Source organism: Harmonia axyridis, chromosome X (assembly GCF_914767665.1).
Source record: "Harmonia axyridis chromosome X, icHarAxyr1.1, whole genome shotgun sequence".
In the NCBI taxonomy this organism is placed as follows: Eukaryota; Metazoa; Arthropoda; class Insecta; order Coleoptera; family Coccinellidae; genus Harmonia; species Harmonia axyridis.
The window spans coordinates 21471230-21543318 of NC_059508.1; the positions used below are offsets into that span (position 1 = coordinate 21471230).

A 72089-nucleotide genomic window follows, 5' to 3' on the forward strand; every position below is an offset into this window, starting at 1 on the left:
TGTCGCACAATTTTATGAATTCGATGAGCTGAATTTGAGGGGGGATAGGAATCATGGGCAATGAAGAAAAATTTGAGCAAAGTGGGCGTGGCTCCTTCTCCCTAGGGATCTTTATGAATCGGTACCCAGGTGGACTAGTTGTCCTCTATGACTGTTTGTCTATAGGCCGCTAGAAGGACTCATCGTCCTTCATACGCTAGTTCGTCTATTCACCGCTAGATGAACCAATTGTCCTCTATAATCTAGTTCATCTAGCTGCCGCTAGATGGGTTTATCGATTTGTTGTAGGCATGTTTAAATGAGTTACACAGGGTGAACTCTAACACCCCCTCCCATGCCGACAAGGTAAAAGAGAGAAAATTCATTAAAATCGTTTTTTTTTCTTTTTAATCCGAATTTTCGCTTCAGAATACTATTTCGCTGCAAATCGAGTTAGTTCTTTATTTGAAAAGACAAAAACCTTATAAGTTTCAGCTATAATAAAGTACAGTTTCATTTTGTTCTTAATAATTAATAATTCTAGAAACATAGTTTCAGATCGCTTCGAACAATCAATCAAGTGGTATCTTTCGAGTTATATTTTCAGATCTTTCCGACCAATCAAACAAACAACAACAAACTAAAAATCAATCTACAAAAAAAAACGAGAGTGTTTTTTTTCCGGTCATACAGATCAAAAATTGTTTTCCCGAAGTTTGTTGGTGATGTCGATAACCAGATACCGGTGAGGGATTCAGTGAGTTTCCTTGGTATTACTTTAGACAAGAGTCTGAGATGGGACATACATATTGATCAGCTTAGAAAAAGGCTGAATTCAGTCTCTTTTAATGCTGAGAGATCAGGTTAACTTTCATGTCCTGAAAGTTCTATATTTTGCTAATTACCAATCTTTACTTTCTTACGGTATAATTTTCTGGGGATGCTCCATCCACTCTGATAACCTTTTCATTTGCCAAAAATGGACATTTAGATCTATGCTAAGACTCAACTATAGGCAGTCTTGTCGTGGACTATTTAGAAAACATAATTTTCTCACTTTCTATGGACTATATATATACAAAATACTTACATTTTTCCATAAAAATCAAAATTATTTTGTAGAATTCAAAAATGTTAATAATACAAGGCAAAGTGTTCCGTACTTTTTCCCTATTCATTCTTCTACTTTACGTGAAAGGGGTACAGAATACATGGCAATCAAGTTATTTAATGTATTACCGAAACATCTACAGGTCATTTCTAATCACGGGACCTTTAAGAGAATAATTCACAGGCTAATTGTGCAGTGTGAACCTTACTCAGTCGAGGAGTTCAGGGTTTATTGTTCTAAATAAGTCTTCTCATTATTATTATATTCTTTTTTCTTGTGACTTGTTTCATTTTTATTTGTGTAATATTTCAATATTTTGTACGAATAATCATTGAAATTAATAAACTTATTATTATTATTATTAATGGTAAGTTTCTCGAAACAGAGTTTCAGATAGCTCGAATAGTCAATCAAGTGGTAGCTTTCTCGAAACAGAGTTTCAGATAGCTCGAATAGTCAATCAAGTGGCAGCTTTCTCGAAACAGAGTTTCAGATAGCTCGAATAGTCAATCAAGTGGTAGCTTTCTCGGAACAGAGTTTCAGATAGCTCGAATAGTCAATCAAGTGGTAGCTTTCTCGAAACAGAGTTTCAGATAGCTCGAATAGTCAATCAAGTGTTAGCTTTCTCGAAACAGAGTTTCAGATAGCTCGAATAGTCAATCAAGTGGTAGCTTTCTCGAAACAGAGTTTCAGATAGCTCGAATAGTCAATCAAGTGGTAGCTTTCTCGAAACAGAGTTTCAGATAGCTCGAATAGTCAATCAAGTGGTAGCTTTCTCGAAACAGAGTTTCAGATAGCTCGAATAATCAATCAAGTGGTAGCTTTCTCGAAACAGAGTTTCAGATAGCTCGAATAGTCAATCAAGTGGTAGCTTTCTCGAAACAGAGTTTCAGATAGCTCGAATAGTCAATCAAGTGGTAGCTTTCTCGAAACAGAGTTTGAGATAGCTCGAATAGTCAATCAAGTGGTAGCTTTTTCGAAACAGAGTTTCAGATAGCTCGAATAGTCAATCAAGTGGTAGCTTTCTCGAAACAGAGTTTCAGATAGCTCGAATAGTCAATCAAGTGGTAGCTTTCTCGAAACAGAGTTTCAGATAGCTCGAATAGTCAATTAAATGGTAGCTTTCTCGAAACAGAGTTTCAGATAACTCGAATAGTCAATCAAGTGGTAGCTTTCTCGAAACAGAGTTTCAGATAGCTCGAATAGTCAATCAAGTGGTAGCTTTCTCGAAACAGAGTTTCAGATAGCTCGAATAGTCAATCAAGTGGTAGCTTTCTCGAAACAGAGTTTCAGATAGCTCGAATAGTTAATCAAGTGGTAGCTTTCTCGAAACAGAGTTTCAGATAGCTCGAATAGTCAATCAAGTGGTAGCTTTCTCGAAACAGAGTTTCAGATAGCTCGAATAGTCAATCAAGTGGTAGCTTTCTCGAAACAGAGTTTCAGATAGCTCGAATAGTCAATCAAGTGGTAGCTTTCTCGAAACAGAGTTTCAGATAGCTTCGAATACACAAACAAGTGGTAGATTTCTCTGAAAAGACAACTTATAATTATTATCCTTTTTATCAATAAACTCACCTACTTACTCATAAGTTTCAGCCCTAATTAAAAAACAGTTTCATATTGCATCCAATAATATCTAAAATAGTTATGTTAACATTATTGATTTGAGGTCAGAGAATAAAGATTATTATTATATAAGGGTAATTTTGGGCAATTAAGTACAACAACATAAACAGTGCTTTAATGAAGTAAGTAAATTGCTCTTGTTAAAAGGGGTTTTGTTGTACAAATAAGTTGCCCATTGAGTAGCTAGGCCCCAAAAAGATAGTGAAAATCCTGAACTTACAAGTAAAGCTCGAATGCGTTCTTCTAAAGTACGAATCAATCTTTCAATTGTACCATTATGTTCTGAGTATATGGTTCAGCTATTTGTAATTTAATATTGTACTTATCAAGTATTAATGTAGTTACATTGCTTGTGAATTCTATTCCATTGTGACATCTTATAAGTTTAAATGAATATTTCTCAGAAAACATTGATTTTAAAGTTCTTAAACTTTGCTCTAAACACTCAGGTACTTGTATTTTGGATTTTAATACAAAAGTTTGCAAAAAGCAAGTATAATTATCAAGAAAGGTTAGAATATATTTTTTCTTGTTAACAAATGTGGCTGGTGTGATTGGACCAATTAAATCTGTGTGAATTATTTCACATGATCTATTTGACCCATTTCTGGCTTTGTTTATCGTTTTCCTAGTTAATTTCGATAGAGAGCATGTGGAGGATTTTTCCAATGCTTTTTTTTTTTGTAAATAAATTCAGTCATACCTGTTGACACATTCCGTAATTTATTCAAGTACGTAGAGGAAATGTGAGCACACCTTTCATGCCACAATTCCCCCTCCGATTCTAATAATTCTACTGTTCGAGTCACTATCATACATTATAAATCCTTCTCATACTCACTTTCTTTACATTGTTTTTTTTTTGTGTCCAAACCTATAACCTATAGCAGAATTACTCTGGATAGGGACATACATTTTGAGTGTGGAAGTAGGTACCACACTTCTCACCTTGGTTTTTTTTCCAATTCTATAGGTATCCATTCTTCTATTTCTTCTTTGGAGTATAAATCAGTCATGCTTATTCTTTTCTTGAAATCAATATTTCTTCTTTGGTTCTGATTTTCATTATGCTTCATTTCCTTCATTGGGGTTGTGTGTTTACTTCTCTTCCATGTTTAACTTTCTTCACTCTCATTTTTCCTTTTTCGGATGCGAGTATTGAAGTTTCTCAGGTGTTCTGGCAAGCTTCTCATCATATTATAATAATTAGAATATAGATTTCCAGATTCATATCAATTCTCAATTTTAATTTTGCCAAGAATCTAGCAATCAATAGATCTTCAAATACTGTTCCCAGTTTTCTGTATTCTTCGATACTGTTTTGAAATTCTGTCACGAATTTTATAGGACAGTCATAATCACGAAAATGCAACTTATTATAGTTTTCTTTAATAACAATAAATTCTTGATGTTTTTGACCAGAAAACATTTCTAGGATCTGCTTATATTTACTATTAGCAGATTTTACTTTTCAACAGACTTTTTGCAATCCCCTTAGATAGTGTTGATATTAAATATTGCATTGCTTGAGCATCATGAAGAACTCTATTACCAAAAGGCATATTGTGAGACAAACTTCCATATTCTTCAGTTAGGAAATCTAGTAGATTCAATGAACGAAGTCCCAGTTAAAGTCAAACCCTTCATTGGCAAGAGTTTCATTTACTTGCTGTTTTATTAAAGTAGCCAAATCTGTATTATTCACTGCCTCTTCTTGGTGTGGAGATGTAACCATCCAATCAAGGTCTTCAATTTGAGCTTCTGTATTGATGGGAACGTCATATTCTTGGTTGTTATCCATTTTATTATATGGAATTTATTTCAATTATTTCACAATGATAACGACAAAAATACTGTTGTCAAAAATTAAGAGTTATTCGCTCTGCTACCAACTTACAGTCCATTCAGGAATTATTGACATCCCGGGTGGCTTTGGAAAATCGAAATTAAGTTGGTACTGGCTCATTCAGTAACATTTTGAATTGCAGATTTCGGGTTGGCATTGGAAATGTCATTGACTGGAGGTTAGATTTCAGTTTGTTTGTGTTATTGGTTTTGATCGAAGAAATTTTGAAACTTAAAAGTTGTTTCAATTTCAAACACACATTGATTAGTTTATTTCTTATTTGAGTATTTCTCACAGTACTGTTTGAAAAAAGAAGAAGGCAAGTCATCACAACCTGGATTATTAGTGGAAGAAAACCTGTGCAATACGATTTCACCTTCAAAGAATCATTGAATGATTTGATTCTTACCAAAAGCCGAGCCAAAAGCAATCAATATATCAGCCTGGATGAAATTTGAACAAAAAGCATCTGGATTTTAATCAATCAAAGACAACTTTACATAAACTTAATTGGTTACAAGTTCAAAACAGTTAATAAAAGGAAAATTCTTATTGATAAACAGAAAAATATAATAAGTTGAGTACGATTTTATGGTGAATACAGAGAATATTTGCGACAAATGTTATCTGGAGGAAAACTTGGTTATTTGAAAATGCCAGCATTATTCAACAGTGGACTCTAGAAAGAAAACAAAATGTTTTTCAAGTATATTCAAGGGTAAAAGTAGAAGGAGCACTATTTTGAATGCTGGATATTTGGATTTTTACCTGGATGTTTTGTTTTGACAGTGGTGATCATGAGGATTATATAAATCTATGAAGAGAGAATTATTTTATAATTGGGTTGCTAAACAGAGTATTGGCATTGCATCTATACTTTATTCATATTCTATATTGAAATTAAGTATTGTTATACTTGTTTTTTGTTTTTCAAATGAGTAATCCAAAAATCTAATAAATTCCAATTGCTTTATAGAATTTTCACTGAGTATTTAATCGAAAAATATATTCAGCAGAGTAACTTCAAGAATTTCTTCACCTCTTACCCCCTTGAAGATAATAATAGAATGCAATAAAATTTTAAAATTCACAAATTAAAAATAATTTCATGCAAAAATGCTTTTAGTGAGTGAGTTGAAGCTATTATTGGCAAAATAATTTATGTAATTCAATAGAAACTAGTATAAAAGCATTTCAATAAAAAACAGAAAACTCAAGTACAGATAGTACCTATATTTTTCATACAAGTTTAATCAATCATTCATGTCATTAACAGTTTCAATAAATAGTGACTTTAGAAAGTAATTCACACATCGGCTGATAAATTGGTTCCAATTTTGAAAGTTAGAGTACAACTGTGATGTCAAAATTTTCATATACTAAATGGATTCTTTGAATTTTATTTCTGTCTTATTATGATATGGCTCTTCCATTCACTAAGATACACTATTTAAATTTATCAACCAGTTTTTTCTGTTTTCTTCACTAGTTTAGACACCACAGTTAAAATGATCCATAAGAGTTATTTGCAAGCAGGTTGGTATCCAGTGTCCATCAGTAATGCAACTATTTTTGAAGAGCCTTTGGTGAAAAGGAATATGCATATTTTAATGATCTTCAATGGGATCTTTCATAAGCGACTCTTAAATGAATAGATATCTCTTCATTGGATTTCCTTGAAATGAGATAGCATTTCACTATATTTTTACGTTATATAATCTGAATTTCAATTTATGAAATCATGACTGTATGCGTCCCTTCGTAATAATCGTAATTTCGAAAATTCAGGATCTTTCCGATACAAAAATTATGAAAATAATTTAAACTGGTCATTTCTATGATGAACCATAGCAATTTTTAGTGATATTTTTGTAACTAGAAATAAAGCCGCGACTAGACGTTCATGGCCTACTTCGATGTCAATAATTCCTGAATGGATGTAGATATCTCGTATTCAACACCATTAACTATACTTTCTTCTTAACCAGATTTATCGAAAAACACGTGAGTTACATCCACCACTTTCAGTCATCGAATGAAACATGGAAATTTCACGTAATACGTAATGGTCATTAACCGTTCCTTTACCACCAGGTGGACTAGTTGTCCTCTATGACTGTTTGTCTATAGGCCGCTAGAAGGACTCATCGTCCTTCATACGCTAGTTCGTCTATTCACCGCTAGATGAACCAATTGTCCTCTATAATCTAGTTCATCTAGCTGCCGCTAGATGGACTTATCGATTTGTTGTAGGCATGTTTAAAAAAGAGTTACACAGGGTGAACTCTAACAGAAATGATTTATTTTAAAAATATGCTTTACACATTGTGTAGCATGAAAGTTTAAATTTTTCAATTAGAAAGATATTTTTCCAAGCCTTAATTATGCTGTAATAAGACCATCCAGAATAAGAAAAGTTCCGAATCATACATGTCTGAAGTTATACATGTTATAACTTCCAGTCTATTGAAAAATTTGAGTCCAGTTGTTATTAGTAAGACAGTAAAAGATTTGCTATTGGATCATTCAATATACAGGTTGAGTGATTTATTTAGGAATCATTTTTGTAAATATTATTTGATAATTTGTAACTACAAACATATTTATGTTTTCATTACAATGACTATTAATACTACTCATTTATAGTTTAAGATTTTTTGATTGACAACTTGACAAGCCATGTAAACTTTTGATGGCGTATGTTTTTATGAATTTCTTGTGTGCAAATAAATTATTATTATTATCAAATACTGCATTGATTTTACATATAACTTATTTATCCTATGGCAGTAAGTTATCCCATTACACATTCCCTTGGCACCATAGTCCATTAAATTACTGATGAAAATAAAAAGATATCATCTTCCAAATCACTTGGATCAATTTGACAAGAAAATTCCTTTTTTCCTTCTTAAACTTCCATTGCAACATTTTTGTCTTCATAAAACGAATGGAGATTTTAGAAGTGATTCCTCCTTGAAATATACTTTCTACTAGATTAGACCATTTTTCTTTTATATCTTTTCATTTTTGTAGAGGAATTAGGTATCCGTTTTTTTATACTTCTGAAATAAGTAGAATGAGATTAGATAAACGCAACATAATTTAAACTAACCTCTACAAATCTTTGGGTTAAATGAAGTTCTCTCATGATCATTTTTTCTCACGTTTCACACAAAATGAGCACTGCATATTTTATGGAATACTTCAGGTTGCCATTTCTCTCAAAATATGATTAGCACTACAATAAGTTTTGGATGAGAGACATTTGCTATCATTTCTCAAATATTCTTATCAAACTCTTCTCACACTAATAATCCATATCACCATATTTTTCCTTCTTTCTCGAGCTACTTTTTCTTATTGTAATATGAATTGTGGCAACCAACTACATAGCAATGAATTTGTGAATTTCTTGCAGTAAATAATTGATAATATTAAAGTCCATACTTCCAGAATTTTTCCGTATTTTTCAATATTGAAAACAAAATCAACTCAAAACTTCTAAGTATAGTTAAAAAAAGCATAAATTTCTAACGCCTCTTCAGCAGGCAAGACAGTAAAAGTGTATATTATATATTATGAATATTGATTATGTTTTACTAGGTAATGATTTCATTTCATTTAGCCACGAAGGGCGCCACATGCGTATATCAAAGAACTGACATAACAGCTGAAGCTCAGGATGCTCTGTACCGTTCGTTTATTGCAGTTAAATCTTGATTATCTGTAAAATCTGTGGTCACGTGACTAAAATATCCGTCCGCTCTCGGAAGCTATTAATAGAGAGTTATTGCAACGCACAAATAAGCGATCTTTTATTACAGGATCTCTTATTTTGACATGTACTCATGCGCATTGAGTCAGATATTAAGGATTGTTCAAATCTAAATACAGGCCTCCCTTACTTTATTTAAATACAGGCGACCAACTTTTATTTAAGGATCTCTTATTTTGACAGATATCTGTTTATGCCGAATATTTACCGTAGTTATTCAGCAAGAACTAACCTATAAATATTTGTAGCTGTTTAGGTAAACAAAGTAATGAAGTGAACTTTTTGAGAAATTGGCATTTTATTTCTTGATTTTGGGCATCTGTGGAAATTATATTCGAGAAAAAAAATGTGCTCTCAATAACGAATTTTTCAAGAACTTATACGATTCTCAACGAAACATATTTAATTTGAACCTACATACTAAAAGAATTAAAAATAATACTGATAAATCCTGAATTTTATTAGAAATAAGAATTTTCCTATATGTGTAATGTAGTATTGTTAAAGCACAGTATAAGGAATTCCTTATACTATGGTTAAAGAATGCTACTGCATACTGAATATTATTTTTTTTATATTGAATATAAATAATTCATTCTGTAATATGGACACACCAATGGGATTGTTGTGAAAGAAAAATAATAAACTTGTTACCTAAGTACTTTTTCATATATTGAATCAACATAGCATAAAAAAAGCAAATCACAATGCAAAACCAAATTAATTATCAGTAATGTTATTATAAAATTATACGTTACGTACACTTTTTTCAAAATTATTGTAGGAAAAAGTACAAAAATACATAACATAATTCTGTTAAACAAAATAATCTTCCAATACTGGTCGTTTCACATAAAAAGAAATACTTGATTGACTTCCATTCAAACTTGATGATACTTCGTCAACAAATTTCTCTAATAGTTCCATCGATAAAACCCCAGTAGTTTGGTACAGCTCCTCCCATATTACGAATTGGTAGACTAAAAACGAATTAAGGTAATATAATATATAATAATTTAAGTTTAATTCAGCTAATAGCTTACCTGTACATATAGCTGATAACTATTTCTATAAAGCCACTTATGTGCATTCAAATTATCTTAGAAGTGTCCATGATTTTCCACAATGAAGATTGCAGTTATAAAAATAAACTTCGATAATGATTGCGATACTTGTAGTAAAAATTTTCCAAGTCAACTAGTCGATTTGTTTGAATTGGTTTTGATATATTTTCTACACCAACTGTATCTATTATGAAAAATCAATTCCTCAATAATGGTCCCAGCTAAAATTGCTAACGCTATTTGTTATTTCATTTTCGATTTTGAACTTTTACCAAATGAATTATTTTATTTATCAGAATACAAAATAAAGGTGACAAAATATAAATATGTCAAATTTAAAGATCTGTCACTTTACTGACTTTATGAGGCATCTGAGATTAAGAATGCAGCGACAAGGTGAGCAAACGTAGAACTATAAATGTTGCTATTGGAGTGTTTGGTTGTATTAGTTGTGTGTATTTGCGTTATTAAAATTCGATTTTACAATAAATATAACAACTTTTCAGACTTCTATAGTGAACAAGTGTGTTACTGTGTATATTTTATTTTAATTTTAGGTGAAGGCGGTAAATATCATCATTTGTTTCAGTTCAGTCTAGTGATATTGAAAGTTATGCAAGGATGGAAGACTTCGAAAAATGACGAATAACAATCGTGTGCATATAATATGTGAACGGTTCAATCAACATTATTATACTACAGGATTCTAATAGTACCTTTTTTAGGTCCAAATGGCAAGACTGAGTAGAATACTTGGGGTATCTTAAAGGTACGAACACTTCTAGAAGTCTTTATGAAGGTGAAGAAGTTTTAAATGCTGGTCACATAATAAAAATGTTACATGTTATTTGCATGACTAATAAACTTTAGTTGAAAGGTTTTTTTACTTATCAGAATTGATCATTTCACATTACCCTTCAATTTCCCAACAAAATATTACAAATGCTAATGTATTGAATATTTTTAGGAATACTACAGAAAGTCGCATATCCATTTTTTTTATTTATTAAGAGATAACTCAATTTACATAAAATGTTTCTAAAAATAAATTTAAATAACTAGGTTACTTAAAACTACTCATATCGATACCTATTTATCGAATTAAATTATTGCTTGACTGATGAATCATCAAAAAATAATGAGAATTCAATTGAAAATATTTCACTTATGAAATGTATTTATTTTGAAAATATATTTGGCATATTATACGACTATTTTAAAATAATTAAAATGTGATAGAGAAGTATCATCAGTGTGCCCTGAAAAAAAATATATAGAATTTCAGAATACATGTCCAAATATTTCTGAGGAATTTTTCCAATATAGTGTAAAGGTACCTTAGATTTGAAGACAATGTATCTTTGGCACAATTCTTGTGAAATGCCAAATAAAACAGATAATGTCACATATGAAAGATCACATTTCAATTTTGTTAAAACTAAAACAATACACTGCTTGATCGTTAAACGATCTAATCTTTGATCACTGTAAATAGATTGTACTGCTTCTACTATTGTATCTTATAGTTTCATATTATTGAGACCAGTAAAAAAAACTGTTCAGAGCACTATCTGTTGTTATCAGATCACACAAAGAAGATACTTCAGGAGTATTCACTTGCACTTCGAAATCCTTGAAAGTTTTAGGCCCATTATAATCAGGCTGACCCTGAAGAAGCTGTAATAGACCTTGTGCAGCTTCGATTTCATCTTGGGAAGTAGATTGTAGAGCAGGTTCGATTTCTTCACTAGAGCATTCTTCAGCAATAAGTTTTTCTTTGTTGATATTTCTTTGATTCAATCTTTCAGATCTACTACTAGAACATTCAGGTTCTTCCTTTGTGGTAGTGGATCCAACAGAAAGATTTCTGGAAGGCACAGCAGTCTTTTTCAAACATTCTTTCTGTGTAGAACTGGAATCTGTAAACGATTATTATTATTATTATCCCCATAAATATAATCTAAAATTCCACGTGCTGTCAGTGCTTACCTCGATAAAATAATCATCATCGATAAAATGCAGGGAACATACTTTCATATTTCTTGTCACTGGTTTATCGATTTTTAGTTTCAGTTGCCAAGCTTTTTGTCGATCCATCAGCACTTTACTCCCCAATTTCCCTTCCATCCAAACACGATATATATTACCAGTTTGAGGGAAAGCATGGAACTTGATATTTGACCTTTTTTTTCCCAGGAAGAACACTGAGGAACTGAACAATAGCGATTTGAACGACTCAGAACTATTGAAATGATTTAAAAAATATATAAATATTTGTAGAATATCACACAAAAACAAAGCAAAATACTAGAACCTCAGAGGAATGAAAAGGACTGACTACCTCTCAGGTAAGAGTCATAGCAAACCATGGCAACATTTATAGTTACTCTGATTGTCACCAGGTGGCGTAGCGCTTATCTTGATTCGCCTATAGTTCACTTTTAACGTCCACGATAAAGGATCCTTTAATAAAAGATCGCTTATTTGTGCGTTGCAATAACTCTCTATTGCCGAACGCGCTATCAGTTCACTAATGTCATATCAAAGAACATGTATTTATTTTAACTCTATGGTTATTGGTTAGTATTTATCTAAGCTCTGTGGTGAAACATCTGTGATGATAATATTAAAATAAAAATATAGGACGATAAATTTTCTTCGGCTTCACGAGTTTTCTGGCAGCTACATTTTAAAGGCTATAATTTCATTCGTAGTTGTATCTATTTGAATATAAGGATGTCTGAAGCCTCAAAAAAAATTAAAAAGGGATGCGCTTCTATTGAAGGTTCCATTAGTGGATCCGATTTGGATGCTGCTACGCAGAAAAACTTGGAAGCTATTGATATTTGTCAAACTGAAATAGACAAACTCAGTATTAAAGCTAGTGAAGGAATACTCAAAATTGAACAAAAATTCAATTTACTCAAAAAACCTCACTTCGAAAGGCGGAGCGAAATTATCAGGAATGTGCCTAACTTCTGGTTTACAGCTGTATCCTTTCATAATATTGAGATTCATCAACACATATGCTTGATTGTTTGAAATTAATAATTTGTATTGCTCTTTCTCAAAAGAATATATATATATATATAATAAGTGAAGTTAAGAGTCTCAGGTATATTTAGATCAATGAGATAAGGGTTTATCGACTCAATGTTTGGAGGAATAAATAAAAAGATGAACTCTTTATTCTGTGCCAAGCTTTCGCATTTTTTTAATGCTCTTTTAGAAGCCCTGAAGAAGCATTAAAAAAATGCGAAAGCTTGGCACAGAATAAAGAGTTCATCTTTTTATTTATTCCTCCAAACATTGAGTCGATAAACCCTTATCTCATTGATCTATATATATATATATATTTTATCGCGTACAGGCTTTGAAGCCTCTGCGATTAATGTTTATGATAAAATAAACTACATTATTATTATTATATATATACAATGAAATTGTTTGTTTTAACTATTCTTTATTGGTATTTGTAAATTGTATTATAGTTTATTTCCTAAATTATGTAGATCATGAACCATCCCGATCTCTGCTCAATTGTGGATGAAAAGGAAGAAGAATGTCTTCAGTTTTTAAATAGGATAGAAGTTGTTGATTTTGAGGATATCAAGTGTGGATATGAAATCCAATTTCACTTTGAAGAAAATTATTATTATAGTTTATTTCCTAAATTATGTAGATCATGAACCATCCCGATCTTAGCTCAATTGTGGATGAAAAGGAAGAAGAATGTCTTCAGTTTTTAAATAGGATAGAAGTTGTTGATTTTGAGGATATCAAGTGTGGATATGAAATCCAATTTCACTTTGAAGAAAATCCATTTTTTGAAAATTCAACAATAAAAAAAGAATTTCATCTAGGCTCAGGTAATGGAAAAACTCATTCTGATAATATTATTGGAGTTGATTATTATAACCGGCAGGTCCTGCGAGTTCTCTTAGCACTCAAATTAAATGGAAGGATGATATAACAAAAAATATTGATTTTAATTCTGGCAAAAGTGGACGTAAGCGTCATTTGGAATCTAAATCATTCTTTAGTTGGTTTTTCGATAATGTAGACCCTGTTAGTGATGATATAGCAGAAATCTTCAAGGATGATTTATGGGTGAATCCTCTACAATATTATTTAGTTCCAGACATGGATGATGCAAATGGTGCAGAAAATGATGAAGATTCTGAAAGTAGTAGTGTAGAAGAAATACAAGAAGAGTATAATTGAGTTTACCATCTTGTTCTAGAAAATTCAGCAATTCTTATTAAATTTCTATGTTTTTGATGAATATTTTATTTTAACATATTTAGAGAGCAACACTGTGGAATCCCATTATTGAAAGAAGGCTTTGTGGGGAAATTATTTGTTCAATTATTATTTTCAATTTTTTAAAAATAATTTCTTAATAACATATGGGATTTGACAGCCTATAATAAGCTATGCTCTTGTTATGAATGGTTTATGTATATTATTGGTTATAGAATCTATACTGGTATGGTGTTTATTTTGAATTTAATTTTATATATTGAACACTCTGACTACCATATTGGTAGAATTTGTAAGAAATCAATAAAACCTTTTCCACTAGTTTGTTCAATATTGATATTTGCTGTTCAAAAACAAATTATGTTCTAACGAAAACTCTCATTCTAAAAAACATATCCCCTTTGATAAAGCAATACACCTTGACTAACAATATGGTTGTTGCAGTACAAATAGGAAACAACAGAGTAATAGACGATAATATTTTTTTTTCAACTCCAGATTAAACCTTTCTACGAATCTATTCCTATAGATTTTATTTTTTTTTTTTCTCAATATATATTGCACTTATTGGCAGGTATTTTTGGAAAAACGTAGCCCTTAATTATATTTGTATGCAAAAGGATTTTAAGATAATTGAACTTCATTAAAATACTCTTAAAATAACAATAACCATATTCGACTAAAAATAATGAGTGAAAGGCAAAATTTACTTTATATGGATTACAATTTTTATTTCCGATTGATTATTACATGAATATTTGATACAAAAACTCAGTATATATTATTCATTTGTGAAATATCTAGAAGTTTTAAATAATAGAGAATAATATATTGAGTGTTGCTTCATCTTATCTATATCGATTTCTGCATTTGGGAGGCCTAGAAGTGTCAAGATAAAAATAAGTCTGTATCAACTAAAAATGTTTCATGATGATTGATCTTTTCATTTTATATGTCTATAAATCTTGAATCTTCCATTTTGAAAGACATCATCTCATTTCTAAATTTTCAATAAATGAAGACACAGGATTTCAGGTTTTCCCAACTTCACTGAAAATCAACTTCAGGATTTATTCTCTTCCTTTTATAGATTAACACTTAAATACACAATGTTTTCATTCGTTTGGATATAATTCTCTTATTTGGTACAACATCTGATTGAACAAATATATTCTATTCCAAGTAAAATATTCACACATTCATTTTTATTTCTTACAATCTTTTAGGTTCTCATGCCATTGCATATGGCATTTTGGATCCCCACTGTTGAGGTAAAATTTCATCAAATCTTCGATTTAAAAATAGTACCTTATTTGATAGATTGCTCACAGTTTCTTCAAGATGAGTATGTCGTTTACATTCCAATTGTGGTAAAACCTTTTCAGCCTGTTGTATACGGCTTTCCATATTATTCAATTTAGAATGCACAGAGCTGATGTATGTATCCTGAAGAAAACTCATACCAGGATTATGAGCCTGGTTTACATTTGTAACATCTACAAAGTAACTATCTTCTACATTATCAAACATCATTGAATAAGGTATCATTATATGTTCACTGTTCCGAAGCTTTATTATTTTAAATTCAGATGAATTCAGATTACATGCGTTCATTACTTTGCTTTTAAGATCACCATAAGTTATTTGAGGCTGACATTCGATCGTTGTTTTTTCAATTAGAGGGTTTTCTGATAAATCAAAACGTCTTATATTCAATTTAAGGGTTAACATTATAGTGAATTCTAGAATGATTTTCCTTGTAAACAAACGATGACGTTGAAAATGAACTTAGAATTTAACTTTTATCCTCCTGATCGAACTAAATTGAAATGTTTACTTAAACCACAAATGTCTTCAACATTAATATTCTATCTATATTCTGAGGTCTTCAAGGATAATAGCATAGAGCCGAATGCTTGCTATTATCCATAGATCAAATATCCATTGGATATTAGGTCTATGGATAATAGCAAGCATTCGGCTGATGTGTCAATTATTGGCGCTAAATTTGAATTTTTTTTTATTTTCTCATATTCGAATCCCATAAAGTGAAATTTCGATAGAAGATTTTTATATCGAATAGATACAATTATAAATACCTAAATCGTTTGAATAAGCCATCAATATGAGGTATCTCCATTGTAACTGAAGACCTCATAGGTCATAATCTGATTGAACCTTATCAGATTATATATAGGCGAATCAAGATAAGCGCTACGCCACCTAGTGACAATCAGAGTAACTAGAAATGTTGACATGGTTTGCTATGGTTCTTACCTGAGAGGTAGTCAGTCCTTTTCATTCTTCTGAGGTTCTTGCATTCTGCTGTGTTTTTGTGTGATATTCTACAAATATTTATATTTTTCTTAAATTATTTTAATAGTTATGAGTCTTTCGAATCGCAATTGTTCAGTTCCTCAGTGTTCTTCCTGGGAAAAAAAGTACAAATATCAAGTTCCATGCTTTCCCTCAAACTGGTAATGAATATCGTGTTTGGGTGGAAGGGAAATTGGGGAGTAAAGTGCTGATGGATCGACAAAAAGCTTGGCAACTGAAACTAAAAATCGATAAACCAGTGACAAAAAATATGAAAGTATGTTCCCTGCATTTTATCGATGATCATTATTTTTATCGAGGTAAGCACTGACAGCACATGAAATTTTAGATTATATTTATGGGGATAATAATAATAATAATTATTCACAGATTCCAGTTCTACACAGAAAAAATGTTTGAAAAAGACTGCTGTGCCTTCCAGAAATCTTCCTGTTGGATCTACTACCACAAAGGAAGAACCTGAATGTTCTAGTAGTAGATCTGAAAGATTGAAACAAAGAAATATCAACAAAGAAAAACTTGTTGCTGAAAAATGCTCTTGTGAAGAAATCGAACCTATTCTACAATTTACTTTCCAAGATGAAATCGAAGCTGTACAAGGTCTATTACAGTTTTTTGAGGGTCAGCCTGATTATAATGGACGAAGCAAGTGAATACTCCTAAAGTATCTTCTTTGTGTGACCTGATAACAACAGATAGTGCTCCTAACAGTTTTACTGGTCTCAATAATATGAAACTATAAGATACAATAGTAAAAGTACAATCTATTTACAGTGATCAAAGATCAGATCGTTTAACAATCAAGCAGTGTATTGTTTTAGTTTCAACAAAATTAAAATGTGATCTTTCATATGTGACATTATCTGTTTTATTTGGCATTTCACAAGAATTTATTTATTTATTTCAACGGTACAACCATTTTACATGATAACGAATACAGATAAACAGTAATAAAACAAAGGAATTGTGCCAAAGATACATTGTCTTCAAATCTAAGGTACCTTTACTCAATATTGGAAAAATTTCACAGAAATATTTGGACATGTACTCTGAAATTCTATATATTTTTTTTCAGGGCACACTAATGATACTCCTCTATCACATTTTAATTATTTTAAAATAGTCGTATAATATGCCGAATATATTTTCAAAATGAATACATTTCATAAGTGAAATATTTTCAATTGAATTCTCATTATTTTTGATGATTCATTAGTCAAGCAATAATTTAATTTGATAAATAGGTATCGATATGAGTAGTTTTAAGTAACCTAGTTATATAAATTTATTTTTAGAAACATTTTATGTAAATTAAGTTATCTCTTAATTAATAAATAAAAATGGATATGCGACTTTCTGTAATATTCCTAAAAATATTCAATACATTAGCATTTGTAATATTTTGTTGGGACTGTATAATTGAAGGGTGAAATGATCAATTCGGATAAGTAAAAAAACCTTTCAACTAAAGTTTATTAGTCATGCAAATAACATGTAACATTTTTATTATGTGACCAGCATTTGAAACCTTCAGAAACACTTCTCGAAGTGTTTGTGCCTTTAAGATACCCCAAGTATTCTACTAAACTCAGTCTTGCCATTTGGACCTAAAAAAGGTACTATTAGAATCCTGTAGTAAAATAATGTTGAATGAACCGTTCACATATTATATGCACACGATTTTTATTCGTCATTTTTCGAAGTCTTCCATCCTTGCATAACTTTCAATATCACTAGACTGAACTGAAACAAATGATGATATCTACCGCCTTTACCTAAAATGAAAATATTATATACACAGTAACACACTTGTTCACTATAGAAGACTGAAAAGTTTTTATATTTATCGTAAAATCAAATTTTAATAACGCAAATACACACACAACTAATACAACAAAACACTCCAATGTCAACAGTTACAGTTCTACGTTTGCTCACCTTGGCGCTGCATTCTTAATCTCAGACATAGACCTATAATGGGCGCTTTCAGCAGAAAGATCGGTAGCGTAAGTAGCTCCGCTACTGATAGGTATCAGTTTGGTAACGTTGATTTTCTCTGCTGGACGGGTTGCTCCTTTTTTTGACTGTCAGTTCTGTGGTTCCTTCTTGAAGGTTATGTTATGATCAAAAATAACTTTCTGTTATATTATAGATTTTAATTTCTAAGTTTGCTTTCGCCCTTCGATACTATTACTCTTTTATTGCTGTTGTATATTGTAAATGTTGTATTTTGTAAAAAGATAAAGATATTCTGTGGCAATATTCTATGACCACAGAATATCGAACAACCTCGAGATGAGAGAGGTTAGGTCCTCTCTCCCAACTAGCACGTGTGCACACTACAACAACTACAGACTTGTATAATAATAAAATAAATAGTTAAAACAAGAAGTGTTTCAATAAATATATAAAGTGAAACTAAAACATGGTGTAAAGTGTGTGCTCCAAAGTAAGGTTAGGACGGCTGAGGTTCAAAAATAAACAGAAGAGAAAGCAGGCCGCCTTCCCAATTAACAAGACAAAGAAGACGATAGGACTAAAAAGGACCTGTTACATAAAAGATAACAAATTACAAATGAATGAATAAAAATTGAAAAACAAAGAATACGTGGAAAAGGTGAAAAATAAATTGGAAGATAGTCTTTGTAGAAGAAGAAATTGAAAAAAATTTTTCTAAATGCTATAAGTGAATGAGGTAGTTCAAGAGGAAATTGTGTTGTTGATGATAATGCCTCAGATAGAAGAGGGAAGAAAATAAACAAAAGGAAGTAAAGAACTTTTTGAGTAAGGACAAACAATAGATAATGAACTAGGAAATGGACAAGAAAGTGTAGAAATTGAAAATTACTTTGGCGCAAGTAAAAGGCTGAGATAATGAGAAAAACGAAGCTCAAAAGAAGTTTCGGCCAATGACTTGAATTTCCATTCGTGCCAGTCCTCTTTCAGCCACTTGTAGTGGAAAATCCAGCACATTTGCTTCTGATTAGAAAATGATTTTGATCACGATTACTCAGTTAAGACTATATTATATTTTATTTTTCACCTAACTAACTAAAAAAAAAAGTAAAAGCGTGTTATGTATTGAGGTTTTATATATTCAAGTTAAATTAAGTTTCACAAATAAATTTAGGTTGAGTGTTAAGATGAATTCATATTTAAGATAAAAAAAAAAGTGAAAGCGTGTTGTATATTGTAAATGTTGTATTTTGTAAAAAGATAAAGATATTCTATGGCAATATTCTATGACCACAGAATATCGAACAACTTCGAGATGAGAGAGGTTAGGCCCTCTCTCCCAACTAGCACGTGTGCACACTACAACAACTACAGACTTGTATAATAATAAAATAAATAGTTAAAACAAGAAGTGTTTCAATAAATATACAGGGTCTTTCACGAGGAACCTCACCCATATTTATACGGGAAACTACTGAACGTATTTTCATGAAATTCAGCACTTATAAGTATTTCACGATGCTGATGAAATCTAAAATATTTTCAAGGCATGCGCACCTCCGGTTTTTCCGGAAATGACGTCAACTTCCGTTTTTCAAATTAGAACACCATTTTTTTATTGCAGAAATAGATTCCTTAGAAAATTTCAAGTTATTTTGATGTAACATTTTTCAGTTTTGGTTGGAAAATTCTCTCTGAGCGGGAAAATTCGAAAAAAAAAAATCGAAAATAGAGCTCCGCTGAAACAAGAATAACTTCGAGGTTTTTGGATGGAAAATTTTCATTTTTGGGATTTTTCAAGATGTAAGATTGATGTATCCACTTTGAAAATCGAAATCGCGATTCATGATACAGGGGGTGAAAATATCGCTTTCAAAGTTAGGGATGACAAAATCGTGAAAAATCAATTTTTTCAAATTAGAACCCCATTTTTTATGGCAGATATTGAATCTACGCCAAAAAGATGAAATTTTCAGGAACTGTTACTTAAACCATGTTTTCGATTTTACTACCCTAATATGCAAGAGAAAAAAGTTACAGGTTGTTCCTAAAGAGATGGCGAATTTTGATTCGAATTTGTATCGGAAACCTCTTTATTTCAACTAATCTGGGTCGGTCAGGAAACCTCTCAATGAACAGTCGAATCGTTCTATCTACAACTTTATTACATTCTCCATGAAGTAGAATGAGATTTAAATAATCTTCATTGGTAAAATTAGGCATAGTGATCGATTTTATAACTTAATACGAATTATCACCAAATTAATAGTAAACACAAAATGCTACTGAATAAAGAGGAATTTGGCAGATGTAATTAGTGATATCTATCATTAAAAAAAAAGAATGTAAAACATGGTAAGTTTTTGCATATGGTTCATAAGGAATTATTTATTCATCACTGGAGAGAAAACCGATGGCCGATTAGTTGAAATAAAGAGGTTTCCGATACAAATTCGAATCAAAATTCGCCATCTATTTAGGAACAACCTGTAACTTTTTTCTCTTGCAAATTAGGGTAGTAAAATCTAAAACATGGTTTAAGTAACAGTTCCTGAAAATTTCATCTTTTTGGCGTGAAGGGAAAAGAAATAGCTGAAAATTCAAGACGAAAAACAGTTTTTTGTGAATAACTCAGAAAATATCCACTTTAGGGCAAGGGTGTGATGCATACACTCACATTATTTTTTAACGTAGATTCAATATCTGCCATAAAAAAATGGGGTTCTAATTTGAAAAAATTGATTTTTTACGATTTTGTCATCCCTAACTTTGAAAGCGATTTTTTCACCCCCTGTATCATGAATCGCGATTTCGATTTTTAAGGTGGATACATCAATCTTACATCTTGAAAAATCCGAAAAATGAAAATTTTCCATCCAAAAACCTCGAAGTTATTCTTGTTTCAGCGGAGCTCTATTTTCGATTTTTTTTTCGAATTTTCCCGCTCAGAGAGAATTTTCCAACCAAAACTGAAAAATGTTACATCAAAATAACTTGAAATTTTCTAAGGAATCTATTTCTGCAATAAAAAAATGGTGTTCTAATTTGAAAAACGGAAGTTGACGTCATTTCCGGAAAAACCGGAGGTGCGCATGCCTTGAAAATATTTTAGATTTCATCAGCATCGTGAAATACTTATAAGTGCTGAATTTCATGGAAATACGTTCAGTAGTTTCCCGTATAAATATGGGTGAGGTTCCTCGTGAAAGTGAAACTAAAACAATTGCAACACCCATAGATAAGGCAACACCTTCCAAACATTGATCATGGATTTGAGAGTTATTCCATTCATTTTTGATGACGACGAAGAAATAAATATAATCAATACAATAATTGGACCTGTTCTGGAGTTGGCTGAGCCTTTGCCTAATTTGGAAAGTTGAAATAGAGCATTTTTTCCAAAAAATGAAAATTTTTATGAAAATACAATTCCTCTTGACATGGGAGATCTATTCAAAGAACATTTCAGAATATCCTGAACAGCTTTTGATGTATGTACTTTATATGTATACAGGGTGAGTCTTTGACTTGTACATATATTTTAACCGTAGATTCTTGAGGTCAAAAGAAACACTTTTTTCATTTACCATTTTTTCCGATTCGGCTCGGTTGAAAAGATATGGCCATTTTAAGTTTTCATAATGAGCTATGCCGAACCTGGAAATCAGCCCACTGAAGTTTTCCCAAGCATAAATTTATACCATTTGAACTTTGGAAATGGGTAACTATATTAGCAAAACAAGCATAAACTCACTTTTTCCATTCCCTTTGGTGACCGAAGTATTATTTTCAATATAATAAATGAGATTCAGCAATTTCGTGGGATATAAATATGTTGATTATTTTTCTCTTGATTTCTATTTTATATTCGATAATAATAAAAATTCAGCTTGCAACCACCCATATTAAATCTGATATTCATATCCAATTATTTATTTTCGCTTTTTCACTTCATTTGGTACAAGAGTTACCAATTCATATAACCTTTCATTTTCATAAAGGTAAAAAAACATAAATGATAATCATCTGTGGACTTCCCACGTTGCCAAGTTTACAATCACAAAACACTATAATGACAAAAAACCTACAGAATAATAAGCTAAATCTATGTACCTATGAATACTAATCATCTCGCATCTGTAATGTTATGTTTAAAGGTTATGTTATGTTTTGTCAATAAAATTCAAGAAACCCAACAAACGGTTGAAGTTTTGTACATTACTAGAAATTTGGGCTAATTGAGTATATTTTGTTATCTAGAGGTCAGCAAAAAAGTGGTATTCAAACCACTGTTCAATTTGAATTCTTATTATCATGGAATCAGTGAGAAAAATTTTAAATTTTTAGGGTAGCAAGAAGTGTAAGAGAACGCTTGCATTTTGGATTGAGTGAACCCAGAATACTTTATCTAAGTACCTACACAATAACTTAGCTCGAAAATGAAAAGGCAGTATGTATCTCTGTATCACACAGAGGTAATTTTGTGATGGAAAAATTCCGATTTTATCTTGTTAAAAATAACAGTAGTATGAGGAGGAATAAATAATTTCCAGAAGGAATTGAATTTTTTTCCTTTTTCATCCTAGAAGCTTATAAGTTTCATGAATCTTCAATATTCCATTATTGATCTTGATTTTTGTATTAAAAATGAAATGGTGGTATTCAATATGAATGTCCACTATTGAATATTCTGCTTCTTTCAACTCACTGAAGTTTTTTATTTATTTTCACGTTAAAACAATTTTGGCCCTCTTAAAAGTATGTCAATCAAATGTTCTAGGATGAAATTATCGAATAGCAAATGGATAGAAGTATTCAATCACGTAAAAATGAAATTTTAGGATGTATTGTTATGTATCGATGAACGCTCAGAAGACTGGAAGAATATTATAGTAATGTTTGGTAGCAGCAGTTTTTAACGGGATTTCAGATCTTGATTGGTGTTATTTTATAAGGAGCCTAGTTTGTGAAAATTCACTTGAAAATGAGTTTCGATCAGAATTATTCAAAATAGAATATTAACTTTAATGAAATATCTTCATATTATAGAGCTGTGCCAAAGCTCAGTAATTTGTTATCATGAAAATATTTGAAATCCTTTTCTTCTTAGTGTTCACTAATGCCAATATTCTGTCTGAAAATTTGATACCCAATAGGTAACTCCAAAAAATGCTCTCGGGTAGTTTCGATAATAAAGAAGCAATTAGTCTTTCCTTAGTATTATCAATGTTATAATCAACATCTTCGAACATTTTATTTCCCTGAAGATGGTAAAATGGTATTCGGCTAGAAAAAAAGAAGTACAACGTACAAGTAAATTTACTTGTTTGTTATCGAACAGATAAACTGAAAATATTATGAAACTTCCCAACAATTATGTAATCTTTTTTTTTTGTTTTCACATATCAACTACATGTAAAATAAATTTTGAATTCTTGTAAGGTATACCTTTTTTTCAAAAATACTCAATAAACTGAAGCTTTTGATAAACTTATAGAAAGATTAACAGTGACTTGAAATCATGTATTATTGCCAAATCCACTCTTTTACTATAAATCCAGTATTCAAAATAGAAAAATATTTGTCTTGTGCCCCACAGTTGGTATACAACATTCAAAGCAATTTGAAATAAAGATTTTTCATTACTGAAACAAAAAAATGCATATCAAAAAACAGGAATTGAAGTAGAAACTAACATAATAATAAATTGTCTTTATTTTCATTCAATTTATAAATAACCAGGTTTAACATTTTTTACTCTTATACTTCTTACATAGATTCATTTATCCTCAGATGGATTGTGCGAAATAAAACACATTCAATAATTATTAAATTAGGCCTGCCATTATTCGAATTAATTCTCAATGATTCCTGATCTCAGATGTATTCATTATATTATTATAATATCTATAAACCACGGACAGTAACTACAAACTATGTATATGCCTTAAAATATCAATAGCTATTGATTCTGAAACATATGGGTTGGATCAGTACATGTACTAGATAATAGGATAGGATCTGCGTTAATGGTGAAATCAGTGACTTTGAAATTATTTTTCAGTACATCGATGAGTATGAAGTTTGAATAAATATTCATTACAGAACTAGTGCTTCACTTATTCAAGTAGTTGAATTTATCAACAGAATCATTGTCTTGTAGATTTTTGGTTATTTCAATTAATCAATTTACGTTTCGATTCATTATATGGAAAAATTATCCTCATGAAATCATGAACACCTCACAGCAAACTGTTTCCGGTTGGATTTAATTTGAAGGGGTTCAAGATTCTCTTTAAATACAGGTCATCTGAAACTTCTCTGTATCTAGTGGGCAATCATCTTCACGAAGGAAAATCGTCTTCCAATTAAATTCATTATGGTGTTTTTCTGAATGATTCGATGAATTATTAGGAGATCTGAAAAAATACAATAATTATTCAATATATTATTTATATTATATAACTTAGTAACTTACTTACGCCGAACTATGTTGTTTCTTATTGAAACTTAAAATATTTTCGAATCATATATCGAATTATTCCATTTGTTTGCCAAACATAACCACAATTCTTCGAGATTTCTCAAATTTTCAGTTTGGCCATGCGCATAGAGTAATAAACTCTGAGGCCATGCGCAATAGTTCAAATCGTTCATAACATCCGGTAATCTAGCATATTATGACTTATTTTATTATACAAAATTCGATTTAACATTTCGGATGATACTAATTATTACATTTAATGAAATTCATAATAAAATGAATTTATTAATTCATAAATTTGATGGTTTGTTTAAAAAATTATTCGAGATTCTTCTATGTTGATCGGTCATGCGCATAGAATGATCCGAAAACAATTGAAATTCAAATTTATGGTATCATGGTTTCTGTTGCTTTGTTTAATGTAAATGATAAGTGTTAAGTGTATTTAGTTTGTTACCTAAGTGCGTTTAACTTGTTAATGTTAAGTGTGTTTAGTTTGTTTAGTGTAAGGTGTTTGTTTAGTGTAAAGTGTTTGTTTGTGAAGTTCTTTAAGTGTGTTAAGTGGAAATTAGCAGAATGATTCTAACCAGGAGATGGTAGATATGTTGGAATGCTATTTCACAAATGGAAAAATAGCGAGAAGAGCTAAAGAAGCTTATGGAAGGCTGTTTCCAAATAGGATACAGCCAAATGAGAGAACTTTCGCAAGGATTGTTCAAAGATTGCGTGATCATGGAACCCTAGCTTTCAACATGGTGGATAATGGCCGAATGCGATCAAGAGCAATGGATGAGACAATAGATGATGTTCTAGATGACGTGCAACAGCACCCCGAAACAAGTACGTGACGTCTCGCATTGCCCATACCATATTAATTCAAAAGGTACAAGCTTTATTGCCGACGGATTTACCAAAGAGAATTGAATTTTCTCAATGGGTGAGCTTATTCAAATCACTTTATTTTCAAACTAAGTCGGCTGGTTCCCTCACTTGTCAATGCAAATTCAGTGTTTCAATCCATGATTTTTGACCTGACATCGTAGCAAATATTCATTTCTGTGAGTCTTTTCTATCAGAGTTGCAATTAGCCAAAGTACCCAATTTTTTGAATTTCACAGATTTTTTTTTTTTAAACACATATTACTCGAAAACGGCTCAATATACGAGAAAATATGAAGAATGCTTTTATTTTTCAAATTAGCTAAATATCCTTCAATGAACGTCCTAGTTACTTTTAAGAGTTCGGTTCTTTGAATTTCTGGTATTTTTAAGGGTTGAAGTGTTCATAATGAAGAAACGGAGAGATGTGGATAAAATTTTGTGTACGGAGAAGATTCATCACATACATGAAAAACTATATCCCGAAATTCATTTTTTTCTATACAACCATTTCCGAGATATAACGGAAAATGACATTTTTTTATTGATTTTCAACAGCCTGTATCTTTTTAACCGGACCGAATCGGAAAAAATGGTAAATGAAAAAAGGGTTTCTATTGACCTCAGGAATCTTCGGTTGAAATATATGTACAAGTCAAAGACTCACCCTGTATACAGGGTGGCCATTTGAAAACGAAACAGACGAGATTACAGACGAAATAAAGTTTTTCGATAGAAATGCTCGGACAGGTCGATTTCTGTTTCGAGGGGGACAACTTAAGATATAGGTTACGGACGCATAGCGCTTCAACCCTTGCTGCTACAACCCCCACCCCCAATTTTTGAATAGGGAAGATGGGGTGAGTGATACCTCAATTTAAAGGTATTTTTATACTGATTTCAGCGCAGTAATTGTTTTTTCATTTTATGCATTAGTTCTCGAAATATTCATGCGTTAGTTAGTTAGGAAGGAAGCCACAGTCATGGTTGTTTTGAAGCTCAAAATGTCGATTTTTCACAAAACACTACAAGTGCCATGAAAACACCACTTCATTTTCAAATACTTAGTTAAGAATATTTCGAGAACTAATGCATAAAATGAAAAAACAATTACTGTGCTGAAATCAGTATAAAAATACCTTTCAAATGAGGTATCACTCACCCCATCTTCCCTATTCAAAATTTGGGGGTGAGGGTTGTAGTAGCAAGGGTTGAAGCACTATGCGTCCGTAACCTACATCTTAAGTTGTCCCCCTCGAAACAGAAATCGACCTGTCCGAGCATTTCTATCGCAAAACTTTATTTCGTCTGTAATCTCGTCAGTTTCGTTTTCAAATGGCCACCCTGTATATATTTATTTATTCATTCATTCCTCTCTCCCAAACAGCAAAATCTGCTAGTATCAGAGACTGAGTTTACATAAAATTTTTTAAACAACAATAATTCAGTTTCAAGAAAAAATAAAGCAACAATTCTATATATAAATGAAATCTTCTAATTTTTGCTATTTTAGGATCTTTCCCATATTATCGCTGCAAATTCGAGCGGTCCACATAAAATTCCTTTGGAACAAAAAAATGTTATTCACACTTTAGATGATCGCAAAGCAGGAATGCTTTTTAGCAAGTGGTGACTGCTTTGGGCTTTCTCATGAGTAGAATCCCTGTTCTAAGTTTTTAGGTGCAAATATTCTTATTGTATTGAACCAAAAGTAATCAAGGATAAATATAATTTTTTTTTCAAATCATTTATTTCATACTACAAAACTGGCACAGAGGCTTTTAGCTAATACACTCATAACAAGTGTAAAAAAAACAATATTTATTTATTCATTCAAATTCAACAATAAATGAAATCTTATTTATGCAATTGTAGGATCTTTCCCGTATTATCACAGCAAATTCAAGTGGTCCATATAAAATTAATTTGCGAGTTGATTTTTATATTAGTTCTTTTCTTTTGAGTTGTTAGGTAACAATTTCCTTAATATATCATTCCTTTCTGCCGTCAACCTATTCTTTTCAGCCATCAACCTAGTATGTTCCTTCAAATCCTTCGATATTTGGGAAAGGAGGTCCAATCGCCTCTCTTCAATTTCAACCATTTTGTTTCTATGATCATATAATGATTTATTTCGCGTCTTTTTTTTTCTCTTTCTCTTCTGACGTATCATTACTTTCAGATCGAGGTCTTTTTCTAGAATTTGATTCTTTTGAAATGCAGGGTGAATCAGGACACTCTGAGGATGATAATGAATGGTCCGATTTTGAAGCGTTCCCCTCAAAGTATTTCTGGCAGAAAACAATATCTGGAAAAAGTAATTTCTTTCTTAGTACGAAAATAAAAAAAAATGCGTTCCGATTAGGATATCATTACGAACAGAAAATTTTTATTTCAATCAACAGAAACATTAACCTATATCATTTCACGCATTTACTTACCATTATGTAGTCTCTGATGAATTTGTGGAGTTTCTGTCACACCATAAGTAATATTATTAAAAGAATATCTAAAAGTTTCCATCTTTGCTATGTTTGAAATTCAAATTTCGTCCCAAAACAAATGTCACTTGTCACTAACTCAACACGTTACCAAAAAGGAGCTTAAAATAAATTCGCTACCGAAAATGGCGACCGCTCCGTAGCATACGCTCCCTAGCGGAAACTGATCGAACGCGTTCAGCAGAAACTTTATAGAATATTGACAACTGTTCCACAACTGTTGTGTCTGCTGAACGCGCCCAATAACATGGACTAACCCTCACGTGGCTTCTACTCACTGCGCTCTGCGGACTATCGAAGAGAGAGGTGTTGTGAAGGAAGGAAGTATAAAGGCAGAAAACGCGAATTTACTAAGGGAATAGCGCGTTTTAAATTTTTTTTTTGGAGAAATATTGAGTTTTTCGCATTAGTTGATTATTGAAATAGCTAAATGGCTATGGGAATAAAGCGTTTTTAATTTTTTCAATGAGAAATATTGAGTTATTCGGATGGAATTAGAATTGAAAGAGCTTGATATGGCTATTGGAATAACGCGTTTTTAATTTTTTTTTGGAGAAATATTGAGTTTTTCGCATGAGTTGATTATTGAAATAGCTGAATGAAACACATTTAAGAATTGTATGGTACAGATTTTCATGTTATCTAAAATTTCTTTCAGAAAAAGGTGAATTTTATTGAGTACTACCTGAAAGGAAATATTTTTTAATTTCTATTCCAGAGTTTTTAGATAGTTCAGTATATCAATAATATTATAGACAATTAAATTTATATTCGATATAATATAGCTACAAGTGTAACTGAGCTTTAGGAAATTCAAAATTTGTGATAAGTAAAAACACAACAGAAAATTTATGAAATTTTTAAAATTTTATATATTTTATCTTCTGAAAAAATAGCCCAAATATTTTTAGAAATAGAATGAGGGAATTAAATAGTGAGTGTTATTGGGAATGAAAGTGCCATATTATTCCTAACAAAGGACAAATTCAGCCTTACGTTCCAAAAGTATACATCTTCCTCTACTCTGACGGTTTAAAAAAGTACTGCAAATTTTATACATGGGTTTATTATATTACCTTTTATCATCAAATATGCAAGCACATATGGAAAAAAATTATATAATAAATATCAATATAAAAAAAATTGTGATTAACATCCGACGAAGAGATTCGAATCAGGGCTTCGAAACTGGAATAACATGGTCAAAAATTCATAACTCCGTATCTATCAAGGGCAGGAATTTGCTGTATAGTATTCATTATTATTATAGTAACACATGTTCTCAATATCAAAATTTTATGGCTCCTTCCTTCAAAACTTTGGTTCCATATAGAGATTGACATAATAGTCCTCTGTTTTGAAGTGATTACTACATATTACGGTTGTGGCAGAAGGTTTTTTGTCTTTACTCCATATTTCCATCACCCATTCAATTTAATTTCTCGGAAACCTGTGAAAATATTCAATAAAATAAACGATAAATCCCTTCCTGTTTTCTTACCTATGAAATGTCACGTCCAACCCTTTTTTGGATATAACAACACAATTATAAGCTACACACGAAGCAGAGATACTTAAAATTGTTCATTAGTACTAAAATAAGCACCAGAACATCAACAAACACTCAGTAAATTGTTAAAAAATTAGTAATCACCACAAGAAAACACATACAAACAGTTCAGAAAACCAATGTTATGCCTTAAAACTTTCATCCCTGTCACAATACACCGATATCAATGGTCTCTCTCTAACGCTCAGTCCATGTTATTTATAGGTCTATGATCTCAGATGCCTATTGAAGTTGGTTTTGAAGGATTATTATGATCACAAGTAAGGATCTCAGATATATGAGAACATTGAAATACAAAATGGGGAAAAATCAGGTTTTATTTTGTTCTAGATCTATTTTCTCATGGATTACCTGACCTTACCTTACCTGAAACCTTAAAAAGAACTTGTAATAAGTGAAAATAAAAACTACTTTATATGTTCATTGCTACCATACAAGAATTATTATACAATACTTTATTGTTGGTTATAAAATCATATTGGAAAACTCGAACGCTGATTGGCTTATTATGAGAATAAAATTTTTATATTGTGATTGTATACCGTGTATGCTGAGTGATTGTTACGCCACATCTGTTGCCAATGGGCGCGTTCAGCAGACACAACAGTTGTGGAACAGTTGTCAATATTCTATGAATTTTCTGCTCAACGCATTCGATCATTCTCCGCTAGGGAGCGTATGCTACGGAGCGGTCGCCATTTTCGGTAGCGAATTTATTTTAAGCTCCTTTTTGGTAACGTGTTGAATTAGTGACAAGTGACATTTGTTTTGGGACGAAATTTGAATTTCAAACATAGCAAAGATGGAAACTTTTAGATATTCTTTTAATAATATTACTTATGGTGTGACAGAAACTCCACAAATTCATCAGAGACTACAAAATGGTAAGTAAATGCGTGAAATGTTATAGGTTAATGCTTCTGTTGATTGAAATAAAAATTTTCTGTTCGTAATGATATCCTAATCGGAACGCATTTTTTTTTATTTTCGTACTAAGAAAGAAATTACTTTTTCCAGATATTGTTTTCTGCCAGAAATACTTTGAGGGGAACGCTTCAAAATCGGACCATTCATTATCATCCTCAGAGTGTCCTGATTCACCCTGCATTTCAAAAGAATCAAATTGTAGAAAAAGACCTCGATCTGAAAGTAATGATACGTCAGAAGAGAAAGAGAAAAAAAAGACGCGAAATAAATCATTAAATGATCATAGAAACAAAATGGTTGAAATTGAAGAGAGGCGATTGGACCTCCTTTCCCAAATATCAAAGGATTTGAAGGAACAGTCTAGGTTGATGGCTGAAAAGAATAGGTTGACGGCAGAAAGGAATGATATATTAAGGAAATTGTTACCTAACAACTCAAAAGAAAAGAACTAATATAAAAATCAACTCGCAAATTGATTTTATATGGACCACTTGAATTTGCTGTGATAATACGGGAAAGATCCTACAATTGCATAAATAAGATTTCATTTATTGTTGAATTTGAATGAATAAATAAATATTGTTTTTTTTTTACTTGTTATGAGTGTATTAGCTAAAAGCCTCTGTGCCAGTTTTGTAGTATGAAATAAATGATTTGAAAAAAAATTATCTTTATCCTTGATTACTTTTGGTTCAATACAATACAAAGTTGTACGCCTAAATCTAAAATTTCGGAATATGACATTGTTCATGATGCCCTATTCGGCTAAAATATTTTCGAAGTTCCGGCACTTCCGGTTATATAAGAATTAAAAAAAATGTTTTCAAAACAAAGTTTTTTTTTCATTTTATGTCTCAGATATTATCGAGATTTCCATTCTCAATTACTCTTTGCTAAAATTATTGTGTTAGTCCTCATAGTTTTCAAAATATCCAGGAAAAACCGTAAAAAAGAGAGAATTTTCTTAGTTACAATTACCTGAATTATTTTTACTGTGAATATCCTATGCCTATTTCAATTCACTTTCTCAAACTAAAATGATGTTGGAACATCGTGCATATCTTGAATTTGAGAAATATCATCACAGGGTGTTTCAAATATTGTGCCAAAAATTTGATCATAACTTTCGATTTTCAAATTAGAACCCTATTTTTTTTTGTGATTTCATTGGTAAAAAATAAGGGTAGTCTCCAAGCATGATTATGCTCTCAAATTCAATAATTCAAGAGTTATTTGAGATTTTATGAATTTATGTTATACGTAGGGTCAATTTTATTCGATCTGTTTCCAGACAGACTAGCAATAATACTCTATGACCATAGAAATTTAAATATCTAATTACTTTACATGTGACAGGTATTTTCATTATCAAAGCTTCACTAATTTGATTTCACGAATTGAATTTCCGATATTCAAATGACAAAATTCTGGATATATCTACTTTTCTCTAATTATATGGCAAATCAGTATCCCAGTACAGTTTATAGCGTTCGTTTTCCAGGATGGTTTCCGGTCGGTATTTGTAGTATGGCACTTTTTCAGAATGAATTAGTGTTAATTTAGTTGCCATTTCTTGGTGTAGTATCTTTCCTACTGCATCATGTCTCTCTTTATATTCATTTCCTGCAAACATTTTTTGCCAAAAAGAGGGCGCTAACTCAACAAATAGACCCTCAAAAACAGGAATTCACACACAAACAATAAGTATCATACATCAAACCGTTCAGTCCTTAGGAAACAGCATCGGCAAATTGGAACAATTACTCTTAGACAACCCAGATTGTTCTATTCTCTGCATAACAGAACACTGGAAGTCAAAGGAACAAATCTGCCAATTGGGTTTGAAAAACTTCAGATTATCTGCCAGTATGTGTCGGGAAATAGGTAAACATGGTGGATCAGCAATTTTTATAAAAAATAACATCAATGCTAAAGAATGTGAATTCATGAGTAACCTATCCACCCTTGGAGAATTTGAATGCAGTGCGATACAGTGTGAAGTGAATAAATTAAAAATGATAATTGTGTCAGTGTATAGACCGCCAAATGGAAGTATCGAAGTATTTTTTGAAAAACTTGAATGCTTGTTGTTTGAAAAAATTGAATCCAATAGCACCATATTTTTGGGAGGAGATTTCAACATAGAAATGAAAGAAGATAATGTCACTAAAAACAGGTTATTTACACTTCTGAATTACTTTTCAATTGAATCTCAAATAAATGAATATACAAGGATTACTGCACACTCTAAGAGTTGTCTTGATAACATCTTCACGAATGTAACTAATAATATAACATCTCAGGTTATCGAATACCATATTTCTGATCATAGCGCTCAAAAAGTAAGCTTTCAATTACGCAATGATATAAAAACAAAAAAAGTTAAAAGAAGATTTTTTAGTGAAACAAATAAGACCGTTTTTCTCAGTAAAATTGTAGAAGAGACATGGTATAATGTTTACCTCATTGAGAAGTCTGATGTGAATGAACAATGGCGTGTGTTCATTAATCAATTTCTCAATATATTCAACGAATGTTTTCCCCTAAAACCGATTAATAAAAATAAGAAACACCAATATAATAATAATAACGCCCAACTTAATGAAATTAAAGCAAAACTAGACATACTATTTGTGATTTCTAATAATGATATGAAATATAAAAGTCAATATATTGCGTTGAAGAAAGAATATGACAATTTGTTGAAATTAAAAAGAAATCTAGAATATGAACAAAGAATTCAAAAATCAAGCTGCAAAATTAAATCAATGTGGGCTATTTGTAGTGAACTGACAGGAAAAAATGTTCATCAGGTCAACTCATTTAGTGAAAATTCAATACAGTTAGCAGAAAATTTCAATCAATACCTCATAAAAATAGTAAAAGATGTTCAATTTGATCAGGTTTCAGGAAACTTTTCCCTCTTGATACCGGACGCTAATCAATCAATGTTTTTGTGACCTGTGAGTGTTGATGAGCTCATGGAATTAGGAAGTCAGTTGTAAAACAAATATTGTAGTGGATATGACGGCATTCCGACTAATATTGTTAAATTTTCCATTAAAGAGCTAGCAGAAGTGCTATGTTAAATAATAAATAATTCTATGAGATTCTCAATATTCCCAGATCAATTGAAACTGGCGTCAATCAAACCGATTTTTAAAAAAGGAAACCCGGATGACCTTGGCAATTACAGGCCAATAAGTTTATTACCGGCATTTTCCAGGATTTCCGAGCTTGTTATGTGTTTCAGACTGATTACTTATATGATTGAAAATAATCTTTTTTCTCGATTCCAACACGGTTATCTGAGGGGGCGATCAACAAATACGGCCATTTACCAATTCGTGAACACAATTTTAGATAATTTAGAAAATAAAAATTTAGCCTTGGGCATATTTATTGATTTGAGAAAGGCTTTTGACTGCGTTGATTATAATATTTTGCTTCAGAAACTACAAAAATACGGAATAAGAGGTAAAGCGTATGAATGGATTAAATCATTCCTTTTCGGTAGGCGACAACAGGTTGTTATAAATAATATAAAATCTAAAATCACAGACGTCGACATAGGAATAGCACAAGGAAGTATGATAGGTCCTATTCTTTTTATTATTTATATAAATGACCTCCCATTATCATTCAATTATTCTATAACGAATTACGTCGATGATACCAATGTTTTAATTAACGCAAAGAATATCATTGAAATGAATGATAGAGTAGAAGAGTGCTTTTTAAAGATTAGTGAATGGTTTTCCATGAATAAATTATCCATAAATGAGTCTAAGACAAATGTTATACTATTTCGCACGAAACAGTCGCCAATTATTCCAAGCAACATCACTCTTGGTAATAATGTAATAATGCCTGTATCACATACAAAGTTTTTAGGTGTCCAAATCGAGGAATTCTTGAACTGGGACATTCATGTAAATAAAATGTGTTTAAAATTAGCTTCCATTGGCTATGGAATTAGAATTGTTACTCATTACATGAATGAAGAAACACTTAAAATCTTATATCATGCAAATTTTGAGTCGATGTGGGGCGAGCGGCGCCTACCTCCGGTCTGGCAACGTAAGGCCATGTCCTGTGCATCAAACTGAAAGCGATGTAGGTTTGGTCGTGTTGTCGACTCGATCCACCTCATATCGTAGGCAAGAACATCAGCAACAGGATCGGCGTGTACGCTGGACGAAAGAGGATAACTCTACTGCTGTGCGTGCACATTATATTGCACTTGAAATCGTAGGTGAGAGAGGAAAAAACTATATGCAGACGTTGGCTAATGTATGGAATGCTATGAGGCATGACAGAAGGACTTATGCCCAACTCATCTCCAACCGAGTGCGTTGGATATTAGATGAACAAAAAATATCTGCTCCAGAGCTGGAATTGATAAAGCGTAGCTGCTGGCCGGATCGGATCCTTCTTGATGATGCTGATGGTGATCCTGGGACACCAGAAACATCTTTTGAACACCAGAGTGCACCCGTGCAGCGGAGTCCACGAGGCGATGGGTCGGGCAGCTATGCTGAGGCGGTGTTCTGTAGGAATTTTATGAGGTACAGAGGAATGGACCCAGCGGTTAGACCTTCAATACCCAGACTTAGGCATTGCAAAAAGTTGCTTGAAGATCTAGAAGCTATCAATCAAATATTATCCAAAAACTTGGGAAGCGAACCATCTCCCCTCCATGTGGTGGATGTTGTTTATGCCGGTGCGGTTGCTGCTGCTGAGCTTCAGGGAAAGTCACCTCCAGGTTGGGATCGAGTTAGGGCCAGTCGTGAACCTCCTTGGAAGATCCGATTGGAAGGAAAAATAAATGGCCTCAGAAAGAAGATAGGAAAAATACATACCTTTCTGAACACTTTCCAACCAACTAGGAAGCTTTTGCGGTCTATCAGGACGCTTGCAAAAGAGCATAACATAAAAATAAACGAAGAAAATTTCCTCAGGAAGATCACTACCCTCGCTGATAACCTGAAACAAAAATCAAAGGCATTAGGAGCTAGATTGAGACGTTACAATGACAGAACAAAAAGATTCAGGAATAACAACTTATATCACTCGAACCAAAAGGAATTTTTTCGTAATCTGGAGGGAAAAGCTGGGAGCGGCGGACCGTTGCCGCAACCCGGAGCAATGGAGGACTACTGGAGGAACATCTGGGGTGAAGAGGTACATCATGATGAGCAGGCATATTGGATCGGAGAGGTGGAAGATAAATTCTCTCGGAATACGATGAATGAGATCAGGATAGAGAAGGAAGACATTGAGCAGATTCTGGAAGCTGCTAATAATTGGGCGGCACCTGGAGTAGACAAGATACATAATTTTTGGTGGAAGAACTTCACAGCTGTTCATTCTTGCTTGGCACGTTTATTTCAGAGAATGCTGCAGAACCCAGAACTGGTTCCTGATTACATGACAACTGGGATCACATATATGCTTCCAAAAGGTTCTAACTCAGCTGATCCAAAAAATTACAGGCCAATTACTTGTTTACCCACGGTGTATAAGCTACTTACTGGAGTACTAACGCGTCACATCAGAAAATTTATCAAAGATAATAAGATTCTTGCCCCTGAGCAGAATGGATGCAGGTCAAAAACTATGGGAGCTAAAGAACTTTTGATAACGGACCTTTTAATCACTAAACATGCTAGAAAAAGGTTGAGAAATATCTCGGTGGCATGGATCGATTATAAAAAGGCCTTCGATTCCGTGCCACACTCCTGGCTCCTTAAAGTTCTCAAACTGTATGGAATAAGTGGACCCGTCATTCATCTGCTGGAACGACTTATGAGCAGATGGCGAACATCGTTAAGTATAAGGTCAGAAAATACCATCATCAAAACATCTCCTATTGACATAAAGCGCGGTATTTTTCAAGGTGACACGTTTAGCCCTCTGTGGTTTTGTCTGGCCCTCAATCCGCTTAGTTCACTTCTTAACAGCACAAAGTTCGGTAACATTCTAGATAAAACACGACAAATCAAGGTAACTCATCAACTATATATGGATGATCTCAAGTTATATGCTTCCAATGAAGATCAACAGAGCAAACTTCTGGAGGTAGTGACAGCCTTCAGTAATTCTATAAATATGGAGCTTGGACTTGATAAGGGTGCGAAGATAAGCGTGAAAAGGGGAAAAATATCAAACGAAGATTCGAATACCATGAATCAGAATATGAAACAGTATCTTGAAGAAGACACCACTTACAAATACCTAGGCGTACATCAAGCCCTAGAGATAAAAAATGCAGAGATGAAGGAAGCCTTCAAGGAAAAATTCTTTCACCGTGTGGGTCAGGTAATAAGATCTAAATTGAGCTCAAAATCGATGTTCACTGCCCTGAACACCTGGGCAACCCCTAGCATAACTTATACATTTGGTATACTCACGTGGTCCACTACAGAACTCACAGCACTCGATGTGAAGGTCAGGACCATGCTGACGAAGTATGGCATACACCATCCTCATGCCTCTGTTGCTAGACTGTATCTCCAGAGACACCAAGGAGGAAGAGGGTTGGTTGGCCTGGAATCAACCCACAATCGATCTATAATGAAGCTCAGGGATTACTTCAGAAAACAGAGCTCACCTTATTTCAGGACACTTTGCCAAATCGATGACGGATATACACCTCTAAAGCTGTCTAGGGATTACTTCACACCGTCGGTCGTGGAAAATCAGCAGCTGCAGGATGAATGGAGGGGAAAGGCCCTACACGGACGATATCCTAATAGTCTGGAAGAGGAAAATGTTGATAAGAAGGAATCTCTTACTTACCTTCGAGCTGGGTACTTGTTCCCTGAAACTGAGCGTCGGCTACTTGCCATTCAGGATCAGGTGATCCCGACTAGATCCTATTTAAAGAACATAGCTGGACAGGATTTGACCTCTGATTTATGCCGCAAATGTGGTCGATCCTGTGAACATATTCAGCATGTGACATCATCATGCTCCGTGCTCGCTCCGAGGGAGTACACGGATAGGCATAATCAGATGGCGAAAGTATACCATCAAGCCATAGCTCTCAAATACTGACTCGTGAAGAACAGGCAAAAAAATCATATTTACTCACCTGCCAATGTATTGGAAAACGAGAGTTGTAGGTTGTACTGGGACACCACGATCGTCACGGATAGGCCTGTTGCGAGCAACAGACCTGATATTGTCTTGATACGGAAAGAAGATAAAACAGCCTTCGTGATAGACATAACGGTCCCAGCGGATGACAATATCTCAGAGGCCTGTAGGGAGAAGATCGCGAAGTACTATGATCTTTCCTTTGAAATGAAGAACATATATCAGCTCAAGTCTGCTGTGGTGGTGCCACTGATCATATCCGTTAACGGTCTCATCGAGAAACATCTTCGAGAGAACACAAAGATACTGCAACTGGAAAGCTCACTCATCTCTGACGCCCAAAGGGAGGTCATCTTGGGTACTACACGCATAGTCAGACGGTTTCTACATTGCGCTTGATTTTGCCTTGGCTACTGGCTCGGCTTGATCTCGAATGCCCTAAATGGTGGTAAAATAGCTTTTTTGATGGCAATTTCGGCAATATGCCATACCTTGGGTAAAAATTCAACGGTTCATGAGTTATTGGGATTCTTATGAAAAAAAAGGTGGCGATGAGGACTCACATCTTTTTGAATATTTCAGCAGAAAAAGCCTTTTTCGAAAAAAATTTGTTTTTTTTCGTTCACGCAAATACGTAGTATTATAAGACTGTTTTCGGCTTGGACCAAAAATGTACAGGGTGTTTATAAGAGGATCATGAACTTAGACAACTCAAATTCATCAAAACTCAAGATTTTCAAATTAGAACCTATATTTTTTATTATTTCTGTCGATTCTACGTACTAAAATAGTGGGGGTTACTTCAGCAAACCCTATACCTAAAATGAATACTTCAAGAGTTATCGGGAAAGAACTTCAAATGAGGAAAAACCGCTATTTATAACTGTGGAAATAACTGTCTGTTATTTCCGTAAAACACAGAAAGAAAATAAAATTCGATGTTTGGATAACTAAATTTGACATATCAAGAATTGTAATGAATTATTCGTAATTGAAAATTGTATTGGTTTATGGATTTCTCAACAATACCAACGAAAAATTAATTAAAATTCATGAAATGTAAAATTTAGTTATCCAAACATCGAATTTTATTTTCTTTCTGTGTTTTACGGAAATAACAGACAGTTATTTCCACTGTTATAAATAGCGGTTTTTCCTCATTTGAAGTTCTTCCCCGATAACTCTTGAAGTATTCATTTTAGGTATAGGGTTTGCTGAAGTAACCCCCACTATTTTTGTACGTAGAATCGACAGAAATAATAAAAAATATAGGTTCTAATTTGAAAATCTTGAGTTTTGATTAATTTGAGTTGTCCAAGTTCATGATCCTCTTATAAACACCATGTACATTTTTGGTCCAAGCCGAAAACAGTCTTATAATACTACGTATTTGCGTAAACGAAACAAAACAAATTTTTTTCGAAAAAGGCATTTTCTGCTGAAATATTCAAAAAGATGTGAGTCCTCATCGCCACCTTTTTTTTCATAAGAATCCCAATAACTCATGAACCGTTGAATTTTTACTCAAGGTATGGCATATTGCCGAAATTTCCATAAAAAAAGCTATCTAATGATGCAATAATATACTGGGTGTGCCATTTGAAATAAGGAAGTGTTAGTCTGTTTCCGGTATAACCGGAAGTTGTAAAAATCTGAAAATATTTTAGGGAGAAAGATCATTGTCTCAAACCCCAATATGCAAATTTTCAGCTCAAAATTATGATTAGTTTTCCAGAAACGTCTAATAGGCCATCGAGTTTGGGACACCCGATATATATATATATATATTTTTTTTTTTTTTTTTTTTTTTTTTTAATCACCGTTGTAGGGTAAGGCTTCGAGGTTGCCGGTTCCTCACAGAACAAGGCAACACTCAATTGCTAGTGAGGAAACTTCTCACAATTCTCGTGGTCCACAAGATCACCTCCTTCTGCGCCTTCTCTATTAGGTCTTCGTGAAGTCCAAGTTTCGCTGTGTTCCCAGTCAGATGCATCTCAACCAGCCAGCACCAGCCAACCACCAGCAATATATATATATATATATATATATATATATATTTTTTTTTTTTTTTTTTTTTTTTTTAATCACCTTAATAGGGTTTGGCTGTCGATAATGCCGGATCGGTCGGATCAAGACATTTATCAGCTGGTGGTCAGGAAACTTCGGACTATTCGGGTGGTCCATAAGATGACCTCCTTCTGCGCTTTTTCAATCAGTTTTTCGTCAAGTCCCAGCCTTTCCGTGTTTTCCGCCAGATGCTTTTCAACAAGTCCATTGGTGGTGATGATGAGAGGAAGAATTGTTGTTGAGGTAAGATGGTTTATTTCCTTCAGCTCAAAAGCGAGGTCATGATATTTGACAATTTTTTCAGTATGCGCTTTGTCAGCATTATCATCCGCTGGTATGGTTATGTCGAGTATTGTCACCTTCTTTGGATCTTTTTCGAAGATGACGATGTCAGGTCGGTTGTGGGCAATCGATCTGTCCGTGGCGAAAGGATGGTCCCAGTAGAGTTTTACCTTATCATTCTCCATGAAATCCCGAGGTAAGTATTCATGTATTTTTTTGGATGTTTTCAGCAACCCGTATTTTATGGCGATGGCCTGATGGTATGCCTTAGCCATGGCATTGTGGCGTTCTGTATATGCCCTGGGTGCGAGTACAGGGCATGATGATGTGATGTGTTGTATGGATTCAACGTGCTGTGAGCATTTACGGCATTTATCATTAAGTATATTACATCCTGCTATATTTTTCAGGTATGACCTTGTTGGGACAACCTGATCCTGAATGGCTGCTAGTCTGCCTTCCGTCTCCGCATACAGATACCCGTTTCTGAGGTAAGTTAGGGACCTTTCCCGATCCACATTGTTTCTTTTGAGGGCCGTTGGATATCTACCGTGGAGTGCTCTACCATGCCACTCTTCAGTTAATTGTGCAATATCAGGGGGTTGAGATTGTTGGTCTGTGGATGCTAGGTTTATATATATATATATATATATATATATATATATATATATATATATATATATATATATATATATATATATATATATATATATATATATCAACAATTTTAATTCCCAATATACAACAATAGTTATAAGTATGATAAGGGGTGTGGGAAAATTGATAAGTGTTATAATTTCACTCTTCTTTATTTCATTTAGTCGACGTTTCGATCCCGATGGGGACCTTCTTCAGGACTCTACAATAGCAATAGAAAACAGTCAAAAATATGGCAACCACAAAACATGTAAAAATAGTACATACCGAAATACAGAGTTGTAAAGATCTTATTTGAACACAAATCAATAGCTCTCAAGAAAGCAATGAACAAGAACATCAACAAATTTAGCGAAAAAAGATCTTATATTTCGTTAGCACAAGAGTAGAAATCAATTATCATATGTAAATAAGGTAAACAGAAAAATCAACAAAATGAGAGGTTGTCAAAAATGCTGTCAACCAGACTTGCCACAGAATACACGCACATGACAAATGAAACATAGAATAGCATTAAATCACACTTGGTCGCAGTAATTCACTCTCACCGAACTCAGAACAAATGCGATTATTGAAAGACTCCATGAACCGAATCCAATCCCCTCTCACAGAAATAGTCCGGAACACAGATTTCATTATTACGTTATCCCGACTGTAGAACTTGTGAAAATATTCATTCCATTTGATCCGTCCAATTCTCTGCCACCAAACTGGTCATAATGAATCAAATAAGTATAGATGGAGCTAATATTGTTTACATCCCTTCTGTAATTCATAGAACAAGTGTGTCGTTTAATATGGTACATCTCTAAGAAACATCTTTTCTTTCCACTAACTGCACATTCAAGAATTTTGGTGGAATCATAATCCATTGGGTGATCTTTGTCCCGGGTATGGTCTGCTAGGGCACAAATCTTATTTGGATTCTTGATGTCGCTCTTGTGTTGAGCAATCCTTCTCTTCAAAAGCTGAGATGTCTGACCAATATACACCTCACTACATATTGAACATGGAATACAATACACCACACCACTCATATTATCAACAGTCATCCTATCTTTCACTCGACTGTATAGTCTGTCAATTTTAAAATAAGATTTCGGAATCAATTTAATTTGTGTGGTCTTTAGGAGGTTAATTAATGCATTAGTCATACCATTTATTAGGGGAATAGAAGAGTAAAGAATTCTATCTACGTTCTCAGTGTCCACAGTGGTGGATGCGCCCCTCTCTCCATTCGTTGGCTGTCTCGAAGGAGTGGTATTGTATATCAATCTGGACAACAACCTCTTTGGGTATCCATTCTCTAGCATCAATTGTAACAATAACCTCAGATTCTGCTGCCTTAGACTTGGATGGGCAACTTTTTCGATGCGATTCTTCAATCCTAAAATCATGTTTACCTTTTGTCCATGTGGATGATTGGAAAAATAGTGTAAGTATCTCCCTGAACTTGTTGGCTTTCGGTACCAATCCAGAATCAGCCTATTTCGTTCTAAACAGGTTCAACAGTGAACATGAAAGTATACAGTTTACGTTGGAGGAAGAAACAGCGAGTGGTGTCCCATTCCTGGATACAAGGGTGATTCGAACACCGGAAAATAGGCTGATTCTGGATTGGTACCGAAAGCCAACAAGTTCAGGGAGATACTTACACTATTTTTCCAATCATCCACATGGACAAAAGGTAAACATGATTTTAGGATTGAAGAATCGCATCGAAAAAGTTGCCCATCCAAGTCTAAGGCAGCAGAATCTGAGGTTATTGTTACAATTGATGCTAGAGAATGGATACCCAAAGAGGTTGTTGTCCAGATTGATATACAATACCACTCCTTCGAGACAGCCAACGAATGGAGAGAGGGGCGCATCCACCACTGTGGACACTGAGAACATAGATAGAATTCTTTACTCTTCTATTCCCCTAATAAATGGTATGACTAATGCATTAATTAACCTCCTAAAGACCACACAAATTAAATTGATTCCGAAATCTTATTTTAAAATTGACAGACTATACAGTCGAGTGAAAGATAGGATGACTGTTGATAATATGAGTGGTGTGGTGTATTGTATTCCATGTTCAATATGTAGTGAGGTGTATATTGGTCAGACATCTCAGCTTTTGAAGAGAAGGATTGCTCAACACAAGAGCGACATCAAGAATCCAAATAAGATTTGTGCCCTAGCAGACCATACCCGGGACAAAGATCACCCAATGGATTATGATTCCACCAAAATTCTTGAATGTGCAGTTAGTGGAAAGAAAAGATGTTTCTTAGAGATGTACCATATTAAACGACACACTTGTTCTATGAATTACAGAAGGGATGTAAACAATATTAGCTCCATCTATACTTATTTGATTCATTATGACCAGTTTGGTGGCAGAGAATTGGACGGATCAAATGGAATGAATATTTTCACAAGTTCTACAGTCGGGATAACGTAATAATGAAATCTGTGTTCCGGACTATTTCTGTGAGAGGGGATTGGATTCGGTTCATGGAGTCTTTCAATAATCGCATTTGTTCTGAGTTCGGTGAGAGTGAATTACTACGACCAAGTGTGATTTAATGCTATTCTATGTTTCATTTGTCATGTGCGTGTATTCTGTGGCAAGTCTGGTTGACAGCATTTTTGACAACCTCTCATTTTGTTGATTTTTCTGTTTACCTTATTTACATATGATAATTGATTTCTACTCTTGTGCTAACGAAATATAAGATCTTTTTTCGCTAAATTTGTTGATGTTCTTGTTCATTGCTTTCTTGAGAGCTATTGATTTGTGTTCAAATAAGATCTTTACAACTCTGTATTTCGGTATGTACTATTTTTACATGTTTTGTGGTTGCCATATTTTTGACTGTTTTCTATTGCTATTGTAGAGTCCTGAAGAAGGTCCCCATCGGGATCGAAACGTCGACTAAATGAAATAAAGAAGAGTGAAATTATAACACTTATCAATTTTCCCACACCCCTTATCATACTTATAACTATATATATATATATATATATATATATATATATATTTTTTTTTTTTCACCATTTATCGGGTTGGTACGTGAGACAACCGGGCTGATTTTTCAGCCAAGATTGTTCTCAGGAGCTGGTCAAGAACCTCCTGACTATCCGCGTAGTGCCCAAAATATATATATATATATATATTTTTTTTTTTTTTTACCTTCACACGCAATGTGTATATATATATATATATATATATATATATATATATATATTTCTTGATTGGTATAGAAAGCCCTCGAGCTCAGGTAGATACTTGCATTATTTTTCCAACCACCCTCAGAGACAAAAAATCAATATGGTTACAGGATTGAAGAATCGTATACAAAGGATATCACACCCGACTCTAAAGGAGAAGAATATGAAACTATTATATCAGTTGATGCTTGAAAATGGTTACCCCAAGAACCTCTTAAAGAAATTGATACACAATTCATCGAATTCTGGACAGCCACAGAATAACGATGAAATCGCATCCACCAATTTAGATCAGAGAATTATATTTAATTCCATTCCACTGATTAATATAATGACAAAATCCTTAATAAACTTATTAAAAACTGATAATATCAAAGTGATACCTAGAACTGAATTTAAATTAAAGAGACTTTATAGTAATTTGAAAGATAGGATAGAAACTGAAAAGAAAAGCTGTGTTGTATACAGAATACCCTGTCAAAATTGTGATGAGGTGTATATCGGACAAACATCCCAACAACTTAAAAGAAGAATAACCCAACATATTAGCGACATTAAGAATCCTAGAAAGATATGTGCACTGGCAGAACATGTAAGATCAGTTGACCATCGAATGGACTATGATTCGGTGATAGTCTTGGAGTGCGAGGAGAATATGAGAAAAAGATGTTTCCTGGAGATGATTCACATTAAGCGACATGAAAATTCCATGAACTACAGAAAGGATATACAGAATATAAGCAACATTTATTCATATCTAATACATTCAAACCAACTTAGTGAGAGTGAGTTGTTGATCTCAAGTTCTATGTTCTCGAATGTCAGTTGAAGATCTATGATGTTCTATGAACCCGACCTAACCCCTTTCGTTTTTTACGCAGTTGTCAGATGAATGAAGGAAGTTTTTCAAAAAGAAGTTTTCAAGAGAATAAAGAAGTGTGTGATATCAAAGACGTTATTGTATTAAAGACTATTTTGTGTTCAAAAATAATTTTCCCTCCAAATCTGTATAAGATTCAGTGCAACTTAAGATCTGGTAACTCTTCGCATTTCGGTGCGTTTTAACATGTTGTCTCTTCTGCAATGTTTGTGTTATATTTGTATGTTGTTTGTTTTATAGAAGTCCTGAAGAAGATCCCAACCAAGGATCGAAACGTCGACTGATGAAATAAAGGAGATAGTAACAATTGAAGTTTTTCCAACACCCCTTAAACCATTGTTTATATATATATATATATATATATATATATATATCGGGTGTCCCAAGGTGAGTGGCCTATTAGATTATTATGGAAACTATTGATGGTAAAGATTTCAAATTTTGTGGATAGATATTTGGCCAGTTAAGGTACATTTGTAAAATAATTTCACATTTCCAGTGTTGCCGGATGTACGACAATTTGGCAACAACTTTGTTATTTTGAATGGGACATCCGGTATTTCTATTTTTTTATGATACTCCATAAAATATTAAATCTATTCACTCTTACTTTTCCATCCCTATCTTCAACGGTTTTTGAGTTATTAATTATTTTTCGAAATTTTAGATCAAATTGGCGTATTACGAAAATGACTCTAGTTCGCTCAATATTTGAGATTTAAGTCAGAAATTTTGCAAGTCGTTAGATATTGATCTGATCTGTGTCACTGCTTTTGAATTATGGTTGTCAATAATACAGGACGGACCAAAAAAAATCATCATTTGCCAAGTTACAAAATAGTAAAAAAGTCTGTGTAAGTGAATAGAAAAATTGTAGAATGTGTTGTACTGATTCCAAAAATTGAAAAATATACTAGGTGTCTAATTTGAAAAAATAGACTTTTTTACAATTTTGTAACTTGGCAAATGATGATTTTTTTTGGTCCGTCCTGTATTATTGACAACCATAATTCAAAAGCAGTGACACAGATCAGATCAATATCTAACGACTCGCAAAATTTCTGACTTGAATCTCAAATATTGAGCGAACTAGAGTCATTTTCGTAATACGCCAATTTGATCTAAAATTTCGAAAAATAATTAATAACTCAAAAACCGTTGAAGATAGGGATGGAAAAGTAAGAGTGAATAGATTTAATATTTTATGGAGTATCATAAAAAAATAGAAATACCGGATGTCCCATTCAAAATAACAAAGTTGTTGCCAAATTGTCGTACATCCGGCAACACTGGAAATGTGAAATTATTTTACAAATGTACCTTAACTGGCCAAATATCTATCCACAAAATTTGAAATCTTTACCATCAATAGTTTCCATAATAATCTAATAGGCCACTCACCTTGGGACACCCGATATATATATATATATATATATATATAAATTTTTAAATCAACCTCACTCGTCGACATATTGCGACATATATATATATATATATATATATTTTTTTTCCCTTCACACTTTCGTGGTTATATAGGATCAACCGGGTGGGAGCACCAAGGTAAAATCCTGTCGTCACCTTATATATATATATATATATATATATATATTGTCTCCAGATAACAGTCGAATTCCCTTAAAGATTCACGATATATATATATATATATATATATATATATATATATATATATATATATATATATATATATATAACAAAAATAACCATAGTCAAGATGTTCCACGTAAAAAAAATCGCAATATAAAGATAAACACAACATCGAGTGAAATGGTAAATACCAATGCTGTCAAAGAAAACGATAACCTTGAAACAGACAAACAAACACAGAATACTAATAATTCCATATTAACCACCACGGTAGAAAAATCGGACACTACGTCGTCTTGCGCATCTGTCACGATCCTTGACAAACACATTGCCAATAATGTAAATATAAACAAGGAAAGGAAAGGTAAACAAGATCTAAATGAACAGGACGGCTTTCAAGAAGTCATAAGGAAAAATCGTAAACGACAAAAGAAAGTGAATGTTGGTTCCAGAATAGAAGTAGATGAGTCAACATTTAAATCATTCAAGCCCAACAAGGGATCAAAGAAGATATGGTTATTTATCTCAGAGTTAATGAATCTGTCCAAGAACAAGAAATAAAAAATTATATATCAGCTAAAAGCTATTCAGAAATTGATCAAATATCAGTGATGTTATTGAAAACGAGGTCAAATCAAGCAGGTTTCAAGAGCTTTATGGTAAGAGTTCCTTTAACACTTAAAGAGGAAGTATACAAAAATGAATTCTGGCCTGTTGGTATTTCCTTTGCTAGATTCAATTTTATGAGAGGACAACATTTTTTAGATACGTGATGAAGCCGAATTGCGGATGCGTTCTCTCAATTCGGCATCATCACGTATGGGTGTTGCGTATACTTTGTCTTGTAGGCAGCCCCAATATTAAAAGTCCAGAGGATTTAGGTCTTCATGTACCCATCCTTGGTACAGAAAGACTCGTCGCTCCAAATAATAAAAGTCCATAGGATTTAGGTCAGGTGAACGAGGAGGCCACAAAATTTCCCCTTCTCTTCCAATCCACCGGTGGGGATAAGTTCTATTCAAGTATGCGGTAACTTCAAGTCCGTAATGTGCTGGGCATCCATCATGTTGAAACCACAGACTACGTCGCAGCGCCAGTGGCACATCTTCCAATAAAATGGGCTGCTGGTTGGTTAAAAATTCCAAATAATTGTTTGCGTTCAGTGATGGCGGCAGTTCGATCGGGCCCAAAATTGCACCATTAAATATTCCAGTCGATAAATTGATCTTGAATCGATATTGTGATCTATCTTCTCTCACCTCGTGTGGATTTATGATATTCCAACTATGCAAATTGTGGAGATTCATGTACCCATCCTTGGTACATGTAAAATTGTACCAACCGTAAGGGCAGAACTATTGAAAGGGGCAAAAATTAATTATTTTCAAAAAAAAAAAATATCTCGAAAACGGTAAGACTTTTATAATGGGAATTTTGTCATAGCAGGTGGGTTATCCTTTGATCTACATTCCCCCTCGGTTTGACGTGGTCTTTACGGGACACCCTGTATATGGTGCGGTATGAAGTGTTGAATAAGTTGTTTTTGAAGGCCTAGTAGTTGGTGCACGACCTTCCCCATGTTGTTGTGTCGGTTTAGATATTTAGTGCCCGCGATTGATGAGCATCCCGAAGACAGATGTTGGACTGACTCCTCGGCGGCGTTGCATAGCCTGCACTTCGTAGTTTCCACTTGTTGTTTGAGGATGTATTTTATGTATGTTCTAGTCGGAACAACCTGGTCCTGTATGGCCAGGAATGTTCCTTCTGTTTGTGGAAAGAGGTATCCTTGAGTCAGGTATGTATTAGAGCTCTGCAAGTCCACTTCCACCTGATGCAAGCTAGCATAAAACCTGCCGTGCAGTGGTTTGGCTTGCCAGGCCTGTCTGAATTTTTCTAAGCGGTTTTCTCTTACAGCTACATCCTCATCGGTTACTCTCGGTGAAGCGGTTGCAGCCACCCATTGATGAACAGGTAAGTTCGTTTTGAGGAAATATTTATTGATATTTTCTTTTTCTTTCAGACATGCCTCCTCAAGGTTAGTCATTCCTCGTCCGCCCTCTTTTCGAGGTAAGTATAGCCTTTCAATCGCTGAGTTTGGGTGCAGCATGCCATGTCGTGTCAGTGAGGTCCGGATACTTCTATCGACCTGTTCTAGGTCTGTTTTCGACCAGGTGAGTAATCCAGCCATGTATGTGAATGGGGGAATGGCCCAGATGTTTATTGCCATTAGTTTATTTTTTGCTGACAAATGCGATTTGAGTATTTTCCGCACCCTTCTGAGCAGTTCATTTTTGGTGTCCTCTTTATTTTCCTTATGCCTGATTTCATAGGTCTGTTGTATTTCTAAGTATTTGTAGCGGTCCTCCGTTCTCAAGCTGGCTACTTCTCGTCCATCTGACAATACGATATTTTCTTCCTCTGACATCTTTCCTCTTTTAACGTTAACTGTTGCACACTTTTCGAGTCCAAAAGACATACCAATATCCTCACTAAATTTTCGAACCAACTCCAGAAGTCCTTCCAGTTGTTTCCTGCCTCTAGCATATAACTTAAGATCATCCATGTAAAACAGATGCGTAAGCTTGGCTTGATCGTTTATAGAGTAGGCATATGCGGATCTGTTCAGCATTCTGCTGAGTATGTTGAGAGCCAGACAGAACCACAATGGGCTCAAGCTATCTCCCTGGAATATTCCTCTTCTGATCTCTACGTCTGTTGTTTTGTAGGTAGCTTTGCCATCACGGACTTTGAGCGTAGTGCGCCATGTCGACATCAGGTATTGCAGCAATGCGATCACCTGGGGATTTACTTTGTATATCTTTGGTACTTCAATCAACCACGAGTGAGGAACCGAATCAAATGCTTTTTGATAATCTATCCAGGCCATCGAGATGTTCTTCAATTTCTTTTTTGCCTGTTTGGTAAGCATGTTGTCGATTATCAAGAGCTCCTTGCTTCCTCGTCCTTTCCTTTTACATCCGTTTTGTTCCCAGGCCATAATGTTGTTATTTTTCAAGTGGCTATTAATCTTGAACGCAATTGTGGAGGTGAGGATCTTATATGCAGAGGATAGGCAGGTAATCGGCCTGTAGTTGCCTGGTTGATTGAGGTCCCCCTTCCTTGGTAGTAAATGAGTAATGCCGTGAGTGAAATATTCTGGTACGCTGTGCGGGTTTTCAAGCGCTTTCTGGATGAACCGTGAGAGTACTTCATGCGTTGAAGTGAGTGACTTCCACCAGTAGTTATGGATGCCATCAACACCAGGTGACGTCCAGTTTTTAAGCCTATTAATTGTCGCGCGCACATCTTCCTCACTCACAGTAACAGCAGCCATTTCTCTCAGATTGCGCTGTTCTTCAATTTCAGTTTTAATCCAATGAGCTTCGGTGTTGTGTTTTTGTCCCTGCGACCAGATATCTGACCAGTACCTTTCGACCTCCTCCAGTTTTGGGGGTGCTGATTGTGGTTTCCCAGTATCGTCATCAAGGGCCCTGAAGAATTTCTTTTGATTGCTCGTAAATAAGTTGTTTTGCCGATATCTCTGTGTTCTTTTATTATATCGCCTCAGTCTGTTTCCCATCGCTGCAATCTTTTGTTTTAAGTTCTCCGCATGTGTCCTCAGCCGTAGATGGTATTGAGCTTCGCCTCGTTTCAGCTTCAGTTTTCGTGCGTATTGTTGTATTTTTTCTTTCACCCTATTACTAGGGTTTTCAGTACCAAGGTAGGAATGAAGCAATCCGATTTCTTTTCGGAGTGTGGTGATCTTTTTTTCAATGCGGGTTTCCCAAGGTGGTCTTTGAGGTGACAGGTTTTTGTGGTTCAGAACTGTATTTTTTGTTTGCTGGATATCGTTGGTTACAGCGGCCGCACAGTACACGTTATGACAGAGTTCTTCCAGATCTGCTGAGGCGGTAATGAACTCACTCAAGGCTGAATTGATGGCTTGCATTGTACACTTCGTGTTCTTATTTTGTTTTATTTTGGAAATTCTTGGCCTCACATCCATTGGTACCCCCCTCCATTTCTGACTAGCTTCCTGAAAAAGCGCCTGGATTCCCAGAGCAGCTTCGTCAGGTTCTGGTGTCGGTATAGGTTGTTCTCCGATATCTTCCTCTTCATAATTGATTTCTTGCCTCGGTAGTACTCTTCCTCCCTGTATGCTTCTCCTGATGTTATTTATGCGTCTAGTAGGGGAGTTTCTCACTGCGTTTGCCTTAAGTATATCAAGTTCATCTGGAGCCAGTAGTTTCCGTGTTTTGATGTTCTTCACTTGGGCTACCAGATGCTTTCCCGTGAGTTGATTTTCGGGATAGGTCTCGTTCCATCGTTCCGCCAGTTTTTCTGCGTATTTCTTAGTCTGTGTTTCTCCCTCAGTTACATGAAAGTATGCGTTGATTAGACATATATTCATTTCCCTCGTCCAACGCTGCCTTTCTCGTCTTCGAATTTGAGCGGGACCGCCTGATACAGGTTCTACCGAACTGTATGGCGGATCTAAACTCTCACCCTGCGTAGTCCTTGTCGAGATGCCAGGCCTTGTGGATCCATTTCGCAAAGGAGTGCCACTCGCTTCACTCGCATTTGCTAGAGACTGTGCCGGTCTTCCCCCTGGTGCAGTCCCCACACCAGGGGCGGTTTCCGAGGCTTCGTCCTGTATATCGAAAGCAATATCTTTCACAACGTAGGGGCTGCTAACCCCTAGCGTTGGTTGACTCGGGTATGCGGGGTCGACACTCCCCGATAGCTTTCGCCACCCTGCATATTATATTATATATATAAATATATATATCGGGTGTCCCAAACTCGATGGCCTATTAGACGTTTCTGGAAAACTAATCATAATTTTGAGCTGAAAATTTGCATATTGGGGTTTGAGACAATGATCTTTCTCCATAAAATATTTTCAGATTTTTACAACTTCCGGTTATACCGGAAACAGACTAACACTTCCTTATTTCAAATGGCACACCCAGTATATTATTGCATCATTAGATAGCTTTTTTGATGGCAATTTCGGCAATATGCCATACCTTGGGTAAAAATTCAACGGTTCATGAGTTATTGGGATTCTTATGAAAAAAAAGGTGGCGATGAGGACTCACATCTTTTTGAATATTTCAGCAGAAAAAGCCTTTTTCGAAAAAAATTTGTTTTGTTTCGTTTACGCAAATACGTAGTATTATAAGACTGTTTTCGGCTTGGACCAAAAATGTACATGGTGTTTATAAGAGGATCATGAACTTGGACAACTCAAATTAATCAAAACTCAAGATTTTCAAATTAGAACCTATATTTTTTATTATTTCTGTCGATTCTACGTACTAAAATAGTGGGGGTTACTTCAGCAAACCCTATACCTAAAATGAATACTTCAAGAGTTATCGGGAAAGAACTTCAAATGAGGAAAAACCGCTATTTATAACTGTGGAAATAACTGTCTGTTATTTCCGTAAAACACAGAAAGAAAATAAAATTCGATGTTACGGGCTGATAAAGGCAATGTTACGGTTTTGATGGATAAGGATCAGTACATAGAGCTCTCCAACGAAATTTTACTTAATGAACAATATTACCAACTTCTTACTAACAGAGATCCAACCGTTACAATACAAGGTAAATGTAATGCATTGATTAAACGATGGGTCAGTGAGGGCCACATAACACAAATACAAGGTAAATCACTGTACATTTACAATTCAGTTCCAGCTAGATTCTACGGTTTACCAAAAATCCACAAACCCATTCTTGCCTTGAGACCAATAACATCATCTGTTAACACCCCCACATCCAAACTGTCAGTTTTTGTTTCAGACATCCTGTCTAAATATCTTTCTTCTACCAGAAGTAGATATTTTATTGAAGATTCCTTTGCTTTTGCCCAGTATGTGATTGATTGACCCATTTTGTTGATTATTCTGTTTACCTTATTTACTTATTATAATTGATTTCTACTCCTTTACTAACGAAGTATCAGATCTTTTTTCGCTGAAGTTGTTGATGTTCTTGCTAGTTGCTTTCTTGAGAGCTATTGATTTGTGTTCAAATAAGATCTTTACAACTCTGTATTTCGGTATGTACTATTTTTACATGTTTTGTGGTTGCCTTATTTTGACTGTTTTTTATTGCTATTGTAGAGTCCTGAAGAAGGTCCCCATCGGGATCGAAACGTCGACTAAATGAAATAAAGAAGAGTGACATTATAACACTTATCAATTTTCCCACACCCCTTATCTAACTTATAACTATTGTTGTATATTGGGAATTAAAATTGTTGATATTTAAGCATGGGGTTTTATGCAGAAGTGAGAAACAACTATGGAAGAGTAGCATATGAAGCGTTGAAGTCATGGTCGTCATATAATATGAAACTGGCATCTTATAGAAACCGAAGAGTGTTCCTTTTGGAATGCAAAAGACAGGGTTTACTTCCCAAACATATTTCTAACAATATGAATTATTTGTTCAGCTCAGCAAGTGATTCAGGTTCGTCCAGACGGGTTCAGGCTATGTTGGAGAAATCAAGACGTCTCGTTCTTCAATTTGAGATCACTGTGACTGTGAGCAGGATAGGAAGAATGGAGTGTGATTCTTCCAGGTTGTGGCAGATCTTGGAGGGGTTGCTTCCACCAGAGATACTAAGTCGTTTTGAAACTTACCAGTCCAGAAGGTACAGAAGAGAATTTGCTGCTATCAGGGAGAGAAATCTGATGAAGGTGAGAGCTCTATCAGATGAACTTCTAAAGAGAGTAGAACCACAGGAGAGGTGGATTAAGAATGTTAGTACTGTTATTGTACCAGATAGAATATTGAAATTTCTAGCACTGGGCCCCAAATTCGGCATTGATATTCCTTTAAGGGAGGTTTCCATGTCGAGGCTGTTGTCAGATGTGGAGGGCATTATTGATCTTAATGATAGACTGTCAGATGAGGGAAAGAACATCAAACGTTCCCAAGCTGTTAATATTATCACAAACTACATCAAACCTGGAAAAAGGACTAATAATGTTTTCCAGAGAGAATTTTACCACTGTAAGAGATACCTAAATGAACATCAAGAATTGCTTGTGTTACGGGCTGATAAAGGCAATGTTACGGTTTTGATGGATAAGGATCAGTACATAGAGCTCTCCAACGAAATTTTACTTAATGAACAATATTACCAACTTCTTACTAACAGAGATCCAACCGCTACAATACAAGGTAAATGTAATGCATTGATTAAACGATGGGTCAGTGAGGGCCACATAACACAAATACAAGGTAAATCACTGTACATTTACAATTCAGTTCCAGCTAGATTCTACGGTTTACCAAAAATCCACAAACCCATTCTTGCCTTGAGACCAATAATATCATCTGTTAACACCCCCACATCCAAACTGTCAGTTTTTGTTTCAGACATCCTGTCTAAATATGTAAATAATATAATAAGCATTGATAGAGTGCAGACGTTATTGCGATCGTTCTCATTCCGTTTAGTTATTTTGTTGGCTTATACACCCTGAATTTCTGTTTCTTGTTAACTGAGGTGGCAAGTACAATATTACTTATTTGTTGATCTAATTTTTATATATCACTGTTGATTGTTTTTGATTTGATTTAATTGGAGATTTCATTTTGTTTCGTTCATAATTCGGCAATAATTATCGTACATGTGTATCTGCTGCATGTGCGGCATTTCTTGCTTGTATATTCGAGTTGAATATCATACGTATGTACGAGGGTCATTCATTTGAAGTGATTGCGGAATTGTTTTGTTGGTGTGCTGGTGGATACCCATCCTGTTATTTTTATCTGTTCTCCCGCGGCCCTCTTGTGTGTCTGTTAGTCACCGGCTATCGGCCCGGCCGTTGTGAAGAGTATCACTGTCTTATCCCAATTACATCAGTACACTAACTCAAACATCTACATTTATATTTCCTGTCATGTCTTGTATTAAGTGTGGCGTGGTGGTGAATGATAGTAAATTTCTCAGATGCGATGGATGTAACAGACCAATACATGTTGCATGCTCTGAGCTTACTGCAGCGGAACTTAAATGCTTTGAGTTGCGTCCTAATAATAAACGGAGAATAAAATATATATGCATTGAATGTGAACAGGGACTCCATCAGATTCCGAAGATATTGAAGCTTATCAATGATCTAAAAGAAGAAATACGCGAGTTGAGAGAGACCAGGGTTGATAAACCATGTGTGGTTGCTCCTGCTCCCGATTCGTACAACCAGGTGATGGCCAATGAGCAAATGATCGCCGAGATGCTGGAAAGATCTAAACGTTCTTGCAACATAATTATTCATGGCGGTGTTGAGGCTGGCAATACGAGGCAGGATCAGATTCGCGAGGATGCAGTTCTGGTTCAGGCTATATTACATGAGTGTGAGATTGCGGACCATGATGTGAAACCAATAAGGCTTGGAAAGTTTGACCCCACAAGAGAAAAAAGCTCTCGTCCAATAAGGATGCGTCTGTCATCATCCGAATGTGTTCCCGTCATTCTCCGTAAGTTTAAAAAGCTTAAATCCAGTGGTAAGTTCAAGCAGCTGTCGCTCTCTCCTGATAGAACACCACAGCAAGTGTCCGTTTATAAAAGTGTCAAAATGGAGCTGGAACGACGCCTGAGTGACGGTGAGACGAATCTGCGAATAAAATACTTTAATGGGTTACCGACAATAATTCAATCTAATTCGGAAAACTAGTTTATACCAACAGGTTTGATATGGATGATATGGCTGTCGGATTTAGTTCTTCGTTGTGTGTTTCGTTGTACTATCAGAATGCTAGAGGACTCAATACTAAGTTACCACAGTTTTTTAAATCAGTTTGTGATTTCAATTATGATATGGTTTGTGTGAGCGAGACATGGCTTGGTGAGTCTGTTTTTGATGGGGAAGTTGTACCGTCGGGTTATACCATAATTCGTTGTGACAGACGGTTTCATGATGTTGGTAGATCTCGCGGTGGTGGTGTTTTCGTTGCATTTTCTGATAGCATTAGCTACAGGGTTCTGGATAATACGTTCCTGAGGGATTTAGTTCCTCTTATAGATGTCGTACTTTGCAGCTGCACCAAACCTTTTCCCTTCATTATTTGTCTTGTATACATTCCACCTGATGTTGCTGCTTTTCAGCTTAAAGTCTTCACGTCTGCCCTAGAGCAGAGTTTTTTGAATAAAACAGTTTTAATGTTGGGGGATTTTAATATTCCTAATTTTGGTGACGGTTCCTCGAGCTGTCCAAGAGCGGTGGAGCTACGCGATTTCTGCAATCTCCTTGGATTTAGTCAGCATAATTCAGTGTTGAATAATAATAATAGAATCTTGGATTTAGTATTTGCCTGTGATGATGATATCGATGTCTTTGTTGACCGCTCTGATCTGCCATTCGTTCGTGAAGATCCATACCACCCTGCTCTAAATATAATGCTAAAGAAGTCCTACAAACGTCAGGCAAATTTTCCAATAGCGAATAATGTATTCTATAACTTCAAGAGAGCGGACATGGAAAGCTTACTTTCATCTATTGATAGTGTCAATTGGGACGAACTGAAGAGTTTTGATCATGTAGATGATGCGCTGGACTTATTCTATGAAAAGCTCTTTCAAATGATTGAAGATCATGTTCCAAAGAAAAAATACACTCCTGCCAATAACCTTTTTCCTGTGTGGTTTACTGCGTCCATCAAGCGTAACATCCGCCTAAAAAATTATTATCGTTCAAAATGGCTGCGGACTCGAAATCAAAATTGTCGTGGACAGTTTGTACGACTAAGAGTATTGATCAAGTCTGAGATTTCTACGGCTTATGATGATTATGTCACATCCATCATGGAAAAGATGAAGTTAGATCCGAAAATTTTCTGGAAATTTATCAACCAGAAGAAGAATTGCTCTAGAATACCAGGAGTGATGTATGTCGATGAAGAACCCCATGATGATCCTCAGGCAGTTGTTAATATTTTTGCTGAACATTTTTCCGAATTGAACGTTGAAGCTGCAGATGAATCAGAGAATGCTCGGTACACCTCTGTTGATCAGTATCCTCCTGTAATTGTACCTGAAATCTCTGAAGATGAGATAAAATCAATTATGTCCAATTTTCCCAACAAAACAACATCTGGAGATGACGGTATCCCATCGTTTTTCTTAAGAAATTACAGTGCTGTTCTTGCTAAACCGTTGACTATCGTTATCAACTTCAGTCTGAAGAATTGCATTTTTCCTTCTCAATGGAAGAGAGCACGTGTGGTTCCGATTTTCAAGAAGGGGAATAATGCACATGTCCATAACTACAGGCCAATATCTATCCTGTCAAATTTTGCGAAGGTGTACGAGGAGGTGTTATACAGGGACATATATTATAGTGTTCATTCATATTTGTCCACACGACAACACGGATTCATTAGAGGAAGATCTACCGTAACTAACCTGGCAACAATTTCACAATACATCACGGAGTGCTTGGACGAGGGTGGTCAAGTTGATGTTATCTACACTGACCTATCTAGAGCGTTTGATACTGTTGACCATAATATTCTGCTGAGGAAATTAACATCACTGGGTTTCAGTCCAGCATATGTGAGGCTTCTACGATCGTATCTCAGGAGAAGAATGAATTATGTTTTTTACAATGGCTTCAAATCGTTCGAGTATTCTCTTTCATGTGGCGTTCCCCAGGGATCAAATTTGGGGCCATTGTTGTTTGTTATATACATCAATGATCTTCTCACCTCACTTAGATGTCCAGCATTGGCTTTCGCAGACGACTTCAAGCTCTACTTGAGAATCCATGATGTGGCTGATTTGCTGTTTCTCCAGTCGTGCTTGGAATATGTTCATGATTGGTGCTTATGCAACAGGCTTGTGTTAAATATGGACAAATGTTTCAAGGTCACATACACTAGAAAGTCAACTCCTCTATCGTATGGCTATCATATTGCTGAGAGATTTCTCAGCAATAAAGATGAAATATGTGACCTCGGAGTTTTGTTTGATTCCTCATTCAGCTTTATTCCGCATGTAGATCAGCTTTGTGCATCAGCTAGTCGAGCTTTAGGCTTTGTTTTTAGATGCAGCAGTGAGTTCGGGGATTGGTCGATATTGAGGAATCTCTATTTCGCGCTGGTTGTCAGTAAATTGGAGTATGCTCACTTGGTGTGGTTCCCTATTTATGACTGTCATCTGTCGCGATTGGAGCGTGTTCATAGGAAATTTTTTAAATACGTGTTGTTCAAGAGAACAGGGCGGTATCCTGAGCGTGGTGCGGACCTTTCTGATGTTATGGAGGAGTTGAGGATATCCTCGTTACTTGATAGACATGAAGAACAATGTGCCAGGTTTGCCCGTGGATTGTTAGCCAACAGGATAGACTCACCATATCTTCTGTCCAGGATGTCTTTCAATGTGCCGAGACTAGCAGCGAGGTCGACACCAGTTTTCTATTTACCTACGGCTCGGACTAATATTTCTGAACGATCTCCAGTTAACCGTATTTGTAAAAGTGCTAATAAACTAAGAGTTAATGTTTTTGGTTGAGTTTCGGGAAGTGAATTTTCAAGTGGGTAATGCATCATGTTGATGTGTTGAATTATTTTTGTGTATTCTGCACTGTATATTGTATATTATTTTTACCCTGTAATTGGGATATTCCTGTTGGGTAATAAAGGAATATTATTATTATTATTATTATTAAATATCTTTCTTCTACCAGAAGTAGATATTTTATTGAAGATTCCTTTGCTTTTGCCCAGTATGTGAATGATTTCCAGTTACCTGTTGATTATGTCCTGATCAGCCTGGACGTTGTATCTCTTTTCACCAACATTCCTGTCGAGTTGGCAGTTTCAGCTGTTGAGAACAAGTGGGATACTATCAGAAACCACACAAGTCTACCAAAAGAAGAATTCATTCATGCCATCAAGTTCCTGTTTTCTTCAAACTATTTTCTTTTTAATGGTAGGTTCTTCAAACAGGTGCTCGGTTCCCCTATGGGTTCCAACTTCAGTCCATCCATTGCTGAATTAGTAATGGATTTCCTTCTGGACGGCATTCTTGTTAGTATTCCTTTTCACATTCCTTTCATCAAGAAATATGTTGATGATCTAATATGTGCTGTACCTAAAGACCAGGTTGCTTTCGTTCTAGACAAGTTTAACAGTGAACATGAAAGTATACAGTTTACTTTGGAGGAAGAAACAGCGAATGGAGTCCCATTCCTGGATACAAGGGTGATTCGAACACTGGAAAATAGGCTGATTCTGGATTGGTACCGAAAACCAACAAGTTCAGGGAGATACATACACTATTTTTCTAATCATTCACATGGACAAAAGGTAAACATGATTTTAGGATTGAAGAATCGCATAGAAAAGGTTGCCCATCCAAGTCTAAGGCGGCAGAATCTGAGGTTGTTGATGCAGTTGATGCTAGAGAATGGATACCCAAAAAGGTTATTGTCCAGATTGATTTATAATACCACTCCTTCGACACGGCCAACGAATGGAGAGAGGAGCGCATCCACCACTGTGGACACTGAGAACACGGGTAGAATTCTTCACTTGTCTATTCCCCTAATTAATGGTATGACAAACGCATTAATTAACCTCTTAAAGACCACAGAAATTATGTTGATTCAGAAATCTTATTTTAAAATTGACAGATTATACAGTCGAGTGAAAGATAGGATGACTGTTGATAACATGAGTGGTGTGGTATATTGTATTCCTTGTTCAATATGCAGTGAGGTGTACATTGGTCAGACGTCTCAGCTTCTGAAGAGAAAGATTGCTCAACACAAAAGCGACATCAAAAAATTCAAGTAAGATTTGTGCCCTAGCAGACCATACCCGGGACAAAGATCATCCAATGAATTATGATTCCACCAAAATCCTAGAAATTGAAGTTAGTGGAAGAAAGAGATGTTTCTTAGAGATGTATCATATTAAACGCCAAACCTGTTCGATGAACTACAGAAGGGATGTAAATAATATCAGCTCCATCTATTCTTATTTGATTCATTATGACCAGTTCGGTGGGAGAGAATTGGATGAATCACATACAGAAAGAATTTCAACAAGTTCAGCAGTCGTAGGGATAACATGAAAATGAATTCTGTGTTCTAGGCCATTTCTGTGAGAGGGGATTGGTTTCGGTTCATGGAATCTTTCAAAAAATCGCATTTGTTCTGAGTTCGGTGAGAGTGAATTACTGCGACCAATGTGATTTAATGCTACTCTATGTTTCATCTGTCATGTGCGTGTATTCTGTGGCAAGTCTGGTTGACAACATTTTTGACAACCTCTCATTTTGTTGATTATTCTGTTTACCTTATTTACTTATTATAATTGATTTCTACTCCTTTACTAACGAAGTATCAGATCTTTTTTCGCTGAAGTTGTTGATGTTCTTGCTAGTTGCTTTCTTGAGAGCTATTGATTTGTGTTCAAATAAGATCTTTACAACTCTGTATTTCGGTATGTACTATTTTTACATGTTTTGTGGTTGCCTTATTTTGACTGTTTTTTATTGCTATTGTAGAGTCCTGAAGAAGGTCCCCATCGGGATCGAAACGTCGACTAAATGAAATAAAGAAGAGTGACATTATAACACTTATCAATTTTCCCACACCCCTTATCTAACTTATAACTATTGTTGTATATTGGGAATTAAAATTGTTGATATTTAAGCATGGGGTTTTATGCAGAAGTGAGAAACAACTATGGAAGAGTAGCATATGAAGCGTTGAAGTCATGGTCGTCATATAATATGAAACTGGCATCTTATAGAAACCGAAGAGTGTTCCTTTTGGAATGCAAAAGACAGGGTTTACTTCCCAAACATATTTCTAACAATATGAATTATTTGTTCAGCTCAGCAAGTGATTCAGGTTCGTCCAGACGGGTTCAGGCTATGTTGGAGAAATCAAGACGTCTCGTTCTTCAATTTGAGATCACTGTGACTGTGAGCAGGATAGGAAGAATGGAGTGTGATTCTTCCAGGTTGTGGCAGATCTTGGAGGGGTTGCTTCCACCAGAGATACTAAGTCGTTTTGAAACTTACCAGTCCAGAAGGTACAGAAGAGAATTTGCTGCTATCAGGGAGAGAAATCTGATGAAGGTGAGAGCTCTATCAGATGAACTTCTAAAGAGAGTAGAACCACAGGAGAGGTGGATTAAGAATGTTAGTACTGTTATTGTACCAGATAGAATATTGAAATTTCTAGCACTGGGCCCCAAATTCGGCATTGATATTCCTTTAAGGGAGGTTTCCATGTCGAGGCTGTTGTCAGATGTGGAGGGCATTATTGATCTTAATGATAGACTGTCAGATGAGGGAAAGAACATCAAACGTTCCCAAGCTGTTAATATTATCACAAACTACATCAAACCTGGAAAAAGGACTAATAATGTTTTCCAGAGAGAATTTTACCACTGTAAGAGATACCTAAATGAACATCAAGAATTGCTTGTGTTACGGGCTGATAAAGGCAATGTTACGGTTTTGATGGATAAGGATCAGTACATAGAGCTCTCCAACGAAATTTTACTTAATGAACAATATTACCAACTTCTTACTAACAGAGATCCAACCGTTACAATACAAGGTAAATGTAATGCATTGATTAAACGATGGGTCAGTGAGGGCCACATAACACAAATACAAGGTAAATCACTGTACATTTACAATTCAGTTCCAGCTAGATTCTACGGTTTACCAAAAATCCACAAACCCATTCTTGCCTTGAGACCAATAATATCATCTGTTAACACCCCCACATCCAAACTGTCAGTTTTTGTTTCAGACATCCTGTCTAAATATCTTTCTTCTACCAGAAGTAGATATTTTATTGAAGATTCCTTTGCTTTTGCCCAGTATGTGAATGATTTCCAGTTACCTGTTGATTATGTCCTGATCAACCTGGACGTTGTATCTCTTTTCACCAACATTCCTGTCGAGTTGGCAGTTTCAGCTGTTGAGAACAAGTGGGATACTATCAGAAACCACACAAGTCTACCAAAAGAAGAATTCATCCATGCCATCAAGTTCCTGTTTTCTTCAAACTATTTTCTTTTTAATGGTAGGTTCTTCAAACAGGTGCTCGGTTCCCCTATGGGTTCCAACTTCAGTCCATCCATTGCTGAATTAGTAATGGATTTCCTTCTGGACGGCATTCTTGTTAGTATTCCTTCTCACATTCCTTTCATCAAGAAATATGTTGATGATCTAATATGTGCTGTACCTAAAGACCAGGTTGCTTTCGTTCTAGACAAGTTTAACAGTGAACATGAAAGTATACAGTTTACTTTGGAGGAAGAAACAGCGAATGGAGTCCCATTCCTGGATACAAGGGTGATTCGAACACTGGAAAATAGGCTGATTCTGGATTGGTACCTAAAACCAACAAGTTCAGGGAGATACATACACTATTTTTCTAATCATTCACATGGACAAAAGGTAAACATGATTTTAGGATTGAAGAATCGCATAGAAAAGGTTGCCCATCCAAGTCTAAGGCGGCAGAATCTGAGGTTGTTGATGCAGTTGATGCTAGAGAATGGATACCCAAAAAGGTTATTGTCCAGATTGATTTATAATACCACTCCTTCGACACGGCCAACGAATGGAGAGAGGAGCGTATCCACCACTGTGGACACTGAGAACACGGGTAGAATTCTTCACTTGTCTATTCCCCTAATTAATGGTATGACAAACGCATTAATTAACCTCTTAAAGACCACAGAAATTATGTTGATTCAGAAATCTTATTTTAAAATTGACAGATTATACAGTCGAGTGAAAGATAGGATGACTGTTGATAACATGAGTGGTGTGGTATATTGTATTCCTTGTTCAATATGCAGTGAGGTGTACATTGGTCAGACGTCTCAGCTTCTGAAGAGAAGGATTGCTCAACACAAAAGCGACATCAAAAATTCAAGTAAGATTTGTGCCCTAGCAGACCATACCCGGGACAAAGATCATCCAATGAATTATGATTCCACCAAAATCCTAGAAATTGAAGTTAGTGGAAGAAAGAGATGTTTCTTAGAGATGTATCATATTAAACGCCAAACCTGTTCGATGAACTACAGAAGGGATGTAAATAATATCAGCTCCATCTATTCTTATTTGATTCATTATGACCAGTTCGGTGGGAGAGAATTGGATGAATCACATACAGAAAGAATTTCAACAAGTTCAGCAGTCGTAGGGATAACATGAAAATGAATTCTGTGTTCTAGGCCATTTCTGTGAGAGGGGATTGGTTTCGGTTCATGGAATCTTTCAAAAAATCGCATTTGTTCTGAGTTCGGTGAGAGTGAATTACTGCGACCAATGTGATTTAATGCTACTCTATGTTTCATCTGTCATGTGCGTGTATTCTGTGGCAAGTCTGGTTGACAACATTTTTGACAACCTCTCATTTTGTTGATTATTCTGTTTACCTTATTTACTTATTATAATTGATTTCTACTCCTTTACTAACGAAGTATCAGATCTTTTTTCGCTGAAGTTGTTGATGTTCTTGCTAGTTGCTTTCTTGAGAGCTATTGATTTGTGTTCAAATAAGATCTTTACAACTCTGTATTTCGGTATGTACTATTTTTACATGTTTTGTGGTTGCCTTATTTTGACTGTTTTTTATTGCTATTGTAGAGTCCTGAAGAAGGTCCCCATCGGGATCGAAACGTCGACTAAATGAAATAAAGAAGAGTGACATTATAACACTTATCAATTTTCCCACACCCCTTATCTAACTTATAACTATTATATATATATATATATATATATATATATATATATATATATATATATATATATATATATATATATATATATATATATATATATTCATCCAACAGACGTATTCAGTCCCGTTATACTTGGCAGGCTACCTCAGACCCATGTGATCCGAGTGTTTTCTTGGAGTGTATATGTGAAAAATCAGCTGTTTGAAAATATAACTCCTTAGGCATCCATAGAGGGGAAAATTTTTTTTTCATTCAAGAAAGTTATATATTCTGTTCTCTTTTTGAGACCCGTCACGTTCCGCCGACTTTTCATTCCCACATATACTCGACTGACATGTACAGCCCACCTTGTCGATCCCAGCGGTGTTGTCAGATCACAGGGTCTTAGCGCGTCTATTCGATATACCATTTTGTTATAATTGTATAAGTGGCGTTGACAACTGAACAAATCAAGATAATATTGCATTTTTCGCATGGTTCAGCTATTTCATGAAATATGTTTATTGAATAATCTCAACTGTTACTTTGAATGAATGAAAATTTGTTAGAATGTCCGTAATTTTCGAATATCGAGTAGAAATGATCTCAAACGATTGTAATTGAATTCAGAAAATATCAATATCTTACAATATATCCGCCAATCACGATTATATTATGTCTGAATCTGGAGTTAGGTGATGAAATAAGTTATCTGAAATTTTGGTTATGAGTTCTTGTGTTTGATGAGAGCACAGCGAAACTTTTGTGAGATGAGTTGTATTTGATCGATCATTATAGCGAAACAACATCAAGGATGGCAAAATAGATATTATGATTTTGTTAATTTATAATAAGTTTAATACTAATACTTCTTAGTTACAACTAAATTGAATACGATAAACATTCTTAGAATTTGTCTCAGAACTGAAATCATATATATATATATATATATATATATATATATATATATATATATATATATATATATATATATATATATATATATATATATATATATATATCTAAGTATATATAAAACCGCTTGCACATTTACGTCAAACTTTAAACGTAAAATCACAGCCCAAACGGGACCATCTAGAGCAAAAATGACAAGAATAAGACCCCCCTCAAAATCGTCTGGAGATCCCGGGAAAAATCCCAAACCTTCGATTCTCCCCGCGGTTTTCGAGTATACGGGGTGTTTCGGATCATTTTGACATTTCAGGTCCCATATTTCTGTGGTATCTGTGGACAATTTGGCTGTCAGTGTCATGTTAATAATAAATATTCCATTTCGATATATGAAAGTTCTTGAAAAAGTTTGCAGTTTCCAAAATTGTTATTCAATATTTAAATAAATGCCGACAGATAAAATGCAAAGTCTTCGGCGAATCGAAAATTTGATAGATATTTGTCAAAATTTGGAAATGAACATTGATATCATCGAATGCATTTTCCTCAATTCAGGTTCGTAATATTGATTCAATTGGATGAATGTTACTTCATTTCAGGAATTTTTAGTTTATTTTCCACAAACTATAAAACTACATTCTCTTTCGTGAGAATTTGAATCTATTGCGACAGAAGATGGAACTACAAAAGAGAACAGAAGTTTCATCTGATCATCAATAGGAATACCGATATTCGTAAATTGTAAACTTTTAATAAACATGAATCACCCAGTCAATTCAGTCTTGGATTGGAGTAAAAGTTGTACTACCATGAAACAGTATTAAACAGATAGAAAAACTCCTTATAGATAATTCACAATTGGCTTTATTACTGGAAAAAGAGCGAAGTTAGTCAGATGACATTCAAAAATTTCCATGTGATTTTTGAATATCTAAAATATACACTTTTACGACTGAAGAGTGCAAAAATATAAGTGACCTATCAGTTTTTGAAGAATTTGAGTGCAGTGCTGTTGAATTTATGATGAAGAAATCAAATCGTTGTGAAATCTTTCATACGAATAATTTCAACCATATATACCCTGTTATATTATCATAATATTATTTGTCGTTCAACTGAAACCTTGGAAATAAAGAGACTCTCAAACTTATAACCTGACTTCTCAAAAAGGTTCTATCTAGATATTAAATTTGCTTATGAGGTAACATAAGCCATGGGTATTCGAAAGGCAAGTCTATTCATTCTGTCTCTTTTCAGGTTGTTCATTTATAGCTATACTATATACATATATAAAATCAGTTCAAATTTTTCACTTGAATTACTAGTCAAAATGTTACGACAGAAATAAAATTTGAAGGATCATTCAGTATATGAAGAATTTTGACATGGCAGTTACTTTTGAAATTGGTATAAATTTTCCAGCAATTCAATGTAGGTATAAAATACTTTAAAAGGTAACTATTTATTAATACTTGCCATGTCATGATTGAATGATTAAACTTTTATAAAAATGTATATACCTATTTGTTCACTAAAGTTTCCAATCTTTTAATCGTTATAGGAATAGGTGCTATATGGCCAGTTCAAAAATGCTATCCTACTGATTTAGTAATTGCTTTTCATTTTGGTAAAAATTAAATTATTCATTGATTCAGATCCAAAGTTAACATTTGAAAAAATCAAGTCAGTGTAGTTATCATCGAACCCACTAACATGGGTCAATAGTATTGGCTGATACAATTTTAGTACCGAGGCAGTCATTTCAAATACTGAACACAGGTCCTGAAGTAAACATTGAACGATGATCTTTTTTTACTTGCCTCTTGAAATGAGTTTTGCACTTTTCCTGTGTTCAATAATGAGATAATTATTAAATTGAATCAAGAGATTAACAAAGTGTGCTTTATCAGGATTAGTTAATACTGCTAAAGACGTTGATAAACCTATTAATTTTTTATATGGTTCATTATTACAACTCTCTTATGTTGAATCAATTTTCAATTAAGTTTTCAAAGGAGTTTTCATGTGTTTACAATCAGACATGTTGAATTATTACAATACATATTTGAAGAATATAAACAATTACTATACTACCTTTTTCATAATTTCTAGGGATATTCATCCCTAAACATTTTTTAGTGTTCCCTTAATTCTTTATGATAAAATTATCACTTAAATTTTCTATCAGATATATTCATTCAGAATAAACATTAGTTAAAACAAAGAAATCATCCACGTACAATGCAACAACAGTTAGCAAGTTATTTTTGGATTGTAAATACAATGCTCAATTGTTGATCTTTTTCTACTAATATCTGTCAAAATTTTATTTACTATATAGGACATAAATTGCCCTGTTCAATTTACTTCTGAGTAAAACCCAGAGCTACAAGCTGTCCTCCACTGAATGAGAATTATCTAGTGAAATTTCTATATCATCCCTTTATTTATGATAACTACATCTCGACTGATGACATTGTTACCTGTATTCTGTATCCCTTTGATCGTTCACCAGAACCCACAAGAATCATTTTTGTCCATATACCTTCAAGAAATATGCAACAGAAGAGTAAGCAAAATAGAAATCACTATTTGGTATTCTAAATCTATGCAACCTACCTTTATAATTGCAAATTATATATTGTATTAGTTTATAAATTAGGAAAAATAACCTACTATTAACCAAATTTTTAGATTTCAAAAGGTGCCCTTCCTTGTATTCTAAATATATACACCCTATATAATTGTTGATCATATATCGTATTTCTTAATAAATTATGGAATAGAAGAATAATTTGTTGCTCAACTGAAAAAAGTATTGATGAACCTTGGAAATGAGGGACTTCTTATAACCTGATTTCTCAAAAATGTTACGATTGCTTGTGAGGCAACATAAGCCATGGGTTTTTGGAAGGTAGATCTATTCATTCTGCTGCTTTTCAGTTTATTATAGCTATACTGAATATTCCTAAAACAAAAATTTCACTGTAGGTCTTTTCATAGATCTTATCGAATGATTAAGAAAATTCAATAGTCAAAACTGAAAATAAACATTGAATGCAGTTTCTTTTTCAGGTAGTATTTCTATTGACTGATAATAACTCTCACATTTTGCTTATGCATTTTTCCCAAATTTTTTAATGAAGAAAGAAATTGCCATTTCTAGAGAAATGAGAAATTCAGATTTCAAAATGTCTAATTACTACTTCAAATATATATACACCCTTTATAATTGTTGATCAAATATTGTGTATTTCTTTACAAATTAGTTAATAATTTGAAGCTTTAATCTCAATTTTCTGACTTAAATTGGTCCAACATCTCTAGATACTTCTAATTGATATTCGACAAATAAATATCCTGTATAATTATCCATCCAAACGAGAATAATCCATTTTCTGAAAAGAAAAACAATGTTTACTATATAGAATTAATTTTAATAATGATTCAAAAGTGATGAAATTTTGCAGACTTACTTATTTTGGGTCTTAGATCACGAATCCGCTATCATAAATTCCTTAATTCAGCTAGTTTTTTTTTTTTAATTGTGAAATTGGCCTAATGAAGGTGAGGTTATCCACATTAATAGCTAGTTTTCTTGTATTTTATTAACTGATTCTCGTTAGAAATGATTAATTAATCACATTTCAAGCTTTCCCTGAAATAAAAATGCCTTTTTTTCGTCAAAATCGATGGTTTTATCGATTGTTTATATATGGCGGCGGCCATCATGTTTAATACGTAACGTCTGTCAGATGCATAGACCTAATATTAGGTCTAATAATCTAATAATCTGCAACGTTGCCTGTATGCCAGATCTTCTTGATGGGATCGGTTTTTTACTTGGTGGAAATTCATATTAATAGATTGTTTGAGATTATGACGTATTATAAAACTGTATGGAAACTCATAATTTTCGCACAGCTATTCGAGCAGAAAATTCGGCAAGTTTATTTTCGAAATGAATAAATGGTAGTTCATATGGTGTTATTCTGGTTTTTTCGATATTGGCATCGGATTCAGTTTAGTACTCCTGAACATATACAGGGACATTGATGTTGACGAGGACGCTGTGATTACAAGGTTTTCAAAGGGTTCACAGACCAAATTGGATGTTGTTTTATACTTGCCAATTGTCTTCTTTTTTTTTTCATATGAAACAATAGATTTACTATTTTTTTTTTTAATTTCTACCTGAATAGCTAAAACCGTGATAAGTAAATAAATATATTATAATATAACAAATACATAAGCGTACAAATTTTTTTACCGAAATTTGAGGCTTTATTGTAAAACACTGGTTATACATTTATGATTCGAAATATTGCCCATCGCTGGTCACTTTACTTTCTCACATCTTTCGAGCAGCGTACGAATTGAAAAAACTGGTCATCTTTTGAAGCGATCCACGAATCGATCCAAGTTTTTAATTCTTCATAAGATAGGAAGTGCTGGTCAGCCAGGCTGTGTGCTATTGATCGAAACAAGTGATAGTCCGAGGGAGCAACGTCTGGAGAATACGTCGGGTGGGGTAGGAATTCCCATTTCAACTTTTTCAAGTATATCTTGACTTTCGCAACATGGAGTCGAGCATTGTCATGCAGTAAAATCCATTCATCTACTCTCTCGTCGTATTGCGGCGGTTTGTCTCTCAATGCTCGACACAAACGCATTGATTGCGTTCGATAACGATCGCCTGTGATCGTTTCAGTCGGTTTTAACAACTCATAATACACTACGCCGAGCTGGTCCCACCAAATACTGAGCATGACCTTAGAACCGAGAATATTCGGTTTAGCCGTCGACGTGGAAGCATGGCCGGGATATCCACATGATTTTATGTGCTTGGGATTATCGTAATGAACCCGTTTTTCGTCTCCAGTCCCAATCCGATGCAGAAATTCCTTCCGTCTTGGCCTCGAATGCAGCTGTTCACAAACAAACAAACTCCGTTCAAACACCTCCCGGCTTCAACTCGTACGGCACCCACTTTTCTTGTTTTTGAATCATTCCTATGACTTTCAGGCGTTTTGAAATGGCTTGTAGTCCTAATGATCCTGTCAATTATTGTTGCGTTTGAAATGAGTCTTGATCAAGTATTGCCTCCAATTCTGCATCTCCAAAAACCTTCTCTCTTCCACCGCGATGCTGGTCTTCGACATCAAAATCACCATTCTTGAAGCGTTGAAACCACTCTCGGCACGTTCTTTCACTAATAGCGGCCTCACCATAGGTATTTGAGAGCATTCGATGAGCCTCAGCCGCCGATTTATTCATATTTCAGTAGAAAATTAAAACCTCCCTCAAATGACCAGAATTTGACTCGTAAGCTGACATGGTTAATCGTGAATAACTTTATGATGCAGACACAAATCGACTAACATGTCGATGGCGTTATGTTCACAAATAACTAAACTTATTGTATAACATCTACGATATATTTATTTCGACTACCACTTACCGTTACAGCCAGCTATTGCAAAACGGCAAGAGCAAAGTTGTACGCCTAAATCTAAAATTTCGGAATATGACATTGTTCAGCTAAAATATTTTCGAAGTTCAGGCGCTTCCGGTTATATAAGAATTAAAAAAATTTTTTTCAAAACAAACTTTTTTTTCATTTTATGTCTCAGATATTATCGAGATTTCCATTCTCAATTACTCTTTGCTAAAATTATTGTGTTAGTCCTCATAGTTTTCAAAATATCAAGGAAAAACCGTAAAAAAGAGAGAATTTCCTAAGTCATAATTACCTGAATTATTTTAACTGTGAATATCCTATGCCTATTTCAATTCACTTTCTCAAACTAAAATGATGTTGGAACATCGTTATTTGAGATTTTATGAATTTATGTTATACGTAGGGTCAATTTTATTCGATCTGTTTCCAGACAGACTAGCAATAATACTCTATGACCATAGAAATTTAAATATCTAATTACTTTACATGTGACAGGTATTTTCATTATCAAAGGTTCACTAATATGATTTCACGAATTGAATTTCCGATATTCAAATGACAAAATTCTTGATATACTTTTCTCTAATTATGTGGCAAATCAGTTCTTTCCGGCACATTTTGTGGAACAAAATAGACTGGAACGGATTTATCTATTATTTGTCAAATTTTTGATAGAGAACCAACCAACATTTTTCAATGCAAAAATCACTAATAGATATTTATGGAAATTTCCGTCAAATTCAATAAAAAGGCAGTGAATTCTTGAACATAATGTTTAAAACTCGTACAGAAGGCTCATTCTACCACTCGGTCATTCTGAACTCTTGGAAGAATATCAATAAGTTCTGCACTTGTATTATAAATATCTAATTCCATATTCACGATGAATGCAATAGAATTATTGGTAGAACTCATAAAATTTTAAATCAGAAATTTCCTCATCTACTTGAAAGGATGTTGCATACTTCATGAATATCCATTATACTGGATGGAGTACCTACCTAGAAGAAAAAAACCTCTTCCTACCAAATGAAATAAAATCATGCAGGACTCCTGTGTGCCAATTCTATTCATATGAAAAAGCGGTAGAATACATTTTATGAATTCAGGAAAAAATCAGCGTGGTGATGAAAAGGGAGTAACAGAAAGTTTGAAACATCCTTCCGAATTATCTTCTCGTCAATTGGTGGTAAATGTGGATATTTCTGATTGAATGCTCGACAAGTTCTCGAAACAATTCTGTTGCATTCACCGTGGATATGGAATAGATCCAGAATTTTATTTGAATAACGGGGATTCATATCATCAAATTATAATCTACTAGATTCAATAATGAGTACACCTGTCACTTTGAAATAATTGAATATTTGAAACGCACTCTAGAAACAGATTGAATGAAATTGACCCTACGTATAACATAAATTCATAAAATCTGGAATAACTCTTGAATTATTGAATTTGAGAGCATAATCATGTTTGAACACTACCCTTATTTTTACCGTAGAATTCAACGAAATCACAAAAAATAGGGTTCTGATTTTAAAATCGAAAGTTATGATCAAATTTTGTTCACAATTTTTGGCACAATATTTGAAACACCCTGTGATGATATTTTTCGAATTCAAGATATGCACGATATTCCAACATCATTCTAGTTTGTGAAAGTGAATTGAGTATACGCATAGGATATTCACAGTGAAAATAATTCACGTGATAGTGACTATGGAAATTCTCTCTTTTTTACGATTTTTCTTGATATTTTGAAAACTATGAGAACTAACGCAATAATTTTAGCAGAGAGTAATTGAGAATGGAAATTTTTATAATATCTGAGACACAAAATGAAAAAAAATGTTTTTTTCGAAGAATTTTTTTTTAATTCTTGTATAACCGGAAGTGCCAGAACTTCTAAAATATTTTAGCTGAATAGGGCATCATGAACAATGTCATATTCTGAATTTTCAGATTTCAAATCGGCCCCGTTCTCCAGAAACGTCTAATAGGCCTTCGAACTTGAAACACCCTGTATAAATATTCATATAAATATCTAAATATAAATATTTTTGAGAGGTTAAGCTCGATATCGGTGTAATCTGGGATTTGGTCCCATAGAAAAACTCGAAACCCTTAACGGCGAACCCCCTCAAAATTTAAGGCTAGGACCGCCCTTGGTTTGTCGTCATGGAAAGTTATTTGCATCAAATATTTTCATGTGAGCAAGGGCGAACCGGTATGTTCTAGGAAAGAAGTCTTATAGAATTCTACCCTAGAATCAGCATAGGATACCGAGTGAATCGTCTAAAATCAGCTAACGATACATGGTTTCCGAAAAAAATCTTTTATTTTCTAGAGGGATACCCAGTGAAGGATCTACCGGCATAGTGACGGGGTCCAAAAAAAAAAAAAAAAATATATATAGATTTATTTGACCGCTTATACAGACCCGAATCGATATACTCTACCGACTTTTCAGTCCAAAACTGACGTTTTGGACCCGGAGCCGGGTCTGGTAGCGTTTAACCATATATTCTTGATCAGGGACGTTCGGGGATGCCAGGGGTAAATTTTCAGCCGGGTGTGAAAAATCGGTGAAACATCATAATATATACAGAAAACTTCAGGGTTCGGCCAGTGCGAGGGCGCTTATATCGAGAGTAACACGCTGTATATAATTGATATATTCGATCAACTTCTCCAGACCCTAAATATGACAACGCTGTAGATTGTAGGTATATAAACTCAAACCTCACACTCCGCACTGCTTATACAAACCCGGTATATAGGACCGACGTCGATAGAAATCATTTTTTATTTGTTCTTATAGAGCTCGTAAATCGGATTTTCCATTTTTCT

At 34.3% G+C, this 72089-nt stretch overlaps 2 protein-coding genes and 1 long non-coding RNA gene across 3 annotated transcripts; all 3 read left to right on the forward strand.

Moving 5' to 3' along the window:
- The first annotated feature begins 11973 nt into the window (after window positions 1-11973).
- On the forward strand, window positions 11974-13988 carry LOC123685988 (protein SET-like). The gene is made up of 3 exons (XM_045625887.1): window positions 11974-12395; window positions 13087-13273; window positions 13330-13988. Exons 1-3 carry the CDS (start codon window positions 12141-12143, stop codon window positions 13626-13628), a joined length of 741 nt encoding a protein of 246 aa, XP_045481843.1. The 5' UTR covers window positions 11974-12140; the 3' UTR covers window positions 13629-13988.
- Window positions 13989-34347: 20359 nt separating this feature from the next.
- LOC123686617 lies at window positions 34348-37821 on the forward strand. Its single transcript, XM_045626852.1, has 2 exons — window positions 34348-37347; window positions 37390-37821. The coding sequence occupies exons 1-2, from the start codon at window positions 34348-34350 to the stop codon at window positions 37819-37821; spliced, it is 3432 nt and encodes a 1143-aa protein (XP_045482808.1).
- A 26468-nt stretch (window positions 37822-64289) lies between these two features.
- Window positions 64290-64615, forward strand: LOC123686257. The gene is made up of 2 exons (XR_006748421.1): window positions 64290-64330; window positions 64385-64615. It is a non-coding gene; the product is annotated as an uncharacterized LOC123686257 (long non-coding RNA).
- Window positions 64616-72089: the final 7474 nt, after the last annotated feature.

Excerpts from the sequence above, each read along its gene's own strand:
- LOC123685988 (XM_045625887.1), top strand. The coding sequence starts at position 12,141 with ATGTCTGAAGCCTCAAAAAAAATTAAAAAGGGATGCGCTTCTATTGAA. Across the intron at positions 12,396-13,086 it reads CTAACTTCTGGTTTACAGCT|ATCATGAACCATCCCGATCT; the intron begins GTATCCTTTCAT and ends TAAATTATGTAG. Across the intron at positions 13,274-13,329 it reads AGAATTTCATCTAGGCTCAG|GTCCTGCGAGTTCTCTTAGC; the intron begins GTAATGGAAAAA and ends TATAACCGGCAG.
- LOC123686617 (XM_045626852.1), top strand. The coding sequence starts at position 34,348 with ATGCAAATTTTGAGTCGATGTGGGGCGAGCGGCGCCTACCTCCGGTCT. Across the intron at positions 37,348-37,389 it reads GGCATAATCAGATGGCGAAA|AACAGGCAAAAAAATCATAT; the intron begins GTATACCATCAA and ends TGACTCGTGAAG.